The following is a 72,089-nucleotide window of genomic DNA, read 5'->3' as shown; positions in this document are numbered from 1 at the left end:
GCATCCCGTGGCCTCCTCTTTATTTCACATGATTCGTTTTCCCCATCAAGGGAAGATTGTCACCGTCGAACAATTGTCTTTCTTTGCCTCTTCCTCCTTGGATGGCAATGTTCCATACGTCAAGCACACTGGTGCTCCCTATGAGAGTGTGGGGGCAGGTATCTTCAAAGATTCTACCTTAATGGGAATTTTTCCACTTCCACCTCCTCATGTTGCCTCTGTCAACATGATCTCAATCAAGTTTGATCCTTGGATCATACCTACACCAGATCTTGTTGATACCTGGGGCAAGCTTATGCACTTAGTCCTACTGAAGTCAATTACGTGAAAATTCTTTCAGCTTCGAACTCTGCATCCTCTGATTCTCATATGTTGAAGACCTATTTTGATATGTACTCTCAATCCCCATGGTTTGGCACTTTGGAATTGCCTGATCCCTTAGCCAAGACCTTCCTTGATGATGAAAGTATCATGGAAGTCATGTCTCTCGAGGAACCACCTTGGATTGATACTCATCATCGCTCCTCATTCTTGCCTTGCCTGGCGGTCATATCTATCATTTTCGAAAAGTCCTCTTCTCCTTTTCCGCCACCGATTATTACTCATGAAGTATGGCCGGAAGGAGATCTGGGTAATATTACCCAAACGATGTCGATTGACATCTCTATCAAACTCGGTATCGTTGAACACGTTCACATTTGGGTATCTTGTTCTCCGTATGAGATCAAGACATATACTCGTCTATTTCAAGAATTCCGCGATGTGTTTTCGTGGTACTACGAAGAAATGCCCGACATTGATCCTAGCATTGTGGTGCATGAAATACCAACGTATTTGCACGCAAAGCTCGTTCACCAACAGCTTCGTCTGATGCACCCTAGGAAGGCCGTTTCTATTAAGGGTGAAGTTGAAAAGCTTCTCCAAGCTGGGTTCATCTATCCCATCCCCCTTACAAACTGGGTGTCCAATCGAGAGCTATCACTGCTACTACTGCTATCCACTGTGACTGAGCCAGCCAGCCCAGACAGCCCAAGCAAGGAGTTATGCGATTAGCACTGGCACACAGAACTCGTAGCTATTCCGCTGCTTACCTCATCACATAGTTTCCTCTCCTGCCATAGGTGCTTAGAGGTCTCGATCTACTCTTGGTTTTCAAATAGGTCATGGATCACATCTTTTTAGCTGAATCTGCTCGATCTACATTTGAATCTGCTTGAATGGGTGATCAAAAAGTTGGAAAGGTGGTATGATACAAGCTCTCGATCTCGAAATGGTTAGGGTAGTCGGTTGGCTGGCCCCAAAATATGGTTAGGTGAAATGACCCCCAATATGGTTGGGTAGGTTAGGTGGTGGGCTTGGCATCTCCCGAAGACTTCCAGTCACTTGGCATCCCCCGAAGACTGAATCCGTCCATTTCAATCCCTCACCCATAGGAATGAGTGAGTGACCCCTATGAAGAAGTAAGGGCCCTCATCCTTCCGGTAAGTTGGCATCTCCCGAAGACTGAATCCGTCCATTTGAATCCCTCACCCATAGGAATGAGTGAGTGACCCCTGACTAAAAAACAGGGCATGATCTACGTTTGCATGGATTATCGAGATATTAGTCGTGCCTGTCCTAAAGACAACTATCCTACTCCCTTCATTAATGAAATTATTGATGAATGCGTTGGGAGTAAGATATTTTCCTTTATGGACAGTTTTTCTGGTTATAACCAGATCAACGTTGCACTGGCTGATCAAGAAAAGACAACCTTTATATGTCCATGGGGTACGTTCGCATACAAGGAGCTCCCTTTTGTCCTCAAAAATGTTGGGGCCATGTTTCAACGGGAAATTTCCTGTGTGTTTCATGACATTCACAACATTTTCTAGCCTTACTTGGATGACCTTCCCGCTCATTCTCATAAGTGCCAAGAGCACCCAGACCATCTTTGACAGATTTTTCTACACTGCAGGCACTATAAGATTCAGTTAAACCCACACAAATGTGTTTTCTACGTAGAATCGGGACGAATCCTCGGCTTCATCGTTTCCAAGGACGGTATTCACCTGGATCTGTTAAAAATCGAGGCCATTGTAAATTTACCCCCTCCATCCTCACTACACAAACTCCAGAGCCTGCAAGGAAAGGCGAACTTTCTCTGTCATTTTATACCCAACTATGCCAGGCTAGCCATAGGATTTACCCAGTTGCTCAAACAAGGAATGCCCTTTGTATGGGACGAGGTGGCCCAAAAATGTTTTGATGATCTCAAGGCCATCCTTGTAAATGCTCCTCTGTTGCATCCTCCAGACTATTATCGAGATTACTTTCTTTACCTAGCCGCGGCCCCTAGCACTATTGTCATGGTCTCTGTCCAAGACGATGATGAAGGCAATGAACATCTAATCCATTACCTTAGTCAAAATCTCGTCGACACTGAAATGCGTTATGCACATGTCAAGTTGGCTTTGGCTTCCATTCAGGCTATTCAACGCTTTCGGCACTATATCTTTTTGCGCACGATTACAATGATTTCTGAATGCTACCCTATGACCTATACCCTAGGGGGCATGTATTCTAAATGGATCGTAATCCTGCATGAATTCTATTTGGTATTCACTACAGCCAAATCTAAGAAGTCACTTGTTTTCGCCAAATTATTTTTTCCCTTCCCTCGAAGGCTCTCCCTGCTGGTGCAGATGAACAACTTCGAGATGAGACCCTTTTCCTTATTATCACCCTTGATCCATGGTACGATGATATTATCGTGTATCTCTAGACGTCCACATTTCGGTCCGCGTTGACCAAGGATGATCACCGAAGGATTCGACATCACTCTCAACCCTACCGTATTATTGGTGATACTTTATACCATGTCGGTGTTGATTCAGTTCTTCGTCGATCCCTTATGATCGAGGAAGCTGAAAGAGTTCTCAATTATTGCCACTCTGAGGCATGTGGTGGTCATATGTTTGGTTATGCTACAGCTCAAAAAATCCTTCGTGCTGATTATTTATGGCCGTCTATCTTCAAAGACTGCATTCTTGCTATTCGCAAGTGCCACAAATGCCAAATTTACCAATGCAAGATGTGTGCCACACCCGATCACTTACACCTCGTCATCATCGTTGGTCCTTTTGCCAAATGGGGCATCAATTATATGACATGTAACCCTCATTCGGCCGAGGGGCATGGCTATATTATCGTCACTGTGGATTATTTCACCAAATGGCCTGAATTGATGCCTACATACTCTACAGATGGTAATATGGCGGCTCAATACCTTTTCAACCATGTTATTTCCAAGTTCGGCATACCCCAAGCCATTAGCATAGTCCATGGCTCCCATTTCAGAGATTAAATGATGGCTGAGATGACATCTGCATTGGGCTTGCGCTACGATGGCTCGACCCCATATTACCCTCAGGCCAACGGCCAAGTTGAAGCTGTGAACAAGGTCTTGGTCACAATGCTTCATCATACTATTAGGATGCACAAGTCAAATTGGCATCTCATGCTCTTTTTAGCTCTATAGACCTACCGAACCTCAACCAAAGATGCAACTGGTTTCACACCATTCCAGCTGGTCTATGGTCTGGAAGCAACATTTTCGATCGAATGTGAGATTCCTTCACTCAAATTAGCTATTGAACTCCTCCCAGAAATGTCACCTCTTGAGGAAAACCTCTTATACTTAGAATGACTAGACGAGACTCGTTGTCTCACTGCCTTGGTCAACACAAAAGAAACATGTCAAATCCTATTTCGATCAGTCAGTCTCCCCTTGTGCGTTCTCTGAGGGTGATTTGGTCTTACTATACGACCAAGCTAATGATAATCTGGGGGCAGGCAAGTTCGAGCCTATGTGGCATGGGCCCTACATTATGGAATGCATTTTGCAGAAAGGAGCCTATGAGCTTATTGATTATGAAGGAAATCCTCTCGATAAGCCCCGAAATGGGCTTTACCTCAAGAAGTACTATTCTTAGGTCATCTTGCATGGTTACTTGTGTACTTAGTGTGTCATTCATTTTAGTGCAGCATGATTTTGTGTGATAGTTTTCAAACAGCTTTCCTTTTTACTATCTTTTTCTTGCTTTGCATATGTCTCCGAATCCCCACATTGGTTTCGTTAATGGTGCTTATTGTAGTCACCGGAACCTATCAACCGTGGCATGGGCTATATATGACCCTAACAGTGAGTTGATTGACCTTCAAGGTATTTGTCTAGGTCGCACAACCAACAACATTTCTGAATACAGTGCGGTCATCAAACTGTTATTAGAAGCCATCACTCTGGGCATCAAAGAATTGGTTGTCAACCTGGATTCACAACTTGTCATGCTACAACTTAAACAGGAAATATTCCATCAGGAACCCTCAAATATTGAGAATGTATCTCCATATTGGTCTATTGGAAAGGCATTTTGATTACATTACATATCATCATATTCCCAGATGCATGAATACAGTGAGAAATGCATTAGCTAATAATGTGTTGGATAAACATTTACAAAACATGTAAAAGATAAAACAAACCATTTGTACCATAGTAGACAGGAAAATACAACATATAATTTTTGATACATCAGAACCCCAAAAAAGAATATGTGTTTAAAATAACATCAGCGGCTTGTAGGCCTCATATATCTGTGGCACATAGGCCTCAAAAAATATGTAAGTGCTGGACCTAGGAACTAATCAGCATGGTGATCATGGTAGCATGATACAACTCACGCAACATGAGTCAACAATTGGTGGATTCGCTCCGACACTCCCACCATGTGTCTCTGGTACTAATGAGGAATGTCTCCTACCAGAGCATACTCCAGGATACCATGAGTATACCCCTCAAGGTTCCTCATGATCTCCTCCTCATTTTCACTCCCTTCCTGATAAGGGGAAACAACATCAATAGGGCAGGGGATGCGCTTGGCTATTGGGGACATCCTAGCAGGCCGCTCTGGTCCAACATCTGCATTAACAAGAGAAATGTTATAAGCACATATATACCAAAAGCAATTAAAAAATCTCAAAACTAAATTTTGGTTTTCTTCCTTCGTCATCAAAGTCCTCTCCATCTGGTAAGGGCATGTCTAAGTCTCCACAGAAATCAGTGCCGCTATATGGCTAGTCTTCCACGATGATCTTTTGTCATTGTATCCATGAAAAGAATGTAGGTCGGTATGACATGTGTTGACCCCCAATGATCCTGGACATCAAACGGCTCCAGCAGGCCATCCACGGATCGCGTGGCATAGGAGGATCCACCTTAGTCAACTGATACTGGAAAAATGGTACTCGTTCCAAGAAGAAGGTCACAAGCACTGATCTAAAGCCAAATTGCTTCAGATTCCCTACCTTAGCTTTGGACAGTTGGCGCTTGATGTTCATCTTCATGGCCACTACCCAGTTGAAGATCGTAGGAGCTGTCCAGTCAATAGCATAAAGGAACTTCGACTTGTTAGTCTCATGTTCTACCTGGGACCTCGCCACTTTGTTGATAGTGAATAGAAGCACCCTCAGTGTCAGATCCCGCACACTAGAAATATCTATCTTCCCACTCATGGATTTCAGGGCCTCAAGGCAGTGTTCAGCAAGCAAGGAAGATATGCTTGCCCCAATCGGTTGTGACCCATACAAGTTCAATGGTTCCCCTCTACGGGATAAACTAGTGATGAAGTATATATCTGAAGTTTCCAACTCTAGCTCCTGGTCGCCAATGATAAAAATCTCCCGATGACTGTCCCAAAGACTAATCAGGTACTGAAGCAACTTGAGCTAGGCCCACATCCTTGGCGTAAGAAATAATTTGAGGAGCTCGCAAGCCCTCAAAGCCTCTAGGAAATTTTGGTCATTCATTGCCTAGGTGTCAACATCTTCATGTTCCTGTTCTTTCCAGTCCACCATTTTCAGTGATTCTCTCCTGCAAAAGCCATTAATTTGAGTCAATAATCATCCTTGGCACATAAAATTTAAGTTTAAACTGTCAATTTTTGACAAAATATGGTTTTTCCCTATCCACAACACCACATGCCTGTTTTAAAAATAGTTGCACCAATCGGTGCGAATGGATTTGTTAATCACCCTCGGCTGAAGTGATTCCATGCCCGAAAATTGCGTTGATTGAGGGCGAAAAATATTTTCAAAAAACTCCTCAAAAATCTAAAAAAGTGGCTAAAAGAAGAAATAAAGAACATGAAAATGGAGCTTAGGGCTTCGGCTGTTACCTAGAACTAGCGGCTCATCTATTGACCTCCTGGATCTCCCACATTCTGCTCCAGAATAGTCATGGCAAAAGTGAGTAAAATGTCTTCACAACAAAGGTAAAATGGTAAATGGTCAAAATATATTTACTTTTCGCCTTTTTATTCATTTTTTCATGAAAATATCATGTTTTTGTAAATATTTTGACCTATTTTGCCTCAAGGACTCGATAATACACTTTACCTTACCTGTGCAGTGACAGGTGATGGATGTTCAATGATGATGATGAGTCACGTTTCAGTTTTTTTCTCGACTCGTTAAACTCATATGAAAATATTTCCGAGTATTTTTTCCCTTTTTGACTCATTAAAGAGAATAAAAACAGGGGGTTTTCTTTTAGCTCTTTTCCAACCGTTTAAAAGTGAAAATATGGTCGAGTCCTTATCATTTGGGACTCGTTAACAGATGCAAAACGTAGTGTGCCCAGTATAAGTTTACCCCTTTTCGAGCTGGGAGGAACTATTTATGAAAAAGGTACTCCTTGACTGAAATGGTCAAGCGGTTCTCTCAAGTATTGTTTTCTACCTTTTCGGGCTCGAGAGACACAAACGTATGAAAAGGGAACATGTGGAGTTTTCTTTTATGTGTCTTTTTCAAACTCTCTAAACATGAAAAGGATACCGAGTTACATCTTTGTCGGACTTGTTTGTTGAAAAGAGCAACAAGAAATGCTAAAATCAGCATTCAGAATATTCCAATTTTAATTTGTCCTTGAATTAAAATTGAGAATTAAATTAGAATTTAGTCTCACCAACTACTTGGAAATAATTGATTAATTCATTATGGATTAATTAGTTGGAGAAATTCAAGTTAGAAGTCTTTCTGAAGTCATGCAATGGTTATCCCTTAAATTAAGGAGATTATCCCTAAATTAAGGAGATAAGATTGAGTTATATTTGAGTTGTAATTAGTTAACTTAGTTTACTGAGTTAAGTCCAGTTAAATTAGTTCCAAACTATTTGAGGAACTAATTGTGAGTTATCAGTCAGTTGATGCATGCATGCACTCAACTAGTGTACTCCAGTTAACTAAAGATTCCCTCATCAAAAACTCATGCATGTCTATTTTGAGAAAGACCCGGTTGAGATTAAAGTCAAGGACAGTGTACTATCAGTTACATGTTTTCTCTTATAAAGGAAACTCATGCATGAAGTCAAGGGAAGGTTCCTTAAGGATTGCACAGTTCTGACAGGGTGTAGGATCAGTGTGAGAGATCAATATTCCACTTGGTAATAGGAGGATCACCTAGGAGAAACTGCGCAAGGAAATAGGAGCTTGGAGGGCAGAGAAGAAGGCTTGTGAGAAGCTTTTATTTCCTGTGAGCACCCAGGAGGATTGTACTGAGCGCTAGCTAGCTGTGAGAGCTAAGTCTTTGTATAATTCTAATGTATTTCTACCTTGTATGATAATACAGATAGTGGGGTTTTTAGTTGATGCTTTCCCCTGAGTATTTTTTGTGTTTCATGTGCATTAATTCTTCTTCTTTTGGTTATATGTGTTCAGCTCTGATTTAGCTCGATCTTTAAGCTTCTGTAAGTTTGATAGTAGAAGTAGATTATAGTATTTTGCTTTGGTATATTGCATTATCGAGTTAATCTACAACCAAATTTTCTACATAGATCTCAAAAGTAGATTTGTAGAGAATTTGTAGGAAGTTCTACATCGTTAAACTATTAAACGACATCGGATTTGTCACCATGACGAACATGAGCTTCTCCTTCCTAGGGCTCATTAAATGTACTAGGTCAGATTCGTCCGAAGGATGAACTTATACTGCAATAATATGCTATCCCCTTCAAGCTTGCGATTAAAAAATAATTAGGGTACCTACCAGAAATGGTGGGGGAAATTTGGAAATCTATTAGTTGTGTCGGTAGCTCACTCTTGAACATGACACTTCCTGCTTCGTGTCGGTTTGGGACATCCTCCTTTGTATCGTTGACCTTCCTGGGTTGGACCGTTCATTTTTGCCTTCCATTTGATCTCTGCCAAACTTCCAATTGTGTCGCTGATATGTTCAAGAGTTGTCCTTCTGTAGTTACACTTACCTTTGATTCTCTGTATCATCCAAAATCATTTTGCATCCTCTCATCTCACGTTGATGATGTGGGATTTATTATGGCCCTCCTTTGAGACAGTCACTTTCCATCGACTTCAACTCATTATCTGCGAAGTTGACTAAGAGACTCCCTTCCAATATCTTAGAGCTTACATGCACTAATGGCAAGTTCTTCACACTTGATGACAACTTCACATCATTGGCTTTCGATCAAGTGATTTCATGGGTGTTCAACTTCAGTTCCTCTATTCACATTCTATGGATTGTGCTGATAATACCTTGAGGACCATTGTCATTATTGGTGGTTTCTCTCGTGCTTGTTAATAGTTTACTTCATTGACTGGTAATCAAGCAAATTTCTAGCATGTTCAATGTCAACACCTCTATTCACATGTTAGAATATGTACTTTGATCGGGTTGTGTTGGAGCGCAAGACCTTGGACTCAGATCACACAAGTCCAGGTTGCGAAGTGGTGTGACATGGTTATGATAATATGCATGCCTCTATTAGATGGATAGCTATAGCCAGACCATGAGTTCTCATATGTGATCCTTCTCATTATTGGATGGTTGTGACCATACCATGGTTTCATTATGATCCTCTTTGACGAATGGCTGCACCCATACCTAGATCCATTTACATGATCATTCTCTGGATGGTTGCGTCCATGCCACAATTCATGTATCAGTTGACAGAGATCTCAGTTTATGTATATGTGTCTATACTTGCTTGTAGGTTTTCCAATGGAAAACTGGTTCCCTGCACTCAATTATTAAGCATTTCATCCCTCACTCCAACTCGGCCTTTAGGCTTTAGGGGGCATCAATTACACAACATTTTGTCACTATCCTTGTACTCCCCATTCCTTGATCCTAGAGGATCTCTACAGTGAACCCCACATGCTTTTCCTTCATGATGAAACCCCCATTGTGTCCCTTTTCATAAGAAGATCAATTCCCTTTTGCACCATTTCGCCTGAAACTTCTATTTTTCCCAGTTTACAAGAATGGCTAGAGCAACTGAACTGTGTTCCAGTCATGTCAGTCTTGTTTTGGAAAGTTTTTTTATTTAGGAGCCAAAGCTTCCAGCTCTAGAAGCTTTGTAATGAAAGTCTGGTAAATGGTTTGGCTGGATGGGGTCGAGGATGTTAGTTTGGGCTCCTTTCCCCTATAATGATGGAACTACCTTAAGGGATAAGCCCTTCTCCCATGAGAAGAGGATCCATTTCCCATCCATTTTTCCTATATAAACCTCCCTTCTTCCCAAGCACAAGCTAGTGTTGATGTTGGTTTGCTTATGTTATTTTGGTTTGGCGTAGACAACAAGCTATTACTAGTTGTAGCTATCTATTTGTGTGACAGAGAAGTGTGATTTGGTTTGGAGTGAAGCCTAAAGGGAAGAGCCTTAAAACTATTGTTGATTGAGGCCATCATGGAATGCTAGTAGAAGTGTGTGGGAACCTGGTCTTGTCAGAGGAGGACTGCATCATCAAGACAAATGGTTGCAGTCTCTCTTTGATATTAATATATGCAACTATCAATTGATTTCCTACATTTTTTGTCATCTTAAATATTCATGGCTTAATGTTTATTGACTTGTTAAGTAGGTTGAATTACAATTTGTCTATTGTCACATTTGTTGTTTTTTGTTGTTTACTTGTTTCAGGTGCTTGAAGAAGGAATCGAGAGATAGCTGGAGTGAGTAAGCAAGGAAATCATCAAACAGGATAAGTGAAATAAGAGGTAGGCCCTCTTAATTGGTTCTAACCTAAGGAAATCTTCCATAGAATGTATCTATTATGGCTAGACCCATCATCGGGCTAGAGGATTTTGTTTGTGTCCGCACTTATACTTTTACTTCACCACAGACCATAACTCATTGGAGGTGGAGCATATGGTTGAGGGTGTTAAATAGTTCCAACTATGCCATCCACGACATGAGATTCCCCTGGGGCATTAGCAACACCATGCTGAGGCAAATCAGGGATGATAGTGTAAACATAACTTGACTGGGTGTAGATCAGATCAAATTTTAAGGCTACTTGGAGTGCATCTTCCTCAGACTGGGGGAAGTGTGACATGAAATATTTAGCAATGGGGGCCAAAAGTGATCTAAGGAATCAATCCATATATACACGATCTTCGAATTCAGGAGCTCTGCATATGCTCCTCCTTCTACGCAATTCTTGAACATCGTCAAATAGGCGGGTGGCAGAAGTTTGACGGAAAGAAGTCAAAAGTTTGGTACCATCATAACAGAGAGGTATCTAGAAATAGGCAATAAAACCTTTGGCAAGAGTTGCAAAAGTGGAATGAGTGGCTCTTGGTTTATCAACATACCACTTAGCAGCAACTCCAGTGAGTGTGTGTTGGAATAGACGAAGACAGATGAAGCCTTCAGTAATGGAATTTGATGAACACCACATGTAGAAGGAGTGAACATGATTAGTTGGATCTTCTCTAGGATTACCTTCAAACTTTGGGATGTCTGAAGGGAGTTAGTAGGAATAGTTGGCCATGTGGGATCATGGAGAAGAGGATAGTTGATAAGCTGGTTGAAATCAGGGAGACTCAAACCAATGATAAATGGGAGCAATGGAGTACGAGTGACCATACCATTGGGGGTTCTGCTAGTCGGGGTACCTTGGTTGGTACCCATGTTACCACCTTGGTTTCCTGCACCCACGTTGATTCCTGACATGGTGGTGATATGAGGTTGAGAAGACGCATAATCAATGGAGGAACTCGATGAATCAGTGGAATCAAAATTAGAAGGATGACTCAATGAAGGACTAGGACAATGAAATCTAACTCGACAGGGAGGAGTAATATGTCCTAACAGGAACTGAGGGTGACGACCTTGAAGTCTCCACAACAAACACCTAGGGGGTGCAATGATGTCAAGACAATAAGGATCTAAGAACTAAAGGGTGATGGTAGGAATAAAAAGAGAAACAAATAGCAAGAAAACACCTGGTGCAATGGTGCCAAGTGTAAACTAACTATATTAATGATGTTACTCTAATTTAGGAAACCACATCCTATCAAAGAAAAGGACCTCTAGCCAATAGGTGATCTAAATCCTCAAACAATCCTAGATCCACTGTTTCAGATGCCCTTCCAAAGAACTTCTTACTTGACAGAATCTAATCCCCACAAGTAGAGTTGTCTAGAGAAAGATGGGGTAGAGAAACAATTGCTTCCCATAGCCAGTCCTATAGGGTGTTTTCTTAAGATTCGTCACTATAATTACCTTTGTCCCACGGGGGTGGTCAAGTCTTGAACTTCTTGGTAGTCAGCCAACAAACGAGATTCCCTGCCATGGGTTAGGTAGCCCCTAGGAGAACCACTCGCATGCTGACCTAGCCTGACCCCCTCTGAATCAGGTTTTTGATGCACTTTGACCTTGGACTGTGGGATGGTGAAGGATTTTAAGCTCCCTAATATGTCAACTTATATGTGTTAATGAAAGCGATCGATGGTTGTTAGTGTGAAATTTCTTGGAAGGTGTACCAAAAATACTTCACTTAAGTCACTAGGTGACAAGTGACCCTAACAACAAGTTGATGGCTGCTTGTGATTCAGATCTGCAATAAAAATGGAAAACCTGCAACAAAAGTATATATGATCTAGAATAGAAAGTAATAGTAAATATATCCATTTCAATAACCCAAATGGAAATAATTTAATTGAAAAATTTCTTTATTAAAAACACCTGGTGAAGGAGATCTACAAAAGGGTCTGTAAGTCCACCTTTATGGGATGGGTCCTTGATGCTTCAGAAAATGATCTTCTCTCTTAATATGTGAAAACACAAACAAAAATTGGAGAACTCAAATGGGAGCTCAAAAGAAAAAAGACAATAATGATGACAATGATTATGATCATTGTGAAAAATGAATGGAAAAACACTCCTATTTATAAGAAATATTGAGTTAATCTTGAAAATGCAGAACAATAAAATAATATTAACCAAATAAAGATCTAACCACTTGGAAAACTTTATTATATTTATTGGAGAGGAAAAAGATATTTAGAATGGTTAAATATCTTTATTTAGAAATAATTAGAAAATAAAATGATTTATTAATTATTTTGCGAGAATTAAGGATGGCGTGAAATTGAAATAATTATTAAATAGTGATTTAACAATTATTCCAATAATAAAAATAAGGTATATTAAATAAATAGTGATTTGTTTAATTGTTCCTAGGGGATTTAGTCAAATGTAACAAGGAATAATTATTTAAATAATGATTTAATCATGATTCCTAGAGAAAATTAAACAAATAGCGATTTATCTAATTATTCTCATGGGTTTTTTTTTTTTTAATCAGAAAATAAATTAACAAAAATGGTTTACTAAATTATTTTCCATAGTGAAAGTGATTTTACTATGGTAAAATTAATCCTACATGGTGTATTTCAATCGACACTACTTAGAAATGGCTATGTGATCATTTTTTGGTGATAACAGAGTCCTTTTGGGCTGATTTAATCATCGAGATTTCAATTTTCTTCATTTTGTCACATCATGTGTTCATCATTCCTGATTGCTTCCTTTGACTGCACTATTTGATTGATCTCTTCATGCATATTTTCCATGTTGTTATGGAATACCCACAACTGAAATAACTCATGGAAAGCAAACATCAATCTAAAAATTTTTATTCATGACTTAAGAATTCTCTTGGGAAGAAGAAGGCAAAATTTTGGGCGCATGGTGCACTACCAAAGGGGGAAGGACGAAGTGTTTTGAGGCTTTGAGATGCACTTGTACACTCAAGTGGAGAGAAGAAGCACAAGGGAGGGAACATGGCCCAGACTTGAGGGGTGAAGGAAGGCCACTGAGGATTCGTAAGTGTGTTATGGGCTCAAGGGAACCAATGAGGACGCAAGGAAAACTTCTGAAGGCTAAAGGGATCATGCTTGGGCCACCCTAAGTGCATTGTGCGCTTAAGAGAATCCAGGAGTGCACAGGGTGAAAGTCCTAAGGCTGAAGGGATGAGGCTTTTACATTCCCAAGTTCATTTGCACTCAAGGGATCCAAGGAGGGTGTAGGGCACAAGTCCGAAGGACGAAGGAGTCATGATGTTTCTTTGATTGTGCACCATGTGCTCAACAACGAGGAAGGCTTTCTATAAGGGTGCAATTTGGAACATGGAAGGGGGAATAATGATTGGGAGTGTGTGATGCACTCTTGGAGGGCATAGGGAACACTTCAAAATAAGGAAGGGGTCCTGACTAAGGCTTAAGAGTGCTCCATGCACTCTGCTAGCCCTAGTGGGCTAACTTGTGCATCCAAATTTTTTCTAAGTCTAAAAGATAATACAAGGGGAAAACACAATGAGTTTAGACAAAAAATAAAGTACAACAAATACCAAATCATCCATACAACTTAGATAAGATCGAACAATGAGAAATACACATCAAAATGCCAGCTCACAAACACTCCCCAAGTATAATAAGCAAAGTGTGTGTGACTGTGACCAAAAGGGTCATTTTACAACAAACAAAGGTATTGTAACCATGAGGTGCACTAGATATGTTCTAAAAAATGCAATGATGCTTAGGAATGATCAATAACACTTGAAAAATGTGAAACGAATTGAAAAGATTCTTGACAACCAGAGTGACACTTGATATGATAGTTTCATAGGCTCGAAAATTTGAATGTAGTGAAGTTTTTGGAGGGTGTTGTAGCAAAGACAACACTTGGCGATAAATTTGACGAACTTCAGCTTCTATGCCTAGGAATAGATTTTTAGTTGAAGGGTTAGTCCTTCAGGAAGTATTGATTCACCAATTAGATTGCCTTGATTTCCCCTCTAGACCCAGTTGTATACATAACATCTTACCTCCCTTTACTTGGTTCAAACACACTCAGATATGTCATATCAAAATTGTTTTAATCTAGGAAAGGGTAATATATACATGGTTATTTTTATATTTTCCCCTTATCCTTTCTCTACTAGATTATATAAGCATGTAATAACACCAAGTTGAGGAGTTACGATACTAGAATAGGTGCAGATCTGATATGTTCCCTTAAGGTTTTCTTCTTGGGTGTATCGTATTTTCCATCTAGACTTAGCTCAACGTATGCCATATTAAAAAAAAAAAAACTAACAAATAGCCAAGCATTATGGTTGTCACATTTCCTCTTTTCTGCACCACAAAGCCCTGCTGAGCCATGCACGCTTTCACACAAGGCCTTATTTATGTATAATGACCAAGACACAAAACAAGAAGGGACATGACTTGACACAACGAAAATTAGAGTGACAACAAACAATAAAATACAAATTGTACAGGAAACAAAGCTTAGAGCTGCTATTGAAAATAGTGCTTCAAATCTTGGCCATTAACAAGAAGAGGATCAATCTTCCCATGTAAATATTTTAGCTTGAAAGCATTATCATTGAGTTTCTTCTCGATGGAATAGGGGTCTATCCGCAAAGATTGAAACTTTGTGTGTTTATCTTTCTCTTCGTGGGATTTATCCCACTTCAATACTAAATCACCCACATCGAAACTCTTAGTTTTTTAAGATTTCTTATCGAACTAGTAATTAATATGGTTTTTATGTATGAAAAATATTTCTTTAGCTTTTAGCCTTTCTTCCCCAAGTTTGAACAAATTATTTATCATTCTTTGAACAAGAAGTAATGGTTTGCCTTGGGACTCTTAGGAGAGTTACAAGGCTGGGAGATATAGGTTAGGAGGACAGATAACTTATTTACCATATATCAGGGAGTATGATGAGGTTTTGAGGGAAGGATTAGGAGTTACACGGTCAGCCCATAATTCATTTACCAAAGCATTGTGTCAGTTTCTCTGCTTAGAGAAAATATTTTTCTTGATTATGCATATGAGATTTTTGTTTGTTGATTTCCCTAAACCATTTCCCTGTGGATAGTAATTCAATGCATGATTTAGTATGCTACCATTTTCTAATGAAAACTCATAAATTTTGAATGAAGAAAAATAATTCACATTATCAAAGACAAGAGACGTTGGAATGCCAAACCTGATTATAATGTTCTACTTTAGGAATTGGATGATTACCTAGTTGTTGACTTGTCTTAAAGGAACTACTTCGGTCCATTGAGTGAAATAATTTGTTTCCATCAAGATATATCAGTGTCGCTTTGACGAATGTGGAAAGATTTCTCCAATAACATCTAGTCCCCATTGTTGGAATGGTTCCTCAACTACTACTGGTAGCAGTCGGGTGGTTGACTTATGGTCTCGACTAGCACATCTCTAACAAGATGGAAACTTACGGGAATAAGAATGAGCATCCTTGAATAAGGTGGGTCAATCATAACCAACCCTCATTAATTTATGTGCAGTTGTATTACCCACATAATGTCCACCCGTCGGTCCATCGTGCAACCTTTTAATACCTTTTGTGTTTCTTGAGGCTTTAGGCATCTTCACAAGACACCATTAGGGTGCTTTATGAAAAACACTCCATAAACTAGCTAATAAGATTGAGATTTAAGGGTGATTTCCCTCTTTTGTTTGTTCGATAAATGTGCAGGAAAGGTGTCGTGCTCTAAGAATTTTCGTATATCTGAATACCATTGAGCTATTGAGCTTGTCAAGGGAACTTATTCAATGTTATACTTTTCTATTTTCTTGCTCCTATCCTGAAGGGTCCTACTCTGGAGCATCTCTTGCTTCTACTCCTTGTTGACAGAGGCCATGAACCTTAATAGTATGAACTAGCTTAAAATCCAATTCATATTCTTGCAAATAGGTCATCTAATTTCCCCTCTTCTCACCTAGCTCATGTTGCACAAAGAGTGTTATGACAGCTGGATGAGGCACATAAATGATCATGTGAGCTTTGAGGAGTTAGGGCGTGAAATGCTTGACTGCTTTATATACATCATAAGCTTGTTTATCAATGGTAGGGTAGTTTAAATATGACCCCTATAAGCCAACACTCATGAAATAAATATGCCATTAATTTCCTTCAGCATCCTTCTGCATCAATACAGACGTAATAGATGAATATGAGGCGAAAGTGTAAAGCATAAGATCCTTGCCATAATCAGGATTAAACAATTTAGGTGCACCAACAATATCTTGTTTGATATGAGCAAAAACATCATTCTCTCTTTTATCCCATTTATATATTTCATCTTTCTTTATCATCTCTTGCAATGGTTTAACTATCTGAGCATAGTTAGAGATGAACATGTGCAGAAAATTAATCTTTCCCAAGAAAGATTGCATGGCCTTCTTATTTATGGGGAACAAGATATGAGTTATAAGTTTGACCCTTTCTAGATCAACTTTTATTCCACTCTTGGGAATGATGTGTCCTAAGAAAGTTTCCTTTGACACATTGACGATGCTTTTCTTGGGATTGATAGAAATCCAATACTTATGACAGCACCCTAATATTTGTTTCAGATGACACACATGGTTTGATCTTCTTTTAGCGAATACAATTACATCATCCATATAGACTAGTACACTCTAGGCAATCAGGCCACGGAAATAAATGTCCATTTCTCTTTGAAATGTAGCACCGACATTGCTAAGCCCGAATGACATGTATTTAAAGGTGAATGTTGCCTAGTTGGCCCTAAAAGTGCTTTTGAGATGATCTAGTTCTACCACTATCACCTAATTGTATCCAGAAAAATAATATAGCAGCGAGAACATTTTAGACCCAGATACTGTTTGGAGGATCCATTCTGTGGATGGAACTAGGTAACTATCTTTATATGATGCACAATTGAGATTGTGAAAGTTGACACATAACCTTATTTCACCAGAATTCTTCCTGACAGAGACCAAATTTGAAACCCAAGTCGAATGTCTAACCTTAAAAATGATCCGAGCATCTAGCAACTTAATTCCTTTTGGATTAGGGGCTCTAATATTGGATGAAATTTCATTAGATTTTTCTGAAAAGGTTTCACCCCTTCTTTAATGGTAATTACATGTTGGATAATATGAGTATATTATGTGTTTAAATCATCATAACTCCATGCCAACACATAACTATACTATTTGAACAGGCAGATGAATGTTTGTCATTCCTGTGGAGAAAAACGTGTACTGAGGTTTACATATTTTAGATCATCACGAGTTCCCAAGTTGACTTGTTCAAATGACAGCTTTGAGCTTTGATTATTAATATTAATTGGTCCTCTGAATCGATTTTGCAGGTCATATAATTTTTCTAGGGACACTACACTTTTAAGCATAGTATTACCTTTCACTGCATCAGTTGCTTCTTACAAATCCTTATCGCGTTCATCTTCTTCGATGGTTTCATATTTTAACATGTCTACATTAGCCATAAAATCCAATATCTGTTAGTTTTCATTGAAAAAACATAAATTAGCTACATTATTGGGCACATATGGTTTATTAATAATATCTATAGAAAAGCCATTTCTCAATAGTGACATTCTAGCAACTGCATTAGCCAATGTGTCAGTTGCAACATTTCTAATTCTAGGAACATAAATGAGATTAAAAGATTTAAAATAAGTAATAAGTCATCATTCCTCTTATTGGTAATTTTTAAAACTTTTTGAAGCACAATGGATAGTGTTCCATACCTGACGAGTAACCACTTCTGAGTCACCAACTACCTTGAGCAACTCAGCCTTCAGATCGATGGCTTTCTTTAACCCAAGAAAAAGTGCCTCGTATTCGACAGTATTTTTTTTCCACTCAAACACAAAATGACATGACAGAGCCATCCTGCAATTCTGAACCATCAAAGTACAAAGTCTAAATATTATCGGCTACTAAATTGGTTCCTTCCAACTTCCTACACTATTTTTACTATCTACATCTATGTTACAAGATTCATTAACACCAGTTGGAGTACACGGAAGGCAAGGGAGTGACTCTGTCTCTCTGGTCACTCAAAAACAGTTTCATGAGAGTGAATCTGGGTTCAGAGGAAAATTAGAAGGTTCAGGTCCCCAGTCACTAGTAAAAAGTAGTCATGGAAACAATTAGGACATCTCGGATGCTCGCACAACAATAGTAAGGGAGAAACTTTAGGGTTTAGTTATATTATGCCACAGTCGCACGTGTAAATAATTCCTGCAAGCTACCCTACAGTCATAGTCACTTGTATACAGTGACCAAGAGAGCAGCCAATGAGTTTCGGTTACACGCAAACAATGTTGATGAGGATGACCAGAGTTCAGATCTAGGGTTTGACATCTTGGATTCAATTGACTTCAGTGATATGGTAGATCTAGATTTTTATCTACTGTTACATAGATCTATAAATCTAATTTGTTATTATATGCTGCAATTATATGTATTTGGCTCATTTTACTCTCTTCTGAAATATTTTTATGATGATCTACCAAAGAAGAAGATTTGAAAGGGTTTCTCCCTTGTCGGGATTTTCCGTAGTCTTGGACCAATTTGTTGTCTCATATGGTTGTGTTGTTGTCTTCTTTTTCATTGCATATATTGTTCTTTCTTTAGTTATGTTTGTGATTGATTATACTGCTAATAATTGGATGCATTGCTAATGAAAAGATAAATTGGGTTAAATTAATTGATACAACATAGGACAATCAGAAAATTTAACATGGTATTAGAGCTAAGGTGAAAGACAAGCCCAAGAGAAGACAATATTTGAAGCCCTCTCTTTCAGAAAGAAAATTTCCTATTCAAGGTCAAGATGTTGTCCTCTACCTTCAAGGAGCATGAAAAGTTGGGTGATGCATCAAATTTTTCTACATGGAAAGTCAGATTGGATATCATAGTGGACAACAATGATGTGCTAAAATACATTCAAGGAAGGATGCCTGAGACTCCAAAGAATTCTTCCGCTTCTTTCATGAACAGGTACAAGAAAGGTGAGTCCAAAGCAAAGAAAATTCTAGCTAGTGGTTTACAAGATCATTTTCTTGCATATGTTGGGAATTTAATAAATTCTAAAGATATGTATGACAAGATAGCCTGCATGTATGAAATCAACAACTTGAATGAGATCATCACTTTGAAATATCAACTCAAGGAAACTAAGATGAACAAAGGAGAAATTGTTCAATTTTATATTATTCAGATCTCCCTCCTTAGAGATTAATTGCAGAGAGTTGGAGAAAATGTGCCTAATAAGGAGTTAGTATTTGTGACTCTTAGAGGTATCCCTCCCATTTGGGAAACCTTCATCACTACAATCAACAATAGCAATATCCTTCTAACATTTGACGAAATTTTTTGGAATATCACTCAAGAATAATCTAGGATGATAGCAAGAGGAAGGATTCAAAAGCATGAAGAGGGAGATCCCACTGCATATATCACTCATGACAGAAAGAAGAAGACAAAAGGAGGTCCATCATGGAAGCCTCCTCCTCAAAACAAAAAAGGAAGAAATGAAAAATCATTATCTCATGTTGAATGCTTCAATTGTCATGAGAAAGGTCATTATGCTCGTGATTGTCCCGAGATGAACAAAAGACATTAGTACAACACTAGAAGCAATTATAATGACAAAATAAGAAAATACTATCAAAGGAAGAACTATGATAGAAGTTTGAAAGAAGAATAAGAGACTCCTCAAGTGTCTGTGAAGAAAATCATCCTTCTCAAAAGAAGTCAAAGGCTCCCAAGTATGAAAGCAATGTTGTAAATAATTTTGAATACATTCTTATTGATGCTCTTACTAGTTCTTCTCCACCAGATTCATGGGATAGTTGGCTGGTTGATAGTGTGGCCACTCATCACTTATTTTGTTACAAGGAAGTCCTCTCTAATATGGTAGAGAGGGAGACTAAGCTAAAGGTCATTCTTGGAGACAACTCCACTCACCCAATGAAAGGCTTTGGGTTTGTCAAATTTTAGTTGAATTCTGTAGAATCGGTTCTGCTGGATGATGTTATGTATGTACTAAGATTAATGAAGAATCTAGTATCTATATCCACATTAGAAGATAAAGGGATGAAGGTTGTCTTCATCAAAGGTAAATTATTGACTTAGCCTACTGATTCACCTATGAAAGATGCATTCACATTAGGATCAAGATTTGAAGGACTCTGTAAAGTCACTAGAAAACCTCTACTAGCATTGGTTCATAATATCGATCATTTGAGTGAATTATGGCACCGCAGACTAACTCATCTTCACTATGATTCACATCCGAAATTGAAGAAATTAGACTTTGGTATTCTCAATGTTCAAGCTCATCATGATGGAGTTTCTCTAGGTTGTGCAAGTGGAAAGAAAACAAGGGGACCATTTCAATCTAGTAAGAAGAAGACAAATGACATCCTCCATCTCATTCATTTTGATGTATGTGGTTTGATGCCTGTACATTTTGTTGGTGGTCATCTCTACTACATCTCCTTTATTAATGAATTCTCAAGAAAGACATGGATATACTATCTTAAGCGCAAGGATGAAGCCTTTGAAACATTCAAGGAATTCAAAACCTTGATTGAAAATCAATCAGGAAAGAGAATCAAATTCTTTAGGTCAGAAAATGGAGGTGAATATATGTCAAAAGAATTCATAACATTTTTCAAGAAAGATTGAATCAAGAAGGAAATGATTGTGCCATATACTCCTGAATAGAATGGTGTAGCCAAAAGAAAGAACAGGTCTATATTAGAAGTTGCTTGTGCTATGATCCATGATCAAAAGGTGCCAAATTTCCTTTGGGAAAAAGCTACATCTACTGTTGTATATATTCAAAACAAGATGCCTCATAAAGCATTAGAAAACAAGACTCTTGAAGGAATATTTACAAGAATTAAGCCTAATATCAACCATTTTGTGTATTTAGATATCTAGTATATTTTCATGTGCTAAAAGACAAAAGGAACAAATTGGAAGTTACTGGTAGAAAAGGTACATCTGTGGGTTATTGTGAAAATTATAAAGAATATAGAATTTATATTCCTGGTCAGAGGAAGTTCGAGATTTTTAGGGATGTAAAATTTGATGAAGATGCAGCTCTTGGAAAAGAAAGAGATCTTCCTCCACCTCCTCCTCCCAAGGAAGAGAATGATGATTCGGATTTTCTGGATGGTCTGTTCGTGCCTGAGTCTGATATGATTGATGATCCCATAGAGCCTATGGATGTGTTAGATCCTCCTCTAAGTGATCCTCCCTCTAAAAAGAGACCACTTTGGCTCTGTGATACTTTACAAGATACTGAAGGAAATGTTCCCATTCACAGATCATTCAAAGAAAGGAAACAACATGTAGGTATTAGGGATATGTTTCTTCTATGAGTACTATGATTCACGTTGAACCATCCACATTCGAAGAAGTAGTGAAAGAACAAGTTTGAAAGGATGGTATGGCTAAAGAATATGAATCAATTATGAAAAATAATGTATGGGATATTGTACCTAGACCGAAAGGGAAGTCTTTTGTGACTTCAGAATGGCTATTCAAAATCAAGCATGGAATTGATGGAAGGATTGAGAAATATAAAGCAAGGTTCATAGCTCAAGGATTCTCTTAGAAAGAGGGAGAAGATTATGATGACATATTTTATCTTGTATCTCAATATACAACCATCCGTTCTATAGTTTCCCTTGTTGTGAGTTAGGAATGGACTCTTAATCAGATGCATGTAAAGATTGCATTCCTTCATGGCATGTAATAGGAACAGGTATATGTTGAACAACCATAGGGATTCGAAGTGGAAGAACTCATGTTTGCAGGTTTAAGAAGCCATTGAATGGTTTGAAGCAAGCTCCTCGAGCTTGGTATGCACACATTGATAGTTATTTAGTGAAGCTGGGATTCACAAGAAACACTGTTGATCCCAACCTCTACTTCAAGATAGTTCAAGGTATGCCATTGTGTTATCACCAAAAAATTGGTCATGTAGCCTAATTTACTAGATGGATCGAAGTACACCATGTAAAGCCAATTTTACCATAGTAAAATTGCTTTCACTGTGAGAAATTACTTAATAAACCACCTTTGTTAAGTAATTTATAGTTAAACCCATGAAGAATAATAAATAAATCACTGTTTATTTGATTGTCTTCTAGGAATAATTAATTAAACCATTGTTCAATTATTATTCCTTGTCATATTTGACCCAATCATGAAAAATAACAAAGAAATCATTAATTATATTATTTTTCTCTAAGAATAATTTGTCAAATTTGACTAAATCCCTTAGGAATAATTAGATAAATCTTTTTTTATTATTCCTTAACTAATTCCTTGAGATGATAAATAAATCATTTATTTATTTTTTATTTCTAAATAAAATTTTAAATACTTTTTCCCTCCTAAAAAAATATAATAAAATATTCCAGGTGGTTATTTCAAGAATGTGATCAATAATATTTTATTATTGCTCATTATTTGAGGATAACTCAATATTTTGTTATAAATAGAAGGTTTTTCCATTCATTATTCACTTTTGATTATTTTCATTGTTGCACTTACAGTTGTAACTCTGATTATTTTCATTGTTTCACACCATATTTTTTTTTGGGTTTACACATTATAGAGGAGAGAGACTCTACACATGTTGAAGATGTTTAAGGATAGCCAAGAACCCATCACATAGAGGGGGACTAGTAACATTTATTTGTTCCCTACACAGGTGTTATAATAAAAATATTCTTTCTATATCTAGTTTCCATTGAATGATTGCAGATATTACTCTTTCTTTTTGTTGGTTAACTATGATTGTGGCATAGATCCGAACTTTGGCAAGTTTTGTTTCTACTAGTTGATGTAGATCTACAATGTTTAGCAGCCATTTATATTGTTGAAATTTCTTGTCATCGACAATCTTAAGTGGGTTATTTTCATACATCTTTGAGAAGAAAACACTACAACAAAATTGGTGACTCCATTGGGTTTTATACTTCAGATCTAGAAACCTAGGTGACCTTCTTTTTTCAGCTTAGGGTTTCTTATTTTTTCAATTATGTTAATGTTTCCTAGTTTTTTAACCCTAGATCTGTTAAATATTTGACTTCCATAAGCCTTCCAGTCTTTTCTTCAAGTCACAAGAACCAGCCATGACAAAGGTGACACTTTTTTCCTAGATTTGCTGACCAAGATCCACAAAGCAAAAATCACACTTTTTGGCTTAAAAAGTGTGATCTCAAGGCCATAGTGCACTTATCAGCCCAAAAAGTGTGATCCCTACTGGAAAACATGTCAGTACCTGTGATTTCTGGGTTTTAGGGTTTTTCTTAGATTTGTTTCTGGTTTTTGCAGAGATCTGTCTGCAGGGTTATCTGACCTCGGTCTCATCCCGCTCAAGCCTTGATCCACTATGTGTTATAGACATATTTGGGCACTGAAACCCAAAAAATTATATGTCAATAAACTATTTCTAATCAACCCCTAAAAGAGTTTAACATACCCTAAAAGTACATGGTCATCTGATTACATCATTCCCCAAAATTTCCACCTGAGAAACCATCCAGAAATGGCCTAAACTGAACCATAATGACTGCTACACTGACCAGGTGCAATGCATACTAAGTGATACACTACTCAAGTGTGATGCATACTGATTAGGCTTTCTATAGGGTGCGATGGCCAAGGATGGAAAAATGTCCGGGACAGTTTGCTAAGTGGATGCTCATAGAATTTTCTAGAAACTTCTCCTTTGCCACTTGCCTCTCTGAATTCGCCCAAGGATGAGTAAGAGATCTAAACTTCAGTTATCTCTCCTCTTGTGGAACCAAATGTAACAAGTGGAATGACACTAATCAAAACCCCAGAAATGACTCACACCCTTGCACACATCTATAAATGGATCCCTCATCTAAGAGATCTGGAGGATGGAATTTTTGTGAATTGCAAGGAAGTGATGATAGTTTGTAATTCAGAAAAAGAGAATTGTATTGTTGGTGTGATCTTGCTATTTCAATGGTTCACCACGTGATGATGATTTGAAATTCCTAAAATGCAATCTATAATGATAGACAATCTTTGTTTATTTCGATCAATGAAAATCCTAGCTACTAGGGAAAGAATATTACAGTTCTTTCAACAAAGAGAAAAGAGCACACACTAGTGCATTTTCCTAAATCATTTTTTGCACACAAACTAAATGCAAATACAAATGCATGTATTTTTTTTCATTCTCCTTAATGTGAAGAATTCCAAAAAGGGAAACTAAATGCAGCAAAGATCTGAAATATTTCTTTCAAAGTGACATTTCGACAATTTCTTCTTCAAAAGAGAAAGGAAGACTAAATGAAACTTTTCAAATTTGAATAAAAACAATGCTTTCGACACTTCGAATATCAAAAAATAAAACCAAATACATGACGAAAAGTTCAATCGACTATTCAGGGAAGGAAGAATCCACGACACTTGTCTTTTCGACACAAAACAATAGTTACGACACTTTTTGCATCAAAGCGACAAATCGATTTAAACAACTTTTCGACAAAGGATTGCAAATGATGAAAAAATACAAAAAACATTCACTAATCCTAATCAATGGAGGCTGATCTATGTGATGCAAGTAGGATTCAGTAAGGAGGCATTGTTCATAAGCAGCAAAACAACTAATCAATACTGAAAACAAGGACAAAAACCCCCAATTTCTAGAATGGAAATAGGTTCAGTCAGTCATCGCACCTGGGCTTCATAGAAATAGGGATGCATCACACTTTACACACTCGGTAGGTGTGATTCATATTAGTTTACAGTGACAGATAGTGCGATGGGCCAGGGAGCACAACTGAAATGGGTTTTGGCTCAGATGTGCAGTTGTTTTCAGTGAGTTAATCTGAGCTATGATGGACAGTAAATAGAAAAGTACAAAGGAATGTCATAAGAGGTTACTAAGCTACCAAAAGGGCATCTAGAATGCTTGTGAGTCAAATGTTTAATTCATAAACTAAACTAGAGATTGACTGAAGTAGCATTCATCTACTATGCAATTGCAGAGCAAGAGTAGTTCGAAGGCTACCTGGCTAACTTCAGGCTCTGTTTATAGTTTATAAAACAAATGATAACAACAAACAAACATCTATTCAATCCCCAGTGGAGTAGCCATTTTGTTTATGGGAAAAATAGTGTCTTTTCAAGCGACTAGCCCTCTAGGTTTGGCAGCTACCTAGAAACAACAGCTTAAAACAATTCAACGATTTCTTCTATGTATAATGGATAAGAGAAAGATAATGGGACCAGCCTGGAACTTCCACCTAATCCTTTGCTTGATCTCTCTCTCCCTTGGTAGAACTTGCAACTTCTCCCCATACTTATCCCGCTTGGAGAGTACCTGTAGAAAGATAGTAACAAAGAACTGTCAAAGCATCTTTATCTATTACAACATACACATTATAGAATCAGATATATAATGAACATATAATAACAGTCGCAAATGATAACATTCACAATTGCACAATCATATGGAAGAAAACTTGAAGAACTTTATTAAATAGAAGGGAGAATTACAACCTAATTGTCTGATCCAGCATCATCCTCCCAGCATCAAGCCCTCTTCACCTCATGAAATAGCAAGATCACACCAACAATAAAATGCTATTTTTCTCAATTACAAACTATCAGCACTTCCTTGCAATTCACAAAATTCCAGCCTCCATTTATTAGGATTAGTGAATGTTTTTTGTATTTGTTCATCATTTACAATCCTTTGTCGAAAAGTTTTTTAAATCGATTTGTCGCTTTGATGCAAAAAGTGTCGTAACTGTCATTTTGTGTTGAAAAGAGAAGTGTCATATATTCTTCCTTCTCTAAATAGTCGATTGAACTTTTCATCATGTGTTTGGTTTGATTTGTTGATATTCGAAGTGTCGAAAGCATCTTTTTAATTCAAATTTGAAATGTGTCGTTTAGTCTTCCTTTCTCTTTTGAAGAAGAAATTGTCGAAATGTTGCTTTGAAAGAAATATTTCAGATCTTTGTTGCATTTATTTTTCCTTTTTGGCATTTTTCACAATAAGGAGAACGAAAACAAATACATGCATTTGCATTTTCATTTAGTTTGTGTGTAAAAAATGATTTAGGAAAATGCACTAGTGTGTGCTCTTTTCTCTTGGTTGAAAGAACTATAATTCTCTTTCCCTAGTAGCTAGGATTTTCATTGATCGAAATAAACAAAGATTGTTTATCATTATAGATTGCATTTTAGGAATTTCAAATCATCATCATGCAGTGAACCATTGAAAAGAAAACTTTAAACAATATCAACTTTAAAATAAATCTCAATGAACTTAACAATGCTTTGGAACTTAACGCAACATGTCTAGAGGTTTAGGCTAGAGACGTGTTTTGGCGTCGTAAAAACTAGTAAATATCGTTTTCATTGAAGGTTGGGTGATTCCTCCTCCTTGATACGACAAGTGCTACCACGGACTTGTGCTCCCCGTACTGTTGCGTATATATTGGGAGACCACAATAGGCTTATATCGTTTATCCATAGGAAGTTGAGCTTGTCTCCTTATTGATCACAATGCACTGAACACAACATTCGGGAAGATTGACTGTTGTACATAAGTCCTTGGTAATTTCTCTTTAATTTATCACCAAGGTGTATATTGTAGTTTTGCGATTGGTTTGGTAATCCCTCTATCTAGATTTTCCAGAGTACTCACTTTCATTCCTTTTCGACTCTTTAAAAGAAAAGGTCCATCTAAGCACTTGTCATTTCAGGCTCATTAAAAATCGAAGGGGACTAGAGTCATCTTTAGCTTTTTCTAGTCTCTTAAAAACTGAAAAAGCAAAGTTGTGTCAAAGTGTCTTTAAAATTAATTGAATTCGGAATAAGATCCTTGTTCCTTTGTTGATCTTAAGATGAGATATATGGAGCCCACCAATCAAGGAATCCCTTTTGAAGGGAATCCTAGTCCTTTTACTTCTTGGGGAAATATTGGTGCTCCTCATATGGCCACATTGTCCCTTCCGGGACTTACCATTGGCTTGCCAGTATGGCTCTTCTCAACCTCAGTGGTTTAAAATGTCGTGATTCCTCCGCAATCGAATCAACTTCCAAGTGATACTGAAATTGACCCTTTGCCTTCTTCTTCATTTGTTTCTCCCTCCCCTTCTTCCTCTTCGCTTGGCGAAAGTAGTGATGCTAGTAACCAGGTGGATAAGAAGAAGAAAAAAGGGAAGGAGAAGAAGAAGCCAATTCAACAAGGTGGCAACCAAGCAAACATTGCTTTGGATGCATCAGCTGGTGAAAATCCACACATTAAAGCTCCTAAACCCAAATTTCCTTGCATAATTTGTATATGAGACCATTTTCATCAAGATTGTCCCTACTTTCCTCAGATCTTGAGAGAATGGTCTCCCCGTTCGCATCGTTCGGTGTCATCAACCTCTGGTGATCATGTTGGTAACACTCCTTCGACTAGTGATAGTGAAGCTCATGGATAGAAGGGAAAGGTCAAAGTTCCATGTAGGTTATGTGAAGGTAATCATTCCCTTCACCATTGTCCCTTTTTGGATGAAGCCAAAAGAGTGTTGGATAACCATCTTGCTTCACCGCAACAACTTCCATCTGGTTACTAGAAACTCTCCCCAAGTCCTTTACTAGTTGAAAAATCGACTGACTTAAATCAACCGTCAGTCGAAACCACTCTCTATGAAAGTGAATCTTATGAGTCTATACCCGACCAAAGTCAACAGGTCAAGGTGACACTTGACCCAATGTTTCCTTCGAAAATTGCACCCTTCCCGAAGAGAGTGAGAACGATACTGTTCAAATTCTTCTTGTTACTTCAGAGTCCAATGAACTTGGGGGAAATCCACTCATTCCTTCACAACAGGAGGAAAATCCTCCAATTATCAAAAGTCAAGAGGTTAATTTACCCATTTATTTGGTACCCCCTCCAAGTAGTCTAATCGCTTCCTTTGGTTGGAATCGACTAGCAAGATCTCGCCTTCCTTATCACGTACCTTTCCGGATCATAGTACAAGTTCGTAAAATGATCATGTCTGGCACTCTTCTAGATGAAGGGGCATTAGTGGGTATCCTTTCCTCAACTGCTTGGAAAGCTCTTGGTTCGCCATCACTTATGCCTGTTACACATAATCTATCAGGCTTTAACAAAGGAACCAGTCGACCGTTAGGGATCCTTCCTAAGTTTCCAATCGCTTTGGGAGGGAAAACTGTTCATATGAACGTGATGGTAGTCCCAAGACCGTTAGATTACAATCTACTCCTTGGACTTGACTATGTTTATAACATGGAGGCTATTGTTTCAACACTCTTCCGAGTGATGTGTTTCTCGCATGAAGGCAAAATTGTCACCGTTGACCAGCTTTCATTTCCTAGTTCAAGCATAGATCCAAGTCAATCATCATCCCTAAATAGTTCTTTTGCATCAAAAGTATCTTTTGAACCTTCATTCCATCCACCTAATTGCCATGAGTAGTCTAGTGAATGTAATGAAGCTTAGGTGGCATGCACCCTTGTATATTCTACGGATGAACCCAACTAAAAAGATAAGTTTCCCTATAGGTTATGTGATTGGTCTGACACACCATTCACCTTTGTCTATTCTATAGATGAAGCCAAGGAAGTGTTTTGTCTTCTAGATGAAACCATCCTACCTAACCTCAGTAAGTTTCCATATGGCTACTGGAGACTCTCCTTTTCATCATGCTGGGGGCATGCAAACTTTTCATTTCCTTTTTCAATTTTTAGTTTTTTCGTTTCTGGCTTCTTAGTTTTGTCATGTCTAGCTTTTTAGTTTTGTCATTTCTAGCTAGTGTAAAAATGAAACTAACACCGAGCATAGTTCCCCCATGGTTCAATCTCGTTAAAAAATTAAGCCACCTTCAAGTAAATAACCTTTCTGATTGCCATTCTACCAGATTTTTGAGCCTTAGTTGTGTACCTCTCATCACCTCCATCTCTTTTGCCAATCATACGCTTCCATTTGGTTGTTTACCCTTTTTGAGGAACAGTTGCGATGAGTGGTCTTATTATCCAACCTCTTCATAGAAATCACCATGTTTTGAGAAGTTCCAAGCTCACACGGAACCAGTCGCTACCCTAGACACCACTCGTTCCTCAAAACTGAGTCTCCTTTAAACCCTTTTCAGACTCGTTAAATATGAAAATATTGTCGAGCACCGGCCTTTCCAGCTTGTTAAAGTGATTGGAAATGTCATCCCTCATGTATATTTTAATCTTTTTCAGACCTGAGGAATTATCTCATGAAAAAGTTCGAGCGCTTGTCTTTTTTGGCTCGTTAAAGTGATCAGAAAAGTCATCCCTTTTGTATTATTTTATCCTTTTTTGGACCTAAGGGATTATTCTATGAAAAAGAACTTCTGGAGTTTTCTCTTCATCCATTTTCAAACTCTCTAAACATGAAAAGGACCAAGTTATCCTTGTCGTTAAACTTGTTAAAACAATAGCGACAAACTTGTCCATTCTAGAAAAGAACGAGTTTCACTGTCGCTAGAATCGTAACTTAAAACATAGTGACAGGTTTGCCCGAAGGGAAAATTATAGAACAAGCATATGTTATCCTCCTCAATCTTGACAAAAATAAAGAGATATTGGTCAGCAATGACTGGGGAAAAAGGGAAGAAAACTTGAAAAATTTATGGTAGCAGGTCGCTCTTGAACATGACACTTTCACTCCATCACCATTTTTGAGTCGGGTTGGGTTATTTCATTCACTGGTCATCTCACCATTGGTATTTCACACCATCCATATTTTGGGGTTAACGATACCAATCGATATCAGTGTCGCTGACATGTTCAAGAGAAGTCATTCAGTCGAGAAACCACAATCCAGTTAATGCCTCATCCACTGCAAAACCTTCAACCTACATTTTTCATGACCGCCATTCCTGAACCTTGTGTCATTAGATCATTTTCACGTCCAGAAATTATTTGCTTCATTTCGTGTCATAGATGTGGGATACATTAAGGCCCTCCTACGACGAGTCACTTCTTGTCAACATCAGCTCATTATCCAAGAAGTTGACTTAGAAACAACCCTTTCAGTGCTTTGAAGCTTGCATGCCTAAATGGCAAGTTTCTCACTTCCGACGACAGGTTGACATCAATGGCCTTTGACTGAAGATTTTGCGTGGTGTTTGACATCAGATCATATGCTCACACCACGTGAATTGTACTGTATTACCTTGAAGGTCATCATCATTATCGGTTATTCCTCCCGCGTCTGTTAACAGCTCACATTATTGGCTGGTAATCAGGCGATGTCTTTCCATGTTCGATTTCAGAACATATTTTCACATGGATCGACTTGTACATCGGGCGAAGATTGAACAAGTTTGAAGACCCTGGATCTAGTTTCATCCATCCGGGCTGCGATATATTCAGGGATATAAAAACATCAAATGAACAAAGATGCTGCACAGATGGTCATCCGAACCAAGGATGATGACTCTACCTCTGAAGAATCACCAGTCTGCATCTGCAGACGACTATCTGATCTATGTACATGAAATGAATTTATAAAGCTGAGAATGGAAATGCCCGCCTTGGCTAGATCATGAAAATTATATTATGATGATGTATTGTATTGTATCTTATACAAGTCACCTTCCAGTTTGAAACCTCGGATCCTCATGATAAAGCATTTCACCCAACATCAAGATTTACGACTTCATGCTTTAGGGGGAAACTATCATAGACATATTTGGGCACTTCAACCCCAAAAATTATATGTCAATAAACTAGGGCTCATCAACCCCTAAAATAGTTGTTTCATACCCTAAAAGTACATGGTCATCTGACTACATCATTCCCCAAAAGTTCCACTTGAGAAACCATCCATAAATGGCCTAAACTGAACCATACTGACTGCTACACTGGACAAGTGCGATGCATACTAAGTGATACACTACTCAGGGGCAATGCATACTGATTTGGCCTTCTATAGGGTGCGATGGGTGAGGATGGACAAATGTCCAGGATAGTTTGCTAAGTGGATGCTCATAGAATCTTCTAGAAACTTCTCCTCTGCCACTTGCCTCTCTGAATTTTCCCAAGGATGAGTAAGATATATAAACTTCAGTTATCTCTCCTCTTGTGGAACCAAATGTAACAAGTGGAATGACACTAATAAAAACTACATAAATGACTCACACCCTTGCACACATCTATAAATGGATCCCTCATCTAAGAGATCTGGAGGTTGGAATTTTTGTGAATTGCAAGGAAGTGTTGATAGTTTGTAATTGAGAAAAGGAGCATTGTATTGTTGGTGTGATCTTGCTATTTCATGAGGTGAAGAGGGCTTGATGTTAGGAGGATGATGCTGGATCAGACAACTAGGTTGTAATTCTCCCTTCTATTTAATAAAGTTCTTCAAGTTTTCTTCCATATGATTGTGCAATTGTGAATGTTATCATTTGTGACTGCTATTATATGTTCATTATATATCTGATTTTGTAATGTGTATGTTGTAATAGATCAAGATGCTTTGATGGTTCTTTGTTACTGTGTTTCTAGAGGTACTCTCCAAGTGGGATAAGTACGGGGAGGAGTTGCAAGTTCTATCAAGGGAGAGATAGATCAAGCAAAGGATTAGGTGGAAGTTCCAGGTTGGTCCCATTATCTTTCTCTTATCCATTACACGTAGAAGAAATCATTGAATTGCTTTAAATTGTTGTTTCTAGGGTAGTTGCCAAACCTAGAGGGCTAGTCGCTCAAAAAGGCACTAGTTTTCCCAGAAACACTATGATTTACTCATCGAAGTCAAATTTAGCCACCCCCAGGGCTTCTAGTACACTTCCACTTTTCTAGGAGGAGTTTAGTTGAGTGAGTAGTCTGAGTTTCTGTAGCACTTTCAGTCACATTTTCCAAGTTTGTACCCTTATGTTTCAGATTTGTTAAGATATGTTTTCACCATCCATAGTTTCACATTTAAACTTGTTTGGTGATTTGCCTTAGGGTCCCATCGGTTGCCCTATGTGTTTCACCCATCTCCCTATCTTTTTACAACAATCTTCTCCTCTGGTTTTTTATTGTTGTTGCACCACTTTCCAGCATCTTAGTGTCACTTGATCCCAACCACAACGAAATTTATATCTCTTGACCGTTTTAGTGTACTTTCCATTGATTTAGCCACCAACCAGCACAGTGTTTAGAAACCCATTTTTGGTGGGGTTTAGTTAAGTATTTTGTTGCTCATTTTCTATTTTTAATTTCAGTTTATTTTCAAAAAGATTTTTTCTTTTTTTTTACAAAAACGATGAGGGCTTAATCAATAAATACACTTGCACACACAAGCACACCTTAAGAGAAGGGTGATTGGTTTACACTGCTATGCCAAGTCTTAACATACTAAATTTATCTCCCCCCATCAAGACAAAGGCATATTATTGATCTCCCTTCACCATTTCCATGTCATGTGTGCCTTACCACCATTGCACCACCAAGGTGTTTGTTGCAGAGACTATTAGGCCTTCACCCCTAGTTTCTTCTTGGGCATATTATCCCCACCCCCACCCCCCATTGGATTTGAGTTCATAGCCCTCTGAGTACCCATACCGACTCTTCTCCTGGTTCATCTGATTCCTCATCTGATTCCGAGCCTCCTTCACTGCATATCATCACCCATTTTGGACCTAAATCTGGTGAAGGAACCCAACCTAGTGTTGGCTCTAGTTCTATCCATGTGGTCATATCAAGTAGAACAATCTTAGGAACCATTTCAGCAGCCCCCATGCTCCCCTTTATGGTTGGGTTAAGTCTACCAGATTTTAAGCAGTTGATAAACCACCCCATACACCATGATGCTCGTTGACCTTCTATGTTGACTAAGCTTCTATTTCTAGGAAAATTAGTATTCTTAAATAATGTTATCCCTCTAGGTTTGGCAGCTACCCTCGAAACAACAGTTTAAAGCAATTCAATGATTTCTTCTATGTGTAATAGATAAGATAAAGATAATGGAACCAACCTAGAACTTCCGCTTAATCCCTTTCTCGATCTCTCTCCCCTTTGACACATCTTGCAACTCTTCCTTGTACTTAACATGCTTGGAGAGTACCTGCACAAGTACACCAACAAAGAACCATCAAAGAATTGTGATTTATTACAACATAAACATTACAGAATTAGATATATAATGAACAAATAATAGCATTCACAAATGATAACATTCACAATTGCACAATCATATGGAAGAAAAATTGAAGAGCTTTATTAGTAGAAGGGAGAATTACAACCTAATTTTCTGATCCAGCATCATCCTCCCAGCTTCAATCCTTCTTCACCTCATGAAATAGCAAGATCACACCAATAAGAATACAATGCTCTCTCCTCAATTACAAACTATCAGCACTTCCTTGCAATTCACAACCTTTCAGCGTCTAGATCTGTTGGATGAGGGATCCATTTATAGATGTGTGCAAGGGTGTGAGTCATCCATGGGGTTTGATTAGTGTCATTCCACTTGTTACAATTGGTTCCACAAGAGAAAGGATTAGATATTTTCTTAAATCCCTTACTCATTGTTGGGTGAATTCAGAGAGGCAAGTGGCACAGGAGAAGTTTCTAGAAGATTCCATGATCAACCACTTAGCAAACTATCTCGTACGTTTGTCCATCCTCACCCATCACACCCTATAGAAGGCCTAAATAGTATGCATCACACCCTGGTAGTGTACCACTCAGTATGCATCGCACTTGGCCAGTGGAGCAGTCAGTATGGTTCAATTTAGGCAATTTCTGGATGGTTTCTCAGATGGAACTTTTGGGGAATGATGTATTCAAATGACTATGTTCTTTTAGGGTATGAAACAACCCTTTTAGGGGTTGATGAGCCCTAATACATCGACATATGAGCTTGGGGTTGATGTTCCCAAATATGTTTATAATAGTTGCCCCCTAAAGAATGAGGTCGTAAATATTCATGTCGGGTGAAATGCTTTATCATGAGGATCCGAAGTTTCGAACTGGAAGGTGACCTGCATCAGTTACAATACAATACATTATCATAATATGATTTTCATCATCTAGCTAAGGAAGGCATTCCCATGCTCGACTTTATAAATTTCATTTCATCTACATAGATCAGATAGTCTTCTGCAGATATAGACTGGTGATTCTTCAGATATAGAGTCGTCATCCAAGATTAGGATGACTATCTATGTAGAGCCTTTGTATATTTGATGTTTTTATATCATTGAATATATCGCAGCCCAGACGAATGAAACTAGATCTGGGGTCTTCAAACTTGTTCAATCTTCGCTCGAAGTACAAGTCAAACCATCTAAAGAGATGTTCTGAAGTCGAACATGGAAAGACATCGCCTGATTACCAGCCAATGATGTGAGCCGTTAACAGACGCGAGAGGAATCACCGATAATGATAATGATCCTCAAGGTACTACAATACAATTCACGTGGTGTGAATATATGATCCAATGTCAAACACTACACAAAATCTTTCAGTCGAAGGCCATTGATGCCAACCTATTGCCGGAAGTGAGAAACTTGCCATTGATGTATGCAAGCTTCAAAGCACTGAAAGGGTTGTTTCTAAGTCAACTTCTTAGATAATGAGCTGATGTCGACAAGAAGCGACTCGTCATAGGAGGGCCTTGATGTATCCCACATCTATGCCATGAAATGAAGCAAATGATTTATGGAGGTGAAAAACGAACTGATGACACAAGGTTCAGGAATGGCAGTCATGAAAAAATGAAGGTTGGAGGTATTGCAGTGTATGAGACATTAACTAGATCGTGATTTCTCAACTGGATGACTTCTCTTGAACATGTCAGTAACATTGAGATGAATTGGTAGCGTTAACCCCAAAATATGGATGGTATGAAAGACCAAAGGTATGATGACCAGTGAACGGAATAACCTAACCCAACTCAATAATGGAGATGAAGTGAAAGTGTCATGTTCAAGAGCGACTTGATACCATAAATTCTTTAAGTTTTTTCCCTTTTTTCCCCAGTCATTGCTGACCAGTACCTCTTTATTTTTGTCAAGCTTGAGGAGGATAACATATGCTTTTTCTATAATTCGCCCTTCGAGCAAACCTGTCGCTATTTAATGTTTTAACGAGTCTAGCGATAGTGAAACTCGGTCTCATCTAGATGGACAAGTTTGTTGTTATTGTTTTAACGAGTTTAACGACAAGGATAACTCGATCCTTTTCATGTTTAGAGAGTTTGAAAAGGGATGAAAAGAAAACTCCATAAGTTCTTTTTCATAAAGTAATCCCTCAGGGCCGAAAAAGGATAAAATAATATAGGAGGGATGACATTTCCAATACTTTAATGAGCTGGAAAGGACAAGCGCTTGACAATCTTTTCATGTTTAAATTTGTCTAAAAAGGGTTTAAAGAGGACTCTATTTTGGGGAACGAGTGGTGTCTAGGGTAGCAACTGGTTCCAGTGATGTTGGAATTTCTCAAAACATGTTGATTTATGTGAAGAGGCTGGCTAATAAGATCACTCATTGCAATTATTCCTCAAAAGGGTTAAAACAACCAAGTGAAAGCGTATGATCAGCTAAAGAGATGGTGGTGATGAGATGAAAACAACCAAGGCTCAAAAGGATGACAGAATGGAAATCACAAGGGTTAAAAATTGAAAATGGGTTCATTTTTAGACAAGCTTGAACCATGGGGAACTATGCTTGGATTCAGTTTCATGTTTACACAAGCTTGAAATGAACAAACTATGCTTGGCTTCAGTTTCTTTTTTACACAAGCTTAAAATGAAAAAATATGCTTGAATTGGTTTACATGCCCCGATCATGATGAAAAGGAGAGTCTTTTGTAACCAGATGGAAGTCACTACAGTGAAGCAGGACGGTTATCCAACGCTTATTTGGCTTCATCCAGATAGACAAAGGTGAATGGTGTGATAGACCAATCACATAACCTACAGGGAAACTTATCTTTATCATTAGGTTCCTGTAACTAGATGGAAGTCACTGTGATGAAGTAGGACAGTTATCCAACACCTATTTGGCTTCGTTCAGGTAGACAAAGGTGAATGGTGTGATAGACCAATCAAATAACCTACAGGGAAACTTATCTTTATCATTAGGTTCCTGTAACTAGATGGAAGTCACTATGGTGAAGTAGGACAATTATCCAACACTTATTTGGCTTCATTCAGATAGAAAAATACGAATGGTGTGATATACCAATCATATAACCTACAGGGAAACTTAACTTTACCATTAGGTTCATGCCCCCCAAGCTTCATTACATTCACCTAACTAGATGACTCATGGTTATCAGTTGGGTGGAATGAAGGTTCTTTTACGAGATCAAGTGAAAGACTCGACTTGGAACTTGGTACCTTGTTTCATTTTTAAAAGAGCTTGACACAAGACAAGGAATTATGCTCGTACAACTTGGTTTCATTTTTTAATGAGGTTGACACAAGACAAGGAATTATCCTTGAAGGTCCTTGTTTTCATTTTTTAAGTAGGTTGACACAAGACAACAAACCATCCTTGGACTCCTTGTTTTCATTTTTCAATGAGGTTGACACAAGACAACAAACCATCCTTGGACTCCCTTGGTTTCATTTTTTAACGAAGTTGACACAAGACAACGAACTATCCTTGGACTCCCTTGGTTTCATTTTTTAACGAGGTTTACACAAGACAACAAACTATCCTCAGACTCCCTTGGTTTCATTTTTTAATGAGGTTGACACAAGAGAATGAACTATCCTCGGACTCCCTTGGTTTCATTTTTTAATGAGGTTGACACAAGACAACGAACTATCCTAGGGCTCCCTAATCACAACTCATAAGTGGTCATGAAGGAGAGATCTGGTTCCAATGCCCCCAGTACATAATGTACAACATCACTAAATTTATCGTCAGTTGATGTAGGTATGGAATAGGTTGCCACATAATTAACCCGTGGTGGGGATGATACCATTGGTATAAAAGGACCATTTAGGGATGATGGTTGACTAGGAGCTATATTTGGACCGGGAAATGAAAGTTGGTCAATGGTGACAATCTTGACTTCATGCGGGAAACAAATCACTTGAAAGAGTGTTGAAAAAATAGCTCCCATGTGATAAATATAGTCACACCCAAGAAGTAAATTGTAATCTAAAGGTCCTGGGACTACCATCATGTTCAGATAAATGGTTTTTCCTCCCAAAGTGATAGGTAATTGAGGAAGGATCCCTAACAGTCAACTGGTTCCTCTGTTAAAGCTCAACAGGTTTTGTGTAATAGGCACAAGCAATGGTGAACCAAGCACTTTCCAAGTAGTTGAGGAAAGGATACTCACTGATGCACCTTCATCTATAATAGTTCCAGATACAATCATTTGTCAAACTTGTACTATGATTTGGAAAGGCACATAAGAAGGAAGGCGAGATCCCACTAGTCTATTCCAATCAAAGGAAGTGACTAGACTACTCGGAGAGGGTATTGTAGAAATGAGAGAATTAACCCCTTGAGTTATCAGAACTGGAGGATTTTCCTCCTGTCTTGATGGAACAGTTGGATTGCCCCCAAGCCTATTAAAATCTAAAGTAACAAAAAGAACTTGAGAGGTATCATTTTCACTCTCTTTGGGAAAGGTATGATTTGTTGAAGATGAAATTAAGTCAATTTTTTTTTCGACCTATTGATTTGGGTTGGGTATAGACTCATTAGATTCACTTTCAGAGAGAACAATTTCGACTGACGGTCGATTTTGGCCAGTCGGTTCATCAACTAGTGAAGGATTTATGGGGAGTTTCCTGTAACTAGATGGAAGTTGTTGCAATGAAGCAGGATGGTTATCCAACAATATTTTGGCTTCATCCAAAAAGGGAAAAAGGTGAAAGGGGTGCTTACCTTCACATAACCTACATGGAAAATTGACTTTTCCCTTTTGTCCATGAACTTTACTATCACTAGTTGATGGTGTGTTACCAACATGATCTGTAGAGGTTGATGACATGGGATGATGTGAATGGGAAGACCATTCTTTCAAGATCTGAGGAAAATAAGGACAATTTCAATGAAAATGGTCTCCTGTACACACTATGCATGGATATTTGGCTTTGTGAGGCTTAATGGAGGGATTTTCATCAGATGTTGCATTCAAAGCAATGGTTGTTTGGTTGCCCCCTTGCTGAATTGGCTTCTTCTTCTTCTTCTTCTTCCCTTTATTTTTCTTCTTAACCACCTGGTTACTAGTATCAATACTTTCACCATGTGAAGAGGAAGAGGGGGAGGGAAAAACAAATGAGGTAGAAGGCAAAGGGTCAACTTCAGGATCAACTGGAGGTTGATTTTGTCTAGTTGGAGGTGTACTTGATTTCAGAGAAATCTTGACATTTTGAACAAAGGAGGTTGAAGACAACCATACTGGTAGGCCAATGGTAAATCCCGAAAGGGACAAACTAGCCATATAAGGAGCACCAATATTTTCGAAAGAAGGAAAAAGACTAGAATTCCCATGAAAAGGGATTCCTTGATCAATGGACTCCGAATTTGTCATCATATGTCTCAACCTAAGATCAACTAAGGAATAGGGATGTTATTCGCGATCAATTAATTTTAACAACACTTTAGACGCAACTTTGCTTTTTCAATTTTAAAGAGTCGAGAAAAAGCTAAAGATGACTCTAGTCGCCTTCGATTTTTAATGAGCCTGAAAGGACAAGTGCTCAGATGGACCTTTTATTTTAAGGAGTCGAAAAAGAATGAAAATGACTACTCTGGAGAATCTAGACAAAGGGATTACCAAACCAATCGCAAAACTGCAATATACACCTTGGTGATAAATTAAAGAGAAATTACCAAGGACTTATGTACGACAGTCAATATTCCTGAATGTTGTGTTCAGTGCATTGCAATCAATAAGGTGGCAGACTCAGTTTCTTATGGATAAAGGATTTAAGCCTATTGTGGTCTCCCAATATATATGCGACGGTATGGGGAGCACAAGTTTGTGCTAGCAATTGTTGTATCAAGGAGGAGGAATCACCCAACCTTCAATGAAAATGATAGCCACTAGTTTTAATGACGCCGAAACACGTCCCTAACCTAGACCTCTAGATATGTTGCGTTAAGTTCCAAAGCGTTGTTAGGTTCATTGAAATTCATTTTAAAGTGGATCTTGTTTATATTTTTCCTTTCAATGGTTCACCACGTGATGATGATCTGAAATTGCTAGGATGCAATCTACAATGATAAACAATATTTGTTTATTTGAGCAATGAAAATCCTAGCTACAAGAGAAAGAAGGTAATAGCGCTTTTAAGCAAAGAGCAAAGAGCATACACTAGTTCATTTCCCTAAATCCTCTTTTCGCACACAAATAAAAAATGCTAAATGCAAATGCATGTATTTGTTTTCGTTCTCCTTAATGTGAAAGATGCCAAAAGGAAAACTAAATGCAGCAAAGATCTGAAATATTTCACTCAAAATGACATTTTCGACAATTTCTTCTTCAAAAGAGAAAGGAAGACTCAAAAACGACACTTCCAATTTTGAAAAAAAATTCTTTCGACACTTTGAATGTAAATAAATCAAATCAAATGCATCAAGAAAATTTCAATCGATTATCAACGAAAGGAAGAATTTACGACACTTCTCTTTTTGACACAAAATGACAATTACGACACTTTTTGTACCAAAACGACAAATCAACTAAAACAACTTTTCACAAATGATTGTAAATGATGAAAAAATACACAAAAAACATTCACTAATCCTAATGTAATTGAGGCTGATCTAAGTGATACAAGTAATTTTCAGTAAAGAGGCACTGTTCATTCACAGCAAGACAACCAAACAAAACTGAAAACAGGATAAAAAACCCTCAATTTCTAGATGGAAAAATAGTTCAGTCAATCATCACACCTAGGCTTCACAGAAATTGAGATTCATCACACTTATTGCATAGGGAGGTGCTGTTGGAAATAATACTGAGAGGGGGGGTGAATCAGTATTATCAAGTTCTTTTAATAAATCTTCCTTATTTAGACTTCAAATTATTTTTGCATGTCAGTACCATAAAATAATGAGCATGAACAAGAAAAACAGATATTCACACCAAAGAACACCAGATATAAGGTGGAAACCCAATGTGGGTGAAAACCACCTGCTGCAATATGTCTCTATCTTCTTTCAAATTAGAAACTCCTTTTACAATGGTTTTGTACTGGTGCAGTCCTTTACCAATACGCAGGCTGCAACCTGCAGAGAGCTACAACTCTCTCTCGTTTTCCAGTCTCTCCTGGAAGGGAGCTACAACCCCCCTACTTCTTTTCTTTCAAGGACCACTTTTTATAAATTTTCAAACTGGATCCATGAACATCAAATGATCATCAAGTACAAGTAAATCACCCAGTCAACTGTAGTAACCAGATCAATAGTAACAGTAAACCCAGAACACCTTATCAACAGAGAAAAGTCAGTCAAATAAATGCCTTAATACAGATACGCAGTTTTTCTTTCTCTGGCCTGCGTGGCTCCGTACTTCACCTTCTGCTCCCCTGCGTATACCCGCAGAGAGCCTTCTGCTGCACCGCGTACCCATGCACTGTTTCTTCAATCATGCCGCGTACTGTTACTGTAGGCACGCACCCACAGATGCTATCGCGCCGCGTACTGCTACTGTAGCCATGCACCCACAGGTGCTATCGTGCTGCGTACCTACGCACCTGCGGCTTCTGAAACGTCGCGTACTTTTATTGTGCCTACGCACCTGAACCTCTATTGCGCTACGTACCCACGCACTGCGCCTTCTTCTGCTCTGCGTACCCACGCAGTGCGCCTTCTTCTGCTGTGCGTACCCACGCACTTGCACTGTTAATCACCTGCGTACCTCTGGTTAGGGCCGAATTGGCAGTCCCCCAGTGTGCCACAGATAGTCAGATGCCCAGATCTGATCATGCACCCGAGAGATCACCCTTCATAGATTCACCTTCAACTTCACTTTTATATAGATCAAGCTTTTAAACCGATAACCCAATATTTCATATCTTAAGATATTCAATTTGCAAAAGATACATTGGGCAACTAATCTCCTTCCCTATTTATAGTCAAATTAGATCCTATACCACGGGCCAAAACCATAGAAACAAGAACGGCGGGCTTCATACCACGGGCCAAACATAAGAAACCCCACGTGAGCGCGCTTCTCTGCCTTGAAGAGAGTGAACTGGGGGTATGCACCTCATGAACGGGTCACCTGCGGGTATGAACGCACTCCCTGGCCGGCGTACCTGCGAGTACGCACTTTTTGAACTATTCTCCTGCGTACCTCTTAATTTCCAACATTTTGAGAGCCTGATCAGAGCATTGCCACATGTATGAGTTGCCATCAAGTACAACACATGAATCATAGAGCCATACCAGAAACATAATGCCAACAGGTGCTATGCATACTAAGTCACAGTGGAAGATAGTGCGATGGTCCAGGGAGCGCAACTAAAATGGGTTTTGGCTCAAATGTGGAGCCGTTTTCAATGAATTAAGCTGGGTTTTGATGAACAATGATGAGAAAAGTATGATGGAATGTCTTGAGAGGTTAATGAGCTACCAAAAGGGCATCTATATGTGCTTTCAAGTCAAATTTTTAATTAATAAACTAAACCAGAGTTTGACTGAAGCAACATTCATCTACTATGCAATTGCAGAGCAAGAGCAGTTCAAAGGCTACTTGACTGACTTCAGACTCTGTCTATAGTTTATAAAATTGAACATAAAACAAAAAAAAACAACAAACAAACATCTATTCATTCCCCAGCGGAGTCACCAATTTGTTGTTAAATAGAGAATCCTTACAGGTGAGGATGGTTTTAGATAGAGGAGGAATGACCTGTTGTAGAGTTTTGTGAACCCAACGTTTCGGACTACTAAGTGAGTCCATCATCAGGGGACGCGACAATAGATAATCTTCAATCTTAATGATGTATCCATGAGCTGGGTTTAGGGTATATATATATATAGGTTATTAAAGAATGATGTGAGAAATTAGGTCGGCCAATGTATTTATTTATTTATTTAATTTTTTATTTTTTTTATTTTTTTTATTTATTATTTTTTTTATATTAATTATTATTTTATATTAATTATTATTATTATTATTATTTTTATTATATATATATATATATATATATATATATATATATATATATATATATATATATATATATTATTATTATTATTATTATTATTGTTTATGTGATTCCTTGCTCATGCGGCAAGGAATACATAGGTGAAACAGGTAGATCTCTTAATGTTAGAATTAAAGAACACACTGCTGACTTAAGAAGAGAAAGAATCTCTAAATCAGCCTTAGCTGAACATGTTCACTCTTCCTCTCATTACATCTGCATGGAAAAAGCCAAACTTGTTAGAAAAGAAGAACACTGTCTTAAAAGAAAAATTAAAGAAGCCATTGAAATAGAAAAAAGGAAAAACAACTTTAACCGTGATGATGGATTAAAATTGAGTAACGCTTGGAAACCTTTACTAGAATCCTAAAAAGCAATAATCGCCCCTCAGATTAACCTTTTCCCTCCTCTAAAAAAAAAAAAAAAACAAAAAAACAAACAAACATTATAAAACTCCCCTTAACCATCCTCCTTGAACTTTAATTCATTGCTCTAATCAAATCATAAAACAGTAATAAATTAATTAATCATATATTAATTAATTAATTAAATTAAATTTATATTTATATATATATATATATATATATATATATATATATATATAAATATATATATATATATAATAATAATAATAAACATATATAAATACATATTTCATCAAACTTTTTTATATATAATTAAATTAAAAATAAAAGTTAAAAAAATTAAAATAGAATAAAGAAATTAAAATAAATAAAAAATTAATAATAATTTAACAATCATAATAAACAAATAATTAAATATAACAATTAATTAATTAATTAATTAATTAATTAATTAAATTAATATATTATATATATATATATATATATATATATATATATATATATATATATATATAATAAAAATAAATATATATAAAATAAAAATAAACATATATAGATACATATTTCATCAAACTTTTTTATTAAAATATATAATTAAATTAAAAATTAAAAGTTAAAAAAATTAAAATAGAATAAAGAAATTAAAATAAATAAAAAATTAATAATGATTTAATAATCATAATAAACAAATAATTAAATATAACAAATAAATAAATAAATAATTAATTAATTAATTAATTTTAACTCATTAATAAAGTAAGTAAATCATTATTCAAAACAATTAATTTTTGATTTAAATAAAAATAAAAATAATAATAATAATAATAAAAATAAAAATAAAAATAATAATAATAATAATAATAATTAATATAAAAATAATAATAATAATAAATAAATAAATTAAATAAATAAATAAATACATTGGCCGACCTAATTTCTCACATCATTCTTTAATAACCTATATATATATATATATATATATATATATATATATATATATATATATATATATATATATATACCCTAAACCTAGCTCATGGATACATCATTAAGATTGAAGATTATCTATTGTCGCGTCCCCTGATGATGGACTCACTTAGTAGTCCGAAACGTTGGGTTCACAAAACTCCTCAACAGGTCATTCCTCCTCTATCTAACACCAATTTGTTTCTAGGAAAACTAGTATTCCTAAAGAATGCTATCCCTCTAGGTTTGGCAACTGCCCTAGAAACAATAGTTTAAAGCAATTCAATGATTTCTTCTATGTGTAACAGATAAGAGAAAGATAATGGAACCAAACGGGAACTTCTGCTTAATCCCTTGCTTGATCTCTCTCCCCTTTGATAGATCCCACAACTCCTCCCCATACTTAACACGCTTGGAGAGTACCTACACAAGTACAGCAACAAAGAACCGTCAAAGAATTGTGATCTATTACAACATAAACTTACATAATTAGATATATAATGAACAAAAGAGAGCATTCAAAATTGAAAGAGAAGGATAATTTAACCAACTTAGAACTTCTGCTTAATCCCTTGCTTGATCTCTCTCCCCTTTGACAGATCCTGCAACTCCTCCCCGTACTTAACACGCTTGGAGAGTACCTGCACATGTACAGCAACAAATAATCAGAAAAGCATTGTGATCTATTACAACATAAACATTTTAGAATCATATATATAATGAACAAATGATAGCATTCACAAATGATAACATTCACAATTGCACAATCATATGGAAGAAAACTTGAAGAGCTTTATTGATAGAAGGGAGAATTACAACCCATTTGTCTGATCCAGCATCATCCTCCCAGCTTCAATCCTTCTTCACCTCATGAAATATCAAGATCACACCAGCAAGAATACAATTCTTTCTCCTCACCTACAAACTATCAACACTTCCTTGCAATTCACAACCTTTCAACCTCTAGATCTCTTGGATGAGGGATCCATTTATAGATGTGTGCAAGGTTGTGAGTCATCCATGGGGTTTGATTAGTGTCATTCCACTTGTTGCAATTGGTTCCACAAGAGAAGGGATTGGAGATTTTCTTAGATCCCTTACTCATCCTTGGACGAATTCAGAGAGGCAAGTGGCACACGAGAATTTTCTAGAAGATTCCATGAGCAACCACTTAGCAAACTATCCTGGACATTTGTCCATCCTCGCCCATCAGACCCTATAGAAGGCCTAAATAGTACGCATCAAACACTGGTAGTGTACCACTTAGTATGCATCACACTTTTCTAGTGGAGCAGTTATTATGGTTCGATTTAGGCAATTTTTGGATGGTTTCTCAGATGGGACTTTTGGGGAATGATGTATTTAGATTACTATGTTCTTTTATGGTATGAAACAACTCTTTTAGGGGTTGATGAGCCCTAATACATTGACATGTAAGCTTGGGGTTAATGTGCCCAAATATGTCTATAACAGCTTCCCTGAGGCATCCCAAAGTTTGAGGGTAATGTTGGAGAGGTTCCTACCAACCATGTCCAATCCTTCCACATGTGGTGTTCGTCCAACTCCATTACCGATGATCATCTTCAGCTCTTCCAATGCACGCTCACTGGAGATGCTGCAAAATGGTATGTAGACCAGCCCACCGCATCTCATTCCATTTTCGTGATGCTTTCTAAAGCATTCCTTTCATATTTCTAGTTACCTCTCTAGTATGACACTGGTACAGAGCTATTGATCTCATTTCGTTAGTCCTCCACGACTCACCTATTGGACCATCTTCAAGAGAGGTGTTGAAGGAGGAGCACATGTCATGCCCATCCTTCAAAGACCGTGTTTATCTAGATTGGTTTCTTAGGAGCCTTTTTGCACCCATTGGAAAAGATGTCACGTCCCTTTTTCCTCAGATCAAGGAATAATCTATCCAAACTTCTCTAAGATATGCTATGATTTATGCACAATCAGGTTATGTCTATACTGTCATTCCAAACCTTCCCCATCTTGGAGGTGCCAATGCACCGGGGGCATCCCATGCCACCGATGGTATTGTTGGAACCCCTTCACACCCTTTGCCATATACACAGCAAAGTTATGGCTATCTGCAAGGGGCCACCAGTTCCTTTAACAATCATGCCCCTCCTGCTAGCAACTTGTTTTCAGGACCTCAACCTATCTACCAAACTATTGCTCCTCCTTATGCACAACTGAGTGATCCAGCCCCTCAAGCATTAGTGCCACAACCTCCCATGCATCCTCAGCCCCAACAGCCACCACCCCATTAGGGTTAGGTGTTTACACAACAGAGTGTGACCAATCCTCAAAGTTCAAAGAAAAAGAATAAGGGGAAGGGTAAACAGGGTAATCAAGGCAATCAACCTAGTGAACCCCAGGGGAATCAGCCTAACACCAACAACCAACAACAGGGAAGCCAACCCAAGCAAAACAAGGCTATTCATATGAACAAGCCTTGTGCATGTTGTGGTGTACATGGGCATTATACACATGAGTTTCCTCTCTTACCCCAGATGCGCCAAATGTGGGAAGCTCAAGTAGCTTCTAGAGGTCAACAATCACCTTAGAATCCTATGCCATTTGAACCCATAGTGCTCACAAATACCTTCCCTTAGCAAGGATTTGTTGCTGCTCAACCTCAGCTAGGTCAAACAACCCACCCTCCCCAACATTCTGGTCCTGGTGACTACCAGATCCTTGTGATGAACTCTGATGAGGTTAAACCTTCCAATATCAACCTGCAAATTCAGTCGCTTCAATATGAAAAGCCCTCGACTTCATTTGCCACTAAGTCCAAAACCAAAGCATTTGATGAGCCTCTTACGACACCAAATCGTCCGTTACAGATCCCTCAACCTAAAGTTGAGGCCATTCCCAAGATCCCAAATGGACAATTGCATTGTAATGTGGCTTCTAACCGAGTTGTCCATACATATAGTATAGTAGATGACTTGGCACAATCACATAATGGCATGTCGATGCTGGAAGTCCTCCAGTCATGCCCATCTCAAAGAAAGCTCTATTAACTTCCTTGGGTGTAGTAGATCCTTTTGACAATTGTTTGATTATCTTCTCAGTTGATAGATCAAAACATCCCCCATTTCCTTCATCTGTTTCTTTCCAAATACCAGTTCGAGTCTATAATTCCATCATCTCCCAATGCATTATTGATGAAGGTGCATCCACCTATTTGATGTCTGCTGCTATTTGGAAACAACTTAAGTCACCTGAGTTGTCCTCCTCCACCATCACTTTTCATTCTTGGGATGGACACTCCTCCCAACCCCTTAGCATGTATCAGAACTATTTAGTGACCCTTTCAGGAAATACTGTCCATGTCGATATTAAAGTCATTGATTCCCCTTTGGATTACAACATCCTCTTAGGTCGTAGTTACAAATATCTCAAGTCATCCGTCGTGTCTCCGGTGTTCTGCAAGATGTGCTTCCCCCATGGAGGGAAGATCGTTACCATTAATCAATTTACTTACTATGAGCCGACATCCATGACCTCCCCTAAGTCCATTATCTTGTCAATGTCAAATAAACAGTCTTCACCTCCTCTAACTGGTGTTTCACACAGAGTGTACAATGATTCCTCATTGTTGGGTGATTTCCCCAGTCCTCCCCCTCCCATCTCAGAGCCTAACTCTATGATTGTTTTAATGTTAGAAGAATCATGGGCTTCTCTTAAGCGGTCTGGTACATCCGAACAATAGTTAGCTCCTCAGCACCCTGATGTTACCATCCCAACTTAGCCCTCTGGATCCACCCTCCTAGGACCTCCTCCGTTTTTGGGTGCCTCCCCTATGTTTCCACCAGGAATTGTTCCTCTAGGTCTCAACCATCTACGAGCTATTCCAATGGGGCATTACCCTGCAGGCTAGATACCTTTCTTATTCCCCCCTCTGGGAGTATTTTTTGTCCATGTCATGGCTTCATTGGTCCTTTCTAACATGACCTTGGGGATCCCAATATGTTACATCAATCTCCCTGTAAGCATTCCACCTGGTCAACTAAGACCTTATCATGATTTGACCTTGGTTCAACTGGTCCCTACAGCCCTTGTCACTGCTTCAGTTCCATCACAAACTCAACAAGAACCCACTCCTATTGCAAAATCATCTAGCCAGGAGGGGAAGTCTAAAAGGAAAGCATCAAAATACAAGGCTCCCCAATATCCTCCAGCCCCTAAGGACCCAAAGTTGTCACCTCTGTGTGCTTTGTGTAAATTTGTTGGGCACGCCACCAATAATTATCCTAAGTTTCCTCATCTCAAACTTTTGGTTCATGAAACGTTCCCTAAGTCAAATATCCCTGAAGTCCATGTTAACTTACTGAGACCACCTAAGAAACTCAAAATGTTGCACACAAATCACTCTTGTTCCCTCTGTGATCATCATGGTCACTATTCCCATTGTTGCACTCGTCTCGATGAATTCCGCGACTGCCTTGAAGTGCTTTGCGAATATGACGCCACTTGTAATGGATCATCTACTCCTATACCCATGGATTCTGGTACCACTAGTCAACTAGAACAGGACGACTCTAGTCCTACCATCGTGATCCCTCCCCTCGATGTCGAGATGACAGACACCACAGGCCATATCATTTACCATTCATCATCCTTGAGTTCCTCACAAGAAAACCTTTTTGAAGTTCTACGCACACTTCTATCAAACCTTTTTCTACAGAATCCAAGGTCTCAACAACCGTAGATCCTCCATCTACAATTTCAGATGATGTGTATGTGAACCTTATTTCTCAGGTTGATGCACTAGGTAACGTCACTGCATCATGTAGTCAGTCTTCCTCCCGTCCTCCAATCTTCCATTCCGATGAGGACACCATTGGAATCTATGTCTACCCCTGATCACCCTTCCACATAATCAAGGTGGCATATTTTTTAGAGGATTCTAAAGTCCATCTCCTTCCTAATTCTCCTAATGCACTCTACCTCACGAATTTTTTCTCATAGCACATCCCTTTGATTTGCATGTCTTTATTTCTGCCATGAAGTTAGGTATATTGCATCATCTCATCCATTGTATTTTTCACCTTTCAGATGGATCCATCATCCACACCGTATATTGGTCATGCCAACGGTGTGAGTCACTTCTCCCGGAATCTAGCCTAAGAAGCCTAGGCCATTTTCACCCCCTTGCATATGTTAGTGCTTTCTAACGACGTGTGCATTAGATCTGCCACCATTAATCAGGCTGAATATGATGCAATGATAGGTTTGTTAGTCGATGCCCTTGCTCATCACATCCTTCATCTTCATGTTCATTTAGATTCCTTGCTACTTGTGATGCAATATAATGGTGTGTATCATGTGCATAACCAAGTCCTATTTAGAAAATATCTATGAGTTAAGTTGTTGGTACTTGAATTTAAAGCCATTACGTTCAGTCATGTTCCTAGAGCAAAAAATAACTATGTAGATGCCATTGCAAATAATATTATAGATTGGAATTTATCACATGTATACCACAAAAGATAACCATAAACAACACAAATGGTGAACCATCATCATATCAAAATTTATAATCATAATATGTATCATAAAAGTGTTTGGAGTCATAGCTCTAAATACATCCAACATACCCATAGCATGTTACAAAAATCAAAATCAAAGGGACCCATATGTCCCTACATCTAGTCACTATCCAGTGGACCTCATGCCAAAGGCTCTTCTCCACCTGCATGTAGATCGCGTACTGCCTGAATAGCCATCGCCATGCGCTGCACGATACCTCGCCAGTCTGAGGGAAGACTGGTGCACTCACCTATGTACCAATATTCTAATTCATGCCATCCACACTCTGAAACTCTAATCAAGAGTACATCAAACCTATGATGAATATCAATGAGCAGCGCAGTATCCTCTGGACCCTAATGTGATGATGATGTCCCCTGATTTGTAGCCCCAGGCACTACGGCTCGACCTACATATCCTACCGGCTTTACCGATGCTATGTCTGCATACAACATATTTTACACTCAGTACCATATACACGTGATAAAAATATGAAATGTGCCATGAAAACTAGCAACTTAACACTTATCATCTGGGCCCCATGCTTGCCTGGGCGGAAATGGCAAGTCAGGATCTCCCTGATAGTTCATCCCGCTATAAGGGTAATTGTCAATATAGAGGGAATCTCATCCCAATGTGTGAAAAAATAAAGTTGGAACAGCCGACCGACTCCCCCTCCTCCTCTCCGCAGTAGTTGCCCCCAGCGGTGCATCCTGGGCTCCTGTGGGCCCCCATCTCGGATCTGTACATGAGGATGGATAATGGGTATCTTCTCAAAGAAGAATGCACATAGTACTATACCAAAAGTGCAGTCACGATTCACCTGTCTCGTACAAAGACTTAACTGTTGTTTCATTGACAAAAACATCGTCTGGGACCACCCATAGTAGGTCCCAGCCAAAACACTCTCAACCAACATCATTTGCCCACTAATGATGTGGTGGAACGCCTGGCTTCCTAGGACCCATAGCATAGCTGTGGCAATAGCCTGTGCTTCTAGCCTCTCTAGATCAACAAGTGGGATAGTCGTGCCCTTGACACGAACACCCCATCGACAATGGCACTCCACAAACTCAGTAACGTTCTTCCCATGAGGTAACATCGGATGAATATCCCCCACCACTTTGAGGGGAGGTAGTCTAGTCAATAAGTAAATAGCTTGTAATGTGAGCTCAATCTTGTGCCCCTGTACGAAAAATACCTCCTGGTATGGATCCCAATAGCTGACAATTCTTGATAGAAATTGCTCACCTACCCTCATCAGCGAGTTCTCTACCAACTTGAGAGCCCCATAATGAGCCAATACCCCTCGAACCACCTAATCCCCCTGGATCTCATATTGAAGAGTATCTAAGTCTCATTCATGCCAGTTGATTTTTAGCTCTGCCATGCCTGCAAAACACCACATGTCTTGTCAATTCAGAGAAGAAAACAATGGTCAACATTGATTAGCCTACAACCCTTACCTGGCCAGTAAACAAACCCTCTCTCCAGCCCCAAATCAAAATTTTCAGCCGAGAAAATGCAAGATCGTAGGTTTCCCGCTACTTCCTATGAGCCAGATCATACTTATGGGCCCAAACAGTGTGATGCAACCATGAGCAAGATCAGGGGTCTCTCATGGAGCTACCAAGTGCTAAAAAATAGGAACTAAACCATAGAAATTAAAGAGATGAGTAAGGACACCTACCTAAAAGTTACAAATCCTGATTTTGATGGTTGGTTTGTCCACTATGATCTCCACAAGATTTCAGGCCTTTCCCTCCTCTCCAAATTCACCACAACTCACTTAGCAAATGAATCCAAATTGGAGGGAAAACGTCCTTTCATAGAAAAATCCCCAATTTTTCTATCATCCGTTGTGACCAAACTATAGCTCAGTTTGACGAACCATCAACATCGTTGGAAAGATCACATAGAGCTCTATAATGGGTCTTCCTCATTTTTTGATGATTTGACACTTCACCAGGAAGTCATTTTTCCAAGAAAGGTCACTTCATCGCCTTTCAAAATCGAATTTCATCATAAAGCGACACTTGTACTTTGAGGTACACTTCCTATTAGTACTTGTCGCACCATACGTCGATTTTTTTCATGAGTAACCATCATTTACGCATGCATTAATGGTCCCCACTAGGCCTAGTCTGTGTGGCAGCGTCATTGAGTCACCCTTGTTTAGAGCATCTTCAATGAGTCACCCTTTCATTCTTGGAGTCTATTTCATGTCCCATCATATCATGTCATAGTATTCAATCCATTTTTTCTAACCATCCATCCTATGTTGCCCATTTTCACCTCTGATCATACTATCCCCATCCCCTCTGGAATGGAGTCAGTTGCTGCCAGGCCAACCATGCACTTTATGCTCTGACAAGGGTAGTCTTATGTTTTTCACTTAGTCCCACTTTCTCTCCATTGTCCCTGGTGTTAGTCCATTAGTCACATTACTATTTTCCCTTGTGCTTTAGTTGAGAATCCTCATTACTTCATCTATCGCGAACCCTACTCTGTTGACATCAACTCATTTATTCTAGAAGAATGGCCCAGAGGGTGGTATATCTTGGTCCCAGCTTCCATTTTTGTTTGGTGCCTTGGATCAAGAAGAGGGACTCATTATTACCCTTTGACTTGGTTGTTTCATATTCTTTATTCATAGACTTGATGATCCAGTGATGAAGTAGATTGTATCAATGATTCTCGGGTGTGTGTGAGATGTTTCAGACCTCATGAGGGGTTGGCCCTCCAGGTAGCCCCCCACATGCCCGTATGCATACCTACTATACTACAACCTCAGATGTAGTTCCATAGAGTTGATGGGTTCGGTTCCTACCGATTTCAGTGTTCATAGCATGCACGTCTCCTTCAGATGATACATTCAATTTTGCATAGCCCTTCCATGTTCAGCACGGCTTCTCTGGTTATTCTACCCTCCCTCCTACCTATTTTTTGAGGGAAGGGGGCTTGTATCTCATGTACTAAGATATTATTGTATTCAGTCCTAGCTCATGTTTTTCCAGCTGCATTATGTATATGGGACACACTGTATTATTTTCTGGCTCTGTTATTCCAGCATGTCATGTACTTCATTTCTCAGTTTTATATTTCTGGGTGAACCATAATTTTGTACTAATATATCTTGACGGCTATGGGTATGCCTCCCTCACCTCATTGAGGTTCGGTACCACAACATAAAAGGAGACTTACATTAGTCTCGCCCCCTCTGTCCCTATCCTCTTTCCATTCATCTTTATTGGTCCCTCTCTCTCTCTCTCTCTAACTCCCTTGTGTTGTCTAGTGATGGTGTCTTTACAATGTACTTCAGTCATACATTTTTCTCCGAACACTCATACCTTGGGGGGAATTCTGTTATCAGCGAAAAATTGATCATGTAGCCTAATTTACTAGATGGATTGAAGTACACCATGTAAAGCCAATTTTACCGTAGTAAAATTGCTTTCACTATGAGAAATTACTTAATAAACCACCTTTGTTAAGTAATTTGTAGTTAAACCCATGAAGAATAATTAAATAAATCACTATGTATTTGATTTTCTTCTAGGAATAATTAATTAAACCATTGTTCAATTATTATTCCTTGTCATATTTGACCCAATCATGAAAAATAAATAGATAAATCATTAATTATCTTACTTTTCTCTAAGAATAATTAATTAATCACTAATTAATTATTATTCTTTGTCAAATTTGACTAAATCCCTTAGGAATAATTAAATAAATCCTTATTTGTTTATTATTCCTTAACTAATTCCTTGAGATGATAAATAAATAATTTATTTATTTTTTATTTCTAAATAAAAAATTAAATATTTTTTTCCCTCCTAAACAAATATAATAAAATATTCCAGGTGGTTATTCCAAGAATGGGATCAATAATATTTTATTATTGCTCATTATTAGAGGATAACTGAATATTTTGTTATAAATAGAAAGGTTTTCCATTCATTATTCACTTTTGATTATTCTCATTGTTGCACCCACTATTGTAACTCTGATTATTTTCAATGTCGTACACCATAGTTTTGTTGGGTTTACACATTATAGAGGAGAGAAACTCTACAGAAGCTGAAGACATTTGAGGATAGCCAAGAACCCATCCCATAGAGGGGGACTAGTAACATTTATTTGTTCCCTTCACAAGTGTTATAATAAAACTATTCTTTGTATATCTAGTTTCCATTGGATGATTGGAGTTATTACTCTTTCTTTTTTCTATTTAACTATGATTGTGGCATAGATCCGGACTTTGGCATGTTTTGTTTCTATCAGTTGCTGTAGATCTACAATGTTTAGCAACCATTTATATTGTTGAGATTGTTTCTCAGCCACAATCTTAAGTGGGTTCTTTTCGTACATCTTTGAGAAGAAAACACTACAACACATTGATTTTGGTTTTATATGTTAACGATCTATTCTTGATAGGTAGTGAGCCTCTGATGATCGAATGTAAGATGAAGCTAGCATTTGAATTTGAGATGAAATACCTTGGTCTCATGCACTACTTTTTGGGCCTTGAGGTATGGAAAAAGCTTGGTGATATTTCCCTTTCACAAGGAAAATACGTTGTAAAGTTACTGGAAAGATTTGGAATGACTGAATGTAAATCGATGGTTACACCGATGGAAATGAACTTCAAAAAGTTATATGGAGATGCTGCAGGACCAGACCTAGAAAATCCATCCCAATATAGAAAACTGATTGGGGCTCTAATGTTTCTAGTAAACACTTGTCCAGACATATGCTATGTAGTAAACACATTGATTCATTCATGACTAAGCCCCACCACTCACATTAGATAGCTTCCAGACACATATTGAGATACATGCATGGGTTGATCACACTTGGTCTGAGATATTTTGTAGGAAATGTTAAACTTCATGGATATACTGATGTTGATTGGGTCATAAATGTTATTGATAGGAAAATTACTTCTAAATGTTGTTTTAGTCTTGGATCTACCATGATATCTTGGATGAGCAGGAAGCAAAACTTTGTAGCATTAAGCACCGTTAAAGCAGAATACATTGTCGCTAGCATGGCTAACTGTGAAGCATTGTTTTTGAGAAATCACTTTGGAGAGCTATTTGAGTAAGTCCTAGATACCACAGTGATATTTGCGACAACAAGAGTGGAATCTAGTTGGTAGAGAATCCTATGTTCCATGAAAAGTCCAAGCATATTGAAATTCGATATCACTTTATTCGAGACATGGTGCAAAAAGGAGCTGTCAGGTTCCATCACATATCAACAAATGAAGACATTGAAAGTATTCTCACAAGGGCATTACCAAAGACAAAGTTCTTGGTCTTCAGAGAGCCGCTTGGACTGATGGATGTATCCCCTTCAGATGAGGAGCAATGCTAATCGTGGACACTGAGCCAACTCTTCCTACCCTGTTTGAGCTCCCAGTGTGAGGAATTGAGATGGAGGGCTCTTGGGGTTGAGGGAACTATTGACAATAGGGACTTACCCCTATCTGTTACCCATAAGGTTGGGGTAGTAGCTCACCCTATCTTTGTCTTTACAGAGTCTACCCAAATTAGCATCATACCCACAAGTCGGGCTTATTTGGAGTACTGCTCCTCGTTTGGCCAACGAATTGAGAGTGTACTTGGGGGTGTACAAACCAAGGCGATTATGATGAAGGTGTTCTACCACATGAATATGTAATGTCATCGACGGGAATATCAGTAGGAAATATGATGGGTTGAGATAACCTGATATGATTTCAGGTTGAGGGTAAATCTCCCTAATGAAATTCCGGCGTTGAGGGTTTACTCCCCTATATGATGAGTTATCCTATTGCTAGATAAGGGTGGAATCTATTACTCCCATATTCTTCTTCTATATATAAGAAAGTTTCAGTAGATAGAGTTTAGCAGAAATAGTCAAATCATTACAACAACTTGACAAGTTGATCAACTGATGATATTGATAGATGGAATTCCTCCTACTTGAGAGGGAGTGTTAATTTTTGCAACTAGGGTCAAATTACACATTGGACAACTCATATGACCAAGATGCTTGAATTAAATTCATCTTTTTGAGAGGATGAAAATTGACCTAAAGATCACCTAATTTGGTTAAGTGGAAGTTAAGTTTTGAATTATTTTATTCATACATACATTATGGAATGGGTCAGCTCTAACCACATGGGTAACTACTTGGGTCAATCTTAACCCCAACTTAACCCTCGGGAAGTCCTATAAATGGAATAAACCTCAAGTTCATTTCAACACATCATATTTCTATTCTTCTATTTTGTCTTAGCTTGCACAAGTACGTCGGAAGGAGTTCGCATAGGGTCCAAAATCACAGGCGAATGATTCATTTTGAGTTTGGGTTTTTTGGATCTCAATCGATGGTATAGATCAAGAAATTTTCATCGATGGTTTCGGGTATAGTGTAGGCAAGGGAGTGACTTTGGCTCTCTGGTTACTAAGAGACAATGTAGTGAGAGCGGCTCTGGGTTTAGAGGAAGATCGGAAGGTTCATATCCCTAATCGCTCGCACAATAGTCCTGGGAGCGGGCAAGACATCTTGGATGCTCACACAACAAAAGTAAGGGAGACACTCTAGGCTTTAGCTATATTATGCCATAGTTGCATGCATAAATACTTCTTGAGAGCGACCCTGTAGTCACAGTCACCCGCATACAGTGACCAAGAGAGAGACCAAGGAGTTTTTGTCACACGTAGACAATGTTAATGAGGGTGACTAGAGTTTATATCTAGGGTCTGGCATCTTGGCTTCAATTTACTTCAATGATCTGGTAGATCTATATTTCTATATGCTATTAAACAGATCTGTAAATCTGATTTGTTATTATCCACTGCAATTATATGTATTGGGCTCATGTACTCTCTACTGAAATCTTCTTATAACGATCTACTAAAGATGAAGATTTGAAAGGGTTTCCCCCTTGTGGGGTTTTTCCCTGGTCTTTGACCAATCTACTATATCTTATGGTTGTGTTGTTGTATTCTTTGTCGCTATTGTTGTGCCGGTTTAATCACTGTTTAATTTGACTGAACCACAACCATTTAATTTTCAACTAGAGTAAGTCTGTTTATTTCAAAGGTGTATGCACTATCTGTGTCGATACATAAAAACCAAAGAAAGAAATAAAAGAAATGAAAGAAATGTCATTGAACACAATTGTAGAACTTAAAACACTCATGCAGAAATTAAAAAGCATTCTACAGGAATGAAATTACTCATCACACTTCATGTTTTATCAAGAAACAGGTGTGACACACACAATATTAATGAAACTGTATCACCTAATCAAACATTATAGTTCTAACCAATCCTGTGTAACAACATATAATGAATCTTAAAAATAGAAGTAAATCTGCTCTACGAATTATACAACGACAATAATAAACCCACACTTAACGAAAGTAAAATATTTAATATATTAGTACTGCTGCAATCCTTTCTAAAGTGGAGGGCCCTTCCTCCCTAGCAGGGCACAAGAATGGAATGAGAACTAGTTAGGAACTCAACATGAAATCTATAAAAGCATCACCAGAGATGTTCTATATTAAAAATAACTGTGAATTACAAGATCAAAATGTTGATGATGTCTTGTTTTTCTTATTCCCTTTCATGGAACTGAACCCTTTTATAAAGTTTACATGCCCAAAAATAGGGCTCAGATTAGTCATGAGAATATTACGATTCTCATGCTGATCGATATTAAAAGAAAAGTAGAAATTGTTCCAAATTTTTCTAAATACAAGGCCAATTCAAGTTACATCATCCTCTAGAATCATAACCACTTAGATCCTTTGATCGCCCATAGATAATTCATGCTCCTTGAAAACTGTCTCGTGGAATAGTACCCACACCTTTAACACTTGCAGTGTAACAACATCTCGTGGTGTAACAACAACTTGAGGTGTAACAAAAAATCTTCAGATTATAACTATGAGTAACAACATGTAACAACCCTAGTGAAAATTCCATGTAAAAATATATAAATACCACGGATGACGGGACACATATTCCAAGTTGAATACGGGGTGAAAACATCCTTTTGGGTGTTGATTCGGTTTATTATGGCTAAGGAAATTTGCAAAGGCAATGGCTAAGGGTCTGAAAAGGCATGATGCATTAATTGGCATTTTATTTATGGAAATAATAGAAATTAGGAGAAAAGGAAGGTGAAAGGTCACAGGTTGCATGTGAGGAGGAAAATGAAGGAAAATAACAGAAAATGAAGAAAATAGAGGCCTCGTTAATAAAAAGGCTTCTGAGGATCAATGGGTAAGCTTCTTCCTTTCAGTATGAACCTTTTGTCAGTCAGTTTTGGAGCTCTCTCATTATTATCTCTCCCTCTCTCATACCCTTGGAGATTTAGAGTTTTCTTGGAGCACTCTTGGTGGGTGTGGCATACTTGGATTCTTGGAGCAAGAAGGAAAAGGAAGAGCAGGAAAGTGCAATAAGGCATCAACATCATCAACTACATCATATTTTCTTGTAGGTACCGAGTTCAATGTATGATTTCTTCACTATTTTGGCATGCATGGCACATGCATGTGGTTTCTTTGTTGTGATCTGTCATTGGCATGGAGGATTGCCTGGATCAATAGTGGATTTCCTAGCCTTTCCATTTCCTAGATAGCCATGGTGATTGTGGGTTTATGATCATTGCTTTTATTTAGTTGGTTCTCATGTTTCCTTAGCTTGGGTTGAGTTATTAGTCCTGGAAGCCCTGTCACAAATTGGGTTGAGTTACTAGTCCTAGTAGCCTTGGTTGAAAAAATGCTCTGGAAGACCTTGGTGGGTTGAGTTACTAGTCCTGGAAGCCTTGGTTAGAAAAATGCTCTAGAATCCCTATATAAGTTGTGGGTTGAGTTACTAGTTCTCAAAGCCTTGGTTGGACAAACGCTCTAGAAGCCCTGGAAGGCTTGGATGGAGACCAATATGATGATGTTTTTGGTGATGTCCAACCGTGAGGTTGAATGACTGTTTGATGGTTTGAGGTAGATGGCCTCTAGAAGCCTTGGATGAGTTTTGATTGATGTGTTCTATGAGATCCCACATTCATGCTTGGAATATGGCATGGGGGTGAATGGATGAAGAGAGATTTGGCTCAACTATTCTATAGTCGGGTGGAACATGGTAGTCCCATCTCTAGTTGGTTCATTGTATTCATTAATGAGAAATCCATTCCCTTGATTTTCATGTGTAAAGGTACTGATGTATTTATGGATTTTATGGCTGATATGTTTATCGTATTTATGTTCCTATTATGCTGGTTATATGCACATTTTATGACAATAACTATGTATGGCTCTCAACATTTTATTACTTGTATATGAATGGATAATTTGTCTATGAATTAATGGAGGATAATGCAGCAAATGGCATGAGGGAACAATGGTTCATAGCAATTCTCATATAAGTATGAGATCCCTACACTTAATTATGTTATTTACACCTATAAGTTACATGTTAATGATATGTTTGATGAAATGACTATCATGGATAGTAAGGGTTTGTTTATGATCTTGTTCATCTTATTGCTTTTGCATCCTTGTTTCCTTGCATCCTTACTAATTCTAAGTGATCATTCCATTCTAGGCAGTGTCCGGGCTCTGGGCCAAAAAAGGTGGCTCAAATGTCGGAATGCTAGCAAAATAGAGCGTTAGTTTAATACTAGCTCACCTAGGCAATGTCTGGAAAGCGTTATAAGGCACCTTTCTAGTGTCTAGGGAGCATTACTTCTAAGACTAACTCATCTAGGCAGTGTATAGGGAGCATTACCCTTCCCTAAGTTTCTCAAACAGCAGTAATACGCAGACACAAGCAGTCTCAGTGGCTCACTTGTTTCCTGAAGGTTATTTGGATGATGTTGGATGATCGTGTGTGATGTTTTGTCGATTCCATTTCCTTAAAGTCACCAAGGAGGTTGAATCTTATCATAATGGCCTCTTGTCACATGTTTACCCTGACTGACCAGTTGCTTGGGTAGATGTGGGAGGAGGGTGTTATAGAGTGGTATCAGATCATGGTTTAACTCTCATACTGGATGGGTTGAAGGTATTGTTCATGCATGCATGTTAGTTTCATGTGTGTCTCTTACACTTTCATTTCATGTGTTTGTTGCATTGGCTTGATTATGGTTGTAGTATGGTTTTCATGGAGAATTTGATGTTGATTTCATGAAATGTGTTGGTCATGAGTATGTGACTGGTTGCATGTGGATTATATGTCTCTTACATGTTGATTTTATGTCTCCTACTTACATCATTGTATGTTAGGTCACATGTATCAGTCTTGTAGGTTGATTACAAGAATTGATCTCTTATGTTCGACTACATGTGTTTATGCATATGTGTAGTTGATTATGCATTGCTTATGCATGTTGATGGTTGCATGTGGAAATGCGTACAATGGAGTAATGGTTTTTGACATGCATGAGTTCATGGTTTGTGAAGTTGATATGGTCATGTATTGACAACTGGAATCTAGCTAGAATGATGCGTATATGGTTTGGTACTCATTTGTTATGTGTGTATACACAGTTGTTATGCATGTATGGTCATGGTTATGATTATGCATGTATAGTAGGTGAAATGTGCCTTGTGAAGTCATTGTATGCAATTTAGGTCATAATGATGCTATTGGTTTTTATGATGCTAATGTGTTGGTTGAGATAGAGCAGGAGATGCAAATCATCATAATGAGGTTGCAACATTGGACTTTGGAGTAATATCAGATCGTCATACAAGTATTGTATGTTCGACATCCAGGTATGTTAGTTAATGGATTGTTATATGCATTAGGGTTATATACACTAGGTTTATGTACATGTCTCTTGATGTTATGGTTACATACATGATAGATGATAGTTGATTAGTATAGTTATATGCACATGTGTCTAATAGTCATGAATGATAGTAACATGTTACCATATGCATTGCTTATTGTTGTTATGTGCTATTAAATTGATCAATAGGGTTATTTCATTGAGATCTTGATGTTGTACTTTGTATTGGTCATATGTGTGATGGTTATGCTCATTGCATTGAAGATCTTGATGTTATATGTATTGTGTTAACTTGGTTTGACCTATACAGATGGTTATGTTGTGATACTCAGGTATGAGTCAACATAATTGTGATATGGTGTCGTACTAATCTAGATTGATTGTACATATGTGATTGTTATGCATGAACAAAAAATGCTTATAAGATTATGATGTGAACAAGTTAGTTAGTTACTACTATGGATATCATGATTTATGTTTGAGTTGATATGTTGTGAAGTTGTATCGTGCTAACCTAGATTTATTGTGTAGACAAGATAGCCTCCCCTATGGTACACTAAGGTATGATTTTTCTTATGTCGTATATTTGGCACTTGGTTATTTGATTATGACGTCTATTTGTTGTTTGAGTGTTTGGTGCCTAGTTGATTTATTTAATGTGGTATGTTTGCAAGTTAGTTAAATGTTTGATGAATTGTATAATATGATTATGTGTTCCAATGATATTGTTTTAAGATGATTGTACTAATACATAGGTGTTGAGACAGTTGATATGTACATGAAGTGCAGTAAGTGATAGTTGTAGCATTATGTCTAATGACTGTGAGTTGACTATGGATTATGACATGATTTGTTAGTCTTGGTAACATTTGATTTCAAATTGGTAGACATGATTGTCTTGATATTTGGAACATGTGGTTGACATGTGTGAGCAGTTGCAGGGTAACATGCTTGGTATTAGTATGACAAGGTAATAGTTGATATGTTTATATAAATAACAGTTAGGTGATGTGACAATGCATAGTAAGCCTCGATTGCAACAAGCTAAATGGTAAAAGAAAGGAATGTGGTAAGAATTCCAGCAGCTATGTTTGGGAACCCTAATTCCAAACGAATGAGTGCGTTGCATACATCGAGTTTTCTTAACATTAATATAGTCTGACATTATGTGGATACATGCTATATTCATAAATATTTACTTGACATGTATATTATCTAGTCTTTAGTTACAAGAGGATATGTTAAAGGATTGGCGTCCCTTGAGAGATGGTTTGGATGCGTTCATTTGCAAGCAATGTGCTTGGCACGACAAGATGAGGTAACTGGTGTATTGTTATGCTTATTTATACATTGATAGTTATGTGTTTCTGCCAGCATGATGCAGAGAGTTGCATGGCAAGAGAGGTTTCTATGAAATCTTGAAGAAGGCTCAGGTTGAGATTTCCTTGGGAATCATGGGGATTGAGTCATGGTGTTGGTATTGTGATTTTGGGATAATTTGTGGTTTTTTTTATGTCTGGTGCAAGGCCTTGCCACTTTGTTGTATTGTCATATCATTAAGGGTTTTCATGGTTTTATTCTTATTTGTTTCTTGTCTTTCCTTTTATGTTTTGAGCCTTGGGGATTGTTTGGGGAAAGAGGAAATTTAATGGAGCTCGAGGAGAGTTGTGTGGTACTCAATAGGTAATGCAAGACATGGATGAATCTCGGTGCATGAGTAAGCACAATGTAAGGTAAGACTATGACAGTCAGTTGGACTGACTGGGTCCATTGTGGCAAATGGATGGTGGCAGTATATTCATGAGAAAGGTAAAAGGAAATGATAAAGTAAATGGGTTTGAGGCATCATATGCCTTGGCTATGTTGGGAACTGTTGTTGTCAATGTCACACATGTTGTGCATGAATAAATCGATTTCTCTTAACCTTGACCTTGATATATGGTAATTATGTTATGATCGTGATTATGTTGATCTTTATATATGTATACATGAATGTATGTATGTCGTTTTCTGACAAGGTGATGATTGTTTTATGTTAACGATTATATATTTATGTATGTATGTATGTCACTGTCTCATAGGGATTTTCAGGGATCATTCTTCTTGTGGAGGACAATTTCTTACACAAGTAAATGACATGAAGAGGTTCTTGGTTCATGAGAAATCAAGCGGGAAGAGTATCCTAACAAATATATGAGGTTAGTATCATGTGGATATGAATTGATATTGTATACTTGCATTATGCCTATGTATATGTTATGGACATGTTATACCAAGGGATACATCAGCGAAATGAAAGAAGTGTGTCTTTGGCATGCTAGGATAAGCATGAATAAGACAATGGAAGCAATGTTTCTTGGTAAGGACAATGTGGTTTTGGATGTGTGGTAGTATTGTTGTGCATATGTTGTATATGTTGTACATGTTGCATCTATGATGATTGTGCGCATGCATGATTGAGCATATGTAATGAGTGTATATGTTGTTTATGCAATATTATGTACAGGGTGTTAGTACAGATAATGTTGTATGAATGTTGCATATTCAGTGCTAGGTATATATGGTGCTATGTACATGTTGGATATATGGTATTTTGTACATATTGTACTGTGTGCATGATGGATATGTGGTGTTGTATGCATATGGTGCTATGCACGTGTTGGATATGCGGTGTTGTGTACAGATGATGCTATGTACATGTGATGATGTGTGCATGTTGTACATGTGGTGCTATGTACATATGGTGTGGTGTGAATGTGGTGCTATGTACATGTTGTACAAGTCGCGTTATGTGTAGGTGGTATTGTGTACATGTTGTGCATGTGGTGCAGTGTACATCGGGTGTCACATACATGTCATGCATGTGGTATTGTGTACACATTGTACATTGGTGTAGTGTACATATGGCATTGTGTACATGTTGTGCAAGCATGCCATGTACATGTGATGTTGTGCACACGTTGTGTAGGTAGTGCAGTGTACAAGTGGTAATATGTATATGTTGTATATATGGTATTGGTGTACGTGTGGTATTGTGCGCATGTTAGATATGTTATGTTGCGGGTATGCAGTAATATAAATATGTATTCTATACTTGTGGTACCATGATATGCACACTTGTTGTGTTGTACTCAGTGTGGGTACATGTATTGTGTGGCGTTGTACATCGGGTATATATCTATGAGTTGTGTTGTATATCGAGTGTATGTGTATACATTTTTTGGCATCACACGTTGTGTACGGATGCATGTCTTGTGATGTATGTTGTGTACGTATATGTATGTACACTGGGTGTAGTTGTATGTGTTGTATGTCAATTATAGGTGCATGTGTTGTATGGTGTGTATGGTATGTGTGATTGTATGTGTGTGATGCACACTATGCGTATGTGCACCTAGTGGAGGAGAAGGCACTGGGTGTTTTCTGGGTGTGGCAACCGATCTGGTGTGTGTACAAAAGAATAAAGGCAAAAGTAAGGATTGATGAAAGACAAGTATTGATATTACATTTCAGTTTTATTATGCATGTGATTTATGATTCTAGTATATGATGATTACATGTGAATTATGATTCTGGTTTATGATGGTTACATGTGATTTATGATTTTGAATGTTATGTTTTGAGCTAAGCTGATGTGATATTTTTATACATGTTTTGGTCAAATATGCTAGTTTGACTTGTTGTGGCAGGGAGCGAACATGATTGCAAATGTACCTTATTGATGAGCTACGAATGAGGTATGATGTGAATTTATTTCAATTTGTTTTAAATCTAATGGAGGTTATGTGCTTGGTACAGGAATGCATGAAATGCCCGGTTGTGTGATTGAAATCGACTACAAGAATTGGAAACAACAATGAAAAGAATTAGAAATGCAACACTATGCTGGTAAAGCACTTCAAGAGTAAGGCCATTGTGGGACACTGGTACCCAATATTGTCCATTGATTTCCATGATCATACTATGACCAGTATGATGTGTTGATGCATGTATATGCCTTGGTTTTTGTATCTTTTGATGCGAGGAAGCCTTGCCATGGGATGGACTGCTCGGGATGGGGGTGCCAACAAAACTTGGGAGGTGAGTGACTGCACGGAAGGGGTGATCGTATTCCCGAGGGATTGTGTAGCAGAGAAGGGAAGGTCATAGATGGATTTGTTTTAGTTATTAACATTGCTAGATGGAACCAAATGCACATTGGGAGTGCACATTGGAACAATGAGTCGGTAATTGTTCACTAAGAGGATAAGTGGCACGAGATTATAGCGCTGGACATTGGATGCAGATCTGACTTTGCAGTGGATTTTGGACATCCTGGAAAGGAGGTGAATCCTGGTATTACTTGAGGGTGGAGATGTGAGCCTCTAGATTCCCTTATTGCAGATATAGGAATCATATATTTTTCTTTGTTGGTTGAGAAAATGTGTATGTGTAGATGTGGCTATTGTAAATACCGTAATGAGTTGTGTTATAAAGCTCCACTATGCGGTATGTTTTCATGATGTTTTTCTTTAGAGTGGGTCATTCAATGAAAATAATGCAAAGAGATGTGTTATAAAGCTCCATGGATAGTATGTTTTTTTTCAGCAGTCATGTTGGTTATAAGTGTCATTGAACACCGAGGACAGTGTTCCCCCAAGGGGGAGGGTTCTGTAACAACCCCAGTGAAAATTCCATGTAAAAATATATAAATACCAGGGATGATGGGACATGTATTACAAGCTAAATGGTGGGTGAAAACATCCTAGTGGGTGTGGATTCAGTCTATTATGGCTAAGGAAATTGGCAAAGGAAATGGCTAAGGCTCTGAAAAGGCATGAGGGATTAATTGGCATTTTATTTATGGAAATAATGGAAATTAGGAGAAAAGGAAGGTGAAAGGTCACAGGTTTCATGTGAGGAGGAAACTGAAGGAAAATAATGGAAAATGAAGAAACTAGAGGCCTCATTAATAAAAAGGCTTATGAGGATCAATGGGCAAACTTCTTCCTTTCAGTATAAACCTTTTATTAGTTCAGTTTTGGATCTCTCTCATTATTCTCTCTCCCTCTATCATACTCTTGGAGACTTAGATTTTTCTTGGAGCACTGTTGGTGGGTGTGGCATACTTGGATTCTTGGAGCAAGAAGGTAAAGGAAGAGAAGGAAAGTGGAAGAAAGCATCAACATCATTAGCTACATCATATTTTCTTGCAAGTATTGAGTTGCATGTATGATTTCTTCACTATTTTGGCATGCATGGCACATGCATGTGGTTTCTTGGTTGTGATTTGTCATTGGCATGGAGGATTGCCTAGATCAACAGTGGATTGCCTAGCCTTGCCATTTCCTAGATAGCCATGGTGATTTTGGGTTTACTTTCATTCTTTTTCTTTGGTTGGTTCTCATGTTTCCTTAGCTTAGGTTGAATTATTAGTCCTGGAAACCATGGTTGAACAAATGCTCTTGAAGCCCTGTAACAGCTTGGGTTGAGTTACTATTCCTGGAAGCCCTGGTTGGAAAAACTCTCTGGAAGCCCTTGGTGGTTTTATTTACTAGTCTTGGAAGTATTGGTTGGACAAACGCTCTAGAAGCCCTATATAAGTTGTGAGTTGAGTTACTAGTTCTTGAAGACTTGGTTGGACGAACTATCTAGATGCCTTGGAAGGCTTGGATGGGGACCAATCTGATGATGGTTTTGGTGATGTCTGGCCATGAGGTGGATGGCCTCTAGAAGCCTTGGATGAGTTTTTATTGATGTGTTCTATGATATCCCACATTCATGCTTGGAATATGGCACGGGGGTGAATGGTTGAAGAGAGATTTGGCTCAACCATTCTACAATCGGGTGGAACATGGTAGTCCCATCTTCGATTGGTTCATTGCATTTATTAATGAGAAATCAATTCCCTTAATTTTCATGTGTAAAGGTACTGATGTATTTATGGATTTGATGGTTGATATGCTTATTATATTTCTATTCTTATTATGCTGGTTATATGCACATTTTATGACAACATTTATGTATGGCTCTCAACATGTTTTTACTAGTATATGAATGGATAATGTGTCTATGACTTAATGGAGGATAATGCAACAAATGGCATGAGGGAACAATGGTTCATAGCGACTCTCAAATAAGTATGATATCCCTACACTTAATTATGTTATTTACACCTGTAGGTTACATGTTAATGATATGTTTGGCGAAATTCCTGTCATGGTTATGATCTTGTTCATCTTATTGATTTTACGTCCTTTTTTCCTTGCATCCTTACTAATTCTATGTGATCATTCCATTTTGGGTAGTGTCCCAAGCTCTAGGCCGAAAAAGGTGGCTCAAATCCCAGAATGCTAGCAAAAACAGAGCATTAGTTTGAGACTAACTCACTTGGGAAGTTTCTGGGAAGCATTATAAAGAAACTTTCTAGTGTCTGGGAAGCGTTAGTTCTAAGACTAACTCGCCTGGGCAGTGTCTAGGGAGTGTTACCCTTCCCTAAGTTTCTCAAACAACTATAGGACACAAGGATAAGAAGTCTGAGTGGCTAACTTGTCTCTTGAAGGTTATGTAGAACATGTTGGATGATTGTGTGTGATTTTCCATCGATTCCATTTCCTTAAATTCAACAAGGAGGTTGAATATTATCATAGTGGCCTCTCATCGCATGTGTTACCCCAGGTGACCGGTTGCTTGGGTAGATGTGGGAGGAGGGCGTTACACAACACAATTTTCCATAATTTGGCCTTGAGTTCATAAGCAACACTTGAAAGGAAAAGAACCAGAAAACTTCTTCCATACTCACCTTGGTTAGCCATAAAAAAGACATCACTTCATTCAATATTCAACAAAAATGGAAAAATAATATGTCAAAGTAAGAGTTTCTCTTGTAACCAGGGAAAGTGATAATTAGGACATAAAGTTCGCAGGTTTAGAGAGAAAATGGTTAAAAACAAGGAAAGAGGTGTCTAAGATATGCTCAAAAACTACACCCAACTCAAGATTTTGAATGTCCTCATGCAAAATTATCAGATACTGTTGTTGTATCTTCACTATAGATCTGTCAAGTTGTAAGCGCTAATAATATCCTCATCAGTGGACCTATAGCCCTGAGTGGCCATCAGCTGATGCGGTCATGATTCCTCCTCATAGTCACACAGTTGATAATGGGGCTAGTATTCTTCTGCTAGAAGAAAAATAAAGAGATATTTAAATTTAAGCTCTATCTAGTAGGCTCCAAATGATTTCATAATCCGAGCATTATCTAGAACCCATGTAACAATGACCACAAAATTAGGAAACCTGAAAGGGCCACCCTCATGTAGATTTGCACTACTAGCCTTAGTATGTTTAAGGCACCCTATTAATTCTTTGCTCTTTATCTGTGTAAAGAGTTGAGATAAAATCCCACAATCCTCCTATAGATGGTTGATTGTTCCCTTATATCAGGAGTGCTCAGAAACCTTTTAAAGTCACATCTTAATTCCATAGCCATGCCTGGTTCCGCTCTTATCCATAATGTTTCCTTCTCTTCATTGGTGTCAGTTGACTTCATGGCCAAGTGCCATTCTATCTGATTTCTCATGAAAGAAATGAAGGCACGCAACTATAGGTCCCCCATGTAGGAGAAAATCATATGCAGGATAGTGTGTTCATGGATCATATTATGAAGAAACAACTCACACAGTAAGATTTTCTCACTAAAATCACATGCACAAAGAACATCCAAAAAAATTTGGGTAGAATTACCCACATAAGGTCTATTTTCATCTACAGCCTTCAACTGAAACAAACAAAATCTTTCCCACAAAAAGATTGGGTAGGATGGAGAAGGCCTTCTACAACCTAACATATTCAGGGCGAGTCCGTACAACTTATGTTTATCATATGTTAAATCCTGAACTTGTTGTTGTAACTGCTGCACTTGTTTCTCCTTTTCCTTCTTGGTTTCCTTCCTTTCTCATCTTTCCCATTCTTCTGTCAACTTCCTCTTAGCCCACTATTCCATGAGTGAATTTACAAATTTTTTATGCTCCTCCAGCAAGATCTCTGTTTTGTAAAGAGAGTGCCAGCTGCTTCCATATCTATAGTTCCGATACCAACAATTTTTTTTTGAACGCCATCCTGCTTCAGATCTCATGTTCCTTCACATGCAATATCAATAGTGGGTGTAACAAAATATTGAGATTTGAGTTTTTCTACATCGACTGCTAGTTTCTGTGGTTAAAATCTTACCCCTTCTTCCTGAGTAGCATCTGCTTCTTGTTTGGTCAATTTAGTGTGTTCTAAATTGCTAATTAAAATGTCAATCCGGGATTCGTAAACTAACGAAGTGAGGTGTACTATATGTACAAGATAACCATTTTCTTAGTCTTTTGTCGTTTTTGAGTTTTTTTAGTTTGTTTTTGGGTTTATCTTCTATGGATTCCCTAGTGTGTGATGGCGAAATTGAAAGTTAAGTATGGATGGTAATGGTGATTTCTACAGTGATTTTCCAAACTTAAAAGTTTTCAAAAAGAAAGTTCCAAACTGACTGTAATGAAATCAATTCTCAAAAGGAAGTAAATGTACCAAAACAGTGAACTAGTGACAATGGCCCAATATCCTTACTGTTGTATGAAAAAGAAAGTAAAAACTGAACTTAAAGCAACTCAAAGACTGAAAGCAAAGCAAACTAAATCACACTACTTCAACCCCTGTTCTGACCCTTCACCTTTCAACTCACTCTGTCTATAGGAAGTAATCATAAACAAGCTGAGTAATATGATATCTAAATTGCAGGAAATTAAATTGCATAAAAGGAAACTAAGATTTAACTACTCATTCATATTTCAACTCTTGAAAATGACATAAGTAATCCAATCTCTAACTTGTAGGAAAGCAAACTAAATCATACTACAATAAGTAATATTCTGATTCCTTACTAATAGAGTCACTTGACTATAGAAAGGAAATCATAAACAGATGAGTAATATGATGTCTAAGTAGCAGAAAAGTAAATAAGCAAAACGCAATTTGAAAAATGACAGTGCTGGAATTAAACTCAGGAAATGAAAATTAGCAGAAAGGACAAGATGATCTCATGTCAGTAGTTATCAAAAATATGTAAATCTGCCCGGGCTACCTACAAAAACCTGTCAAAGAAGCACTGATCAGCTAACAGTTATAAAAGAAAACATAAAGGAAATATGGACAGCAATGAAATCAAAACAGCACAATATATATATACAAGCAATGATTTAAAAAAAATAGTAAATGAAAGCAAGTAAGAAACTATACAAAGCTTTGGTGTACAGGGGCCCTCTGCAACCTCGGCCAGTCAATCACTTTGTCACAAATTAGATTCAGGAAAGTTGTCTTCTCATGTATTTAAAGTGCAGTAATAAAACAAAGTGAAGCGCAGTACAGTGGGCTGATAACAACAGTCAAAATTACATTTCAAAAACTAACTATCCAACGTATATCAACGCGTTATTTATAAGTAAAGGTACTGCAACTAATTCCTAGATTTTATGCTGCCAAGAGACACCCAAATCTCCTTGACCCGAGATCTAGCGTGATGGTCATCATGACAGTTGAATCCAAGGAGTGGTGGCTGCTCGATTCAGTTCACGGGCTGCTCTACAGGTGTGCCAGTACCTTCGGAAACTAAGGATCGTGCCACGCAAACCTTCACGTGGGCAAAACAGAGCCGTGCCATCGCAAAAATCCTCATTTGGCCCTTCCTTTGACCATCGTTGACCACGACCGTTTATGAATGATTTGGCTGATCTGAGGGGACACACTCCATGTACACGTCACTTGCAGCTTACCCATGTGGCCGGTTTCTCCATTGGACACATGTAGCATAGCCTTTAACAAAATGGCTGCGTAAACTTGGGCTGGCTGCAGAAAGTGACAAGTTTCCGTAGCTGCTTGAACAAAAATCTAAATCAAACAACAGTCATAAACATAGTTAGGAAACCATTTCATAAGCTCTTTTTAGACTAATATGCAATGATTTGATAGCTTGGTGGATGAAGTAAATGGAAAAAGAAGGCTGAAAGGGTATATAGGGAAGTGCGGGTTTGGGACTCAACATAACCCCACTGTGAAGGTGTTGCATGTCCTCATGCAACCAAAATTCAGTCACTCCTCTCTAATACATATGTTCTGATGCTTCTGCTAGGACATCTAGCCCTCTTTTCTTCTTCTTTGGTGCTACCACCATTCTTGGTTTCCTTATTAGACATCTGAACTTGAGATTGATCAATGCTCTGCTCAACTTTTTGCACTTTTTCTTTAGTTTCTTGTTTTTCTTTTGCCATAGTCCTAAATGGAGCATAGTGTTATCATGAATAATTTTATCTACTTTGCTTTGCTCTTTGAGTGCTTCATTTTCCTGCTTGATATGCCTGTTTAGGACCTCTAATTCAAATACCTCTTGTTTTAAGGACTGAACTTGTGCATCTAGTGGCAGAGTTGTACTTGGACCTGCAGCTGATTTTTCTAATGATTCCAAGTAGTCATATACTTCCTGTTGATTGGAGTCTACTTCAGGTGTCTTTCTTGGATTGAGTTCAAAATCTGGTGGAGGAGGAGGACTTCTCTCTAGCTCCGTCCGAGAAGGGCTTTCATCATGTGGAGGACTGGTTTCAATGCTTAGCTGAGGACGAGGTGGACTACGACCAGCTGGAGTTTTCTCAGGTGTCTCTCCACCCAAGTCAATGAAGTGGGGCCGTTTTATTTGTGTTTTACTCCCTTTTCCTCTTAACCTTATGCTTCTCCTTAAGTATTGTGGACTAGTACTCTTTTCTTGTATACTCTGTTTTCCTTTTGCCTTTTTCTTTGCTATAGCAGCAGCCTGAAGATGTACTAATCTTTCTGACAATGGTTGATAATCCTCCTATATGGATGGCTCAGGTGATTGGTAGACTTCTTGGATGGCCCTTTTGCCTTTTTCTTTCTTCTGTTTCTTGTCTTTAGTTCTGTCTTCTTCTTCTTTCTGACCAATTTCTTGAGTTTCTATAGTAGGGGAGTCTTGGACTATGGTGCTCTTTTCTCTTCTCCTACTTTTTCTTGGTGTCTTTGGTGTACTACTTTTAGAGGCCTCAGATGGCTCTTGGAAGTAGTTTCTTATCAAGAATTGTTCCCATGTATCTTTGTTTTTCTTTAGTTGGTCTTCAATAAGAATTTTTATAAGTCCATGATGGTATAGATGAGGGTTTATATTGCCTATGTGTTTTTGGACTGTAATGCTCATCTTCTTCAAACTCAAGAGTAAGAAATAAGGCAAATTAAGAGTCTGATTCTCTAAGAAATTCATCAACAGTCTAGCATGGTACATGTACATCGAACCAAAGTGTCCTTCACAAGTGACAAATTTTTGGATAACTAACAGCAGACTAGCCCATTCTTCCTTCAATGCATGAACAGGAATTCCTTTAGTAAACACAGTGGTGTCCATACCTGGGTTTCTTAGCATAATTCTCCATGCATGTTCATCCACGCTTTTATTTTTGAACCATCTCTCACCTTCCTGAGGTAAGCCTGTGGCAGCTGCTACTGTTGTTTCGGTCACCGTGAGCTTCAAATCTCCAATCTCCACTTTTTAACCATCGAACGACTGTGAAAAAGCCTTGGTTACTTCTTTGTTATAGCCTTTAAACCTTTGAATGAACCATAACCATTTGGATTTCTTCAGTAAATCCTTGGCTTGAGGGTAACCTTCTAGATATTTCGGTCCTTCTGGCTTTGCCCTTAGTAGTTTTCCCATTCCTTTCTCTGTTTTAAATTTCAACTGAGGATGCAATTGCGTATGAGGATTTTAGCAGAGGGAAGTAGCTCGGTTGCAGGGTTTATGGTAGAAGGCAATGGCTACAATCGATAGCAGGTAACGGGAATGCTTCAGATTACAGGCGGAACAGAGGATAAGCAGTAGTGAATGAGTTCACAAATTAAAATGCGTGTGTATGAAAAGGAAGGTCTTAAATGAAATGGTAAGTGAACGGTAGTGGAGGCGAGATCTTTTTTTTTTTGAATTAACGGTTGCGTATAGGAGATCACACGTTTTGATAGATGGCTGCAGGAAATACGGTGGAGAAGAGCCGTAAAGTGATTGGT

The sequence above is a fragment of the Pinus tabuliformis genome, chromosome 4_2 (assembly GCF_031772625.1).
Source record: "Pinus tabuliformis cultivar Carrire ecotype Pingquan chromosome 4_2, CPIR1, whole genome shotgun sequence".
NCBI lineage: Eukaryota > Viridiplantae > Streptophyta > Pinopsida > Pinales > Pinaceae > Pinus > Pinus tabuliformis.
The sequence above is the reverse complement of the archived record's forward strand: the minus strand, read 5'-3'. Positions refer to the sequence as shown.